Source organism: Bidens hawaiensis, unplaced genomic scaffold, assembly GCF_021521415.1.
Source record: "Bidens hawaiensis isolate Kalapana, Puna unplaced genomic scaffold, B.hawaiensis_p1.1 tig00044982_1, whole genome shotgun sequence".
Lineage (NCBI taxonomy): Eukaryota > Viridiplantae > Streptophyta > Magnoliopsida > Asterales > Asteraceae > Bidens > Bidens hawaiensis.
The window spans coordinates 89,615-160,402 of record NW_027505927.1 but is presented as its reverse complement, the minus strand read 5'-3'; the positions used below and the strand labels follow the sequence as shown (position 1 = coordinate 160,402).

The 70,788-nt window shown below is 35.8% G+C and overlaps 5 protein-coding genes, 2 long non-coding RNA genes and 2 pseudogenes across 9 annotated transcripts; 2 read left to right on the top strand and 7 right to left on the bottom strand.

Moving 5' to 3' along the window:
• LOC143615984 (uncharacterized) lies at positions 1-1,092 on the top strand. The gene is made up of 3 exons (XR_013150578.1): positions 1-82; positions 736-862; positions 930-1,092. It is a non-coding gene; the product is annotated as an uncharacterized LOC143615984 (long non-coding RNA).
• A 5,205-nt stretch (positions 1,093-6,297) lies between these two features.
• On the bottom strand, positions 6,298-8,614 carry LOC143615981 (pentatricopeptide repeat-containing protein At3g09650, chloroplastic pseudogene; annotated as a pseudogene).
• A 1,111-nt stretch (positions 8,615-9,725) lies between these two features.
• On the bottom strand, positions 9,726-14,510 carry LOC143615986 (putative LRR receptor-like serine/threonine-protein kinase At1g67720). Its single transcript, XM_077088958.1, has 15 exons — positions 14,383-14,510; positions 13,118-13,649; positions 12,490-12,995; positions 12,268-12,400; positions 12,112-12,183; positions 11,943-12,011; positions 11,796-11,867; positions 11,565-11,633; positions 11,302-11,456; positions 10,998-11,227; positions 10,794-10,920; positions 10,631-10,699; positions 10,360-10,546; positions 10,160-10,295; positions 9,726-10,079 (listed from the first exon to the last, which is right to left on the bottom strand). Exons 1-15 carry the CDS (start codon positions 14,495-14,497, stop codon positions 9,765-9,767), a joined length of 2,787 nt encoding a protein of 928 aa, XP_076945073.1. The 5' UTR covers positions 14,498-14,510; the 3' UTR covers positions 9,726-9,764.
• A 5,119-nt stretch (positions 14,511-19,629) lies between these two features.
• On the bottom strand, positions 19,630-22,277 carry LOC143615971 (floral homeotic protein APETALA 2-like). 2 transcript variants are annotated; one of them, XM_077088949.1, is made up of 9 exons: positions 21,586-22,277; positions 21,201-21,226; positions 21,048-21,078; positions 20,876-20,963; positions 20,619-20,764; positions 20,483-20,527; positions 20,309-20,412; positions 20,113-20,207; positions 19,630-20,019 (listed from the first exon to the last, which is right to left on the bottom strand). In XM_077088949.1, exons 1-9 carry the CDS (start codon positions 22,077-22,079, stop codon positions 19,843-19,845), a joined length of 1,206 nt encoding a protein of 401 aa, XP_076945064.1. In that variant the 5' UTR covers positions 22,080-22,277; the 3' UTR covers positions 19,630-19,842. The 2 variants fall into 2 exon arrangements, with proteins under 2 accessions (XP_076945064.1, XP_076945063.1); XM_077088948.1 differs by having other exon boundaries at positions 20,113-20,225; positions 21,586-22,276.
• Positions 22,278-26,962: 4,685 nt separating this feature from the next.
• On the bottom strand, positions 26,963-27,476 carry LOC143615970 (uncharacterized). The gene is made up of 2 exons (XR_013150574.1): positions 27,412-27,476; positions 26,963-27,266 (listed from the first exon to the last, which is right to left on the bottom strand). It is a non-coding gene; the product is annotated as an uncharacterized LOC143615970 (long non-coding RNA).
• A 967-nt stretch (positions 27,477-28,443) lies between these two features.
• On the bottom strand, positions 28,444-32,673 carry LOC143615985 (protein REVEILLE 8-like; annotated as a pseudogene). The gene is made up of 9 exons (XR_013150579.1): positions 32,543-32,673; positions 30,468-30,595; positions 30,320-30,377; positions 29,487-29,610; positions 29,253-29,405; positions 29,019-29,132; positions 28,824-28,933; positions 28,690-28,749; positions 28,444-28,521 (listed from the first exon to the last, which is right to left on the bottom strand). The product of XR_013150579.1 is annotated as a protein REVEILLE 8-like (transcript).
• Positions 32,674-51,549: 18,876 nt separating this feature from the next.
• On the top strand, positions 51,550-56,148 carry LOC143615974 (pentatricopeptide repeat-containing protein At5g02830, chloroplastic-like). Its single transcript, XM_077088950.1, has 12 exons — positions 51,550-52,196; positions 53,034-53,121; positions 53,222-53,426; positions 53,720-53,827; positions 53,937-54,101; positions 54,189-54,701; positions 54,827-54,892; positions 54,977-55,057; positions 55,175-55,272; positions 55,360-55,567; positions 55,650-55,710; positions 55,796-56,148. Exons 1-12 carry the CDS (start codon positions 51,656-51,658, stop codon positions 56,137-56,139), a joined length of 2,478 nt encoding a protein of 825 aa, XP_076945065.1. The 5' UTR covers positions 51,550-51,655; the 3' UTR covers positions 56,140-56,148.
• Positions 56,149-56,194: 46 nt separating this feature from the next.
• On the bottom strand, positions 56,195-58,591 carry LOC143615978 (thioredoxin-like protein AAED1, chloroplastic). Its single transcript, XM_077088953.1, has 9 exons — positions 58,334-58,591; positions 58,125-58,256; positions 57,992-58,037; positions 57,851-57,910; positions 57,017-57,053; positions 56,814-56,893; positions 56,643-56,734; positions 56,471-56,531; positions 56,195-56,386 (listed from the first exon to the last, which is right to left on the bottom strand). The coding sequence occupies exons 1-9, from the start codon at positions 58,570-58,572 to the stop codon at positions 56,327-56,329; spliced, it is 807 nt and encodes a 268-aa protein (XP_076945068.1). The 5' UTR covers positions 58,573-58,591; the 3' UTR covers positions 56,195-56,326.
• A 1,452-nt stretch (positions 58,592-60,043) lies between these two features.
• Positions 60,044-61,972, bottom strand: LOC143615980 (thioredoxin-like protein AAED1, chloroplastic). Its single transcript, XM_077088955.1, has 8 exons — positions 61,617-61,972; positions 61,181-61,226; positions 61,046-61,105; positions 60,833-60,869; positions 60,622-60,701; positions 60,437-60,525; positions 60,281-60,341; positions 60,044-60,196 (listed from the first exon to the last, which is right to left on the bottom strand). The coding sequence occupies exons 1-8, from the start codon at positions 61,790-61,792 to the stop codon at positions 60,137-60,139; spliced, it is 609 nt and encodes a 202-aa protein (XP_076945070.1). The 5' UTR covers positions 61,793-61,972; the 3' UTR covers positions 60,044-60,136.
• Positions 61,973-70,788: the final 8,816 nt, after the last annotated feature.

Genomic DNA, 70,788 nt, shown 5'->3' with positions numbered 1-70,788 from the left:
GAGGGAGGTGTAAACCATCTGTTAATCGTCTTTCAACGTCTTCTGCACAATCATCAATAACCTTATAATCACTTCCGATCAGGTGAATGTTGGTGCCTATTATTACCTACAATTCAACGTTATTATTTTCATCTGCTAGGATAAATTTCGCTACTTGGATAGGAATAGCTTATTATGAAAATGGTTCGGTTTGAATCAGCTTTGGGCTCAAACCAAATAAAAATCAAGTTTTGATTTTTCGGTTTTTTAAAAACCGTTTCGTTTTGGTTTTTTCGGTTTTCTGCACGGGTTCGATTTGGTTACGAGCTTTGCTATTGTTGAAAATTTGGGCTTTAAATGTTATTTGAAAGAAATTGGCCCAAAATGATATATTTGAATGTAAAACTTTTTGTCTATATTTTGTGTATATTTTGCTATTATTGTGTATCAATGAAGTTGGACAATGCTTTTGGCCCAAGATAATGAAGCTTGATCCATAAATCCAATAAGAAAACATTGATAAAAGTTAGGCGCGGTCCGGTTTTGTAGTTCGGTTTAGTTATGGAGCGAGACAAAACTGAAACCGAACCGTAAATAAATTCTGATTTCCAAAGAAAACCAAACGGAAACTAGTTTCGGGTGTTTTATTGGTTTTCTCTATTTCAAAATGAATTTCATATATTATAATACATGTTTAATCAATTGTATAACTTGACATAAATTGATAATCATTAAAGTGATTTTATGTTGATACAGGTTTGGTGAGCCAGCAGAAGCAGTTGATACTCTGAGAAAACAATGGAAATAACAGGCATTAATAATAACACCGAGCACAAGACGCGCAGAAGCTTTTCATGGGATGGAGCCTTTCTAGCCAGTGATGGTATGCAATAATATACAAATTGTATATTTCATTTCATTTTTATAACATCACATTGTTTTTGATGCAGGTTTTCTTGCTGCTGAGGAGTTGTCAAACATGATCGAAGGAGGCGAATTACAAAAAATTGAAGAGATTGAAAGCATGGAAGCTAAATTATTCCAAGAAATTAAATCCTCAACTAAAAAATCTAATGTAACAAGTTCTAGCATCAATTCATCACCCAAAAAGAATTCTCAAGCGAAAAAGGTAACCGGTGTGACCGGTCCCCACAAGGTTGCACCGATCAAGACACCGCCGAAAACGACTTCCAAAACTGATACAAACAAAGCCGAATCCCTCTTGAAAACACTACCTGCAATCAGGACTAAGGCTAAAGTGGGATCGGTTAATAATACTAATACTCGTGTATCAAGGACATTGCCTGCTAGTCCGGTTAGTCCAAGGTCACCACCAGGTTCATCATCTTCAGCATTTGGTGTCGGTCAACGGTCAAGAGTGAGCAGTAGTGCTCCTCGAAGATACTCGGTGATTAACGAGAAACCATCAACAATCAATGCAAGAAGAAATGACGACCAGAAAGTTAGCAAACGTGGAGTCAGTTTAATGCCAAGAACACTATCAACCATGAGCTTGAAGATTAAACCGACGACTGTTAACTCTCATTCATCCTCACCTTCAAGTTCAACAACTCCACGGCTGTCTGAATCATCATCAAGAGGCGTTAAAACTTCTAATGTTCCTCAAATATCTAAACCGGCGTTGAAAAACCATCCCACTAAACAGCCCGCAAAAACCGCTGCAACAACTAATACAGGATTAAAATCAAATTCTCCGAAAGCTACAACTCCTAAGAAACAATCAAGTCCGAAACCAAAAGCGTCTTCTCCAGAAAATATCTTTATAATATCTCCTGAACTTCTGGACCTACAAGGTAAGATAAGAGCCTTGAAGATGGAGATTGACATGCACAAGAAAGACAGATTCAACAAAATGTCTGGTGCTATAAGAGTGGAAGTAACTTGATGACTCCATTTGCTAACAATAGATGCAGTCTGTGAGGTTCTTTGGAGTTGTTCATGAGTTCATGTAATAATCTTGACAAACAATGAAAAGTTGAAACGTGTGTCGGTTTTTCTTCAACATTGTTCGTATGTAGTGTCAACGTTTGTTTAGATTCGGGTTTTTGACACAACAATCAATGATCAAAGCGCGTTTCATAAATCAAATTACTTAACTTAATGTTTTAAATTGGTTTATAAACACAATAATTGGCTAGGAATGAATGGTTGGCGAAAACGGATCTTTAAGATAACCTTATTTGAACAAGATATGATGGCAATATGTATAATTGTTATCTAGATAAGAATGCGTAATTAACGGTTAACCTAACATATTAGTAAACATTCTGTGAACCAGACGATCCTAAGCTTTCCTTATGCCACAAAGTTATCTTACCTATTTCTATGCATATATCATATATATTGTTCTCGGTTATTCCAAGTGTTCATCGAGTCTTCCATACCATTCCATGATCTTTCATAAATCTTTCAAGTCATTCTTTACAACTATGCAAAAATTTGTAGACTTCTTGTGGCTTAAAATTTTTCAGAATACAAGTATAAACGATAAAAATTTAGACGTGTCGTGACACCTAGCTTCCTTTTTAAGGTCTTTAACAATAGCCATAATCATGTTTCCTCTTATGGTTATTTGTTTCTCTATCAACGACCCGATTAGTTAGTCAGAAGTCTATGTGTCGTCGAGTCTTATGCTCTATCAAACACATCTCTAATAAAATAGGTTTTGAGCTATTCAACCTCTGCTTATGCTGCATTGCAAGGACAAGAATCAAACCTTCCTTAAACCTGACCAAACTCATTAGTTATACACGACTAATAAACACACAACAATGCAAGATCTCTTGCTTACCTGTCAAGAGTCCACCTACAAAAACACGGATAACGTGTCTAAGTGTCTTAACAGTGAAGGATCCGCATTAAAACCCATATATATCCACATGCAACATCACACAGCCATACACAATACACATAACATTAACATCCACCAAAGATAGGAAAAAAAAAACCATAACTTCCGAAAACCATGTCTATTTTCTTAAACGATAACGATCAAAAGTATAACATCAAGCGATGCCAGATTCAACAGTACTTAATAACGCGCATAAAAAATCTTTATAAGCCGGAAAAACATAAGTTAATCGGCATCAAACTATCAATAGTCAAAAGTCATATGCTTACCAACTTCACTACCTATTAATCAAACTGCAGTTTCTTCTTTGCCGAAATCACCTTCTTCTTTTTGCCAGCTGCATTTTTTTTCCTGAGCGTTGGACAGAAGTTAAGCTGGTAGCAAGTAAGAGCCGGCCCGAAAATGCTAAATTTCCCACAGCTACTAAACGCAGCCTCTGCATCACATTTTCTCTCAAACACCAATTTCACACACTTTATCTTCCTGAACACTCGAGACTCTGATTCTCGTAGAGCTCCAAAACGCCCATATATCTCATGCAGCTTCTTCACGGATGGCACAGAAGCCAAACTTTTAAACTTAAAAGTCAATGAAGTTACAGAGTTCTCTTTATTTGGTTTTGTGCTAGATTCAGATTCGGTTACAGTCATCATATCGGTTTCAATAGTTTCTGGTTGGCTTGAAATTAAACCGATTTCCTTATCATTCTTATCTTTTCCTAATCGATAATTATTAAAATCCGATGAAAATTTAACCAGTGAGTCAAGATTAGGATGACCTTCGGTCGGGTTTATGGCAGCCTGGTATATCTGTGAAATAAATTCACCCGCGGTTTGACTTTGACTTTCAGTTTGACTTCCATTTCCCGACTTAGATTCAATAGCTTTCCTTTTCCTGCCTCCTTTTTTCGGCTTATACTCCGCCTCCGACACGCTTCCGTTACCATCCGACATCAAATCCGACACGCGTCTCACTTTCTTACGTGGCCTGCCACGAGGCCCACAACGAGCCTTCGGTTTTCCTTCATCATCACCTAAAACCTGGCTTACTCGAAGCTGATTATACCCTTTCCACTTATTAAAAGCCGATAAATGACCTTCAACCGTCGAAACATCTAATCGCTTAACCCCCAACGGGTCTCTAGCCAAATCTAGCAAAACGTCAACGGTTTTCTCCGGATCGAAATCCAAACCACTAGATTCTTTTTTAACAAATTCAACATCATTCGCCTTAGTAAAACAATGCTGGCTTAAATCCACAACAAGATTAATCGCACGCGCCTTATTTGCCCCAAATGCAACTTCATTACTTAACCGCGTATGGCTTCCGAAATCATCAACCTTATGTTCAAGAACCCTAGCAACTTTATGATCAGACCCCATTACAAACCCCTTAATATATATCAACTAAACGAAAACAACACCATCCACACGACGATCATTTGGGTTTTGTGAAGATTCATCAACAGAATGTTGTTTAATTACACAATCAACATACAATTCCTAACATTAATTCATCATGCAATCTACAAAACAACAAGAAGCAAAACACACGCATGGGAAACTAGTAATTATTTGAAAGAATAAATAAAGAGTGTGTGCGATGAATGTATATTAGAATTATGATAAAGAGATAGATCGGAGGTGTATATGTATGTACCGTATGTATGTATGTGTTTGTCGGGAGAAGCGGCGGTGAGTGTAGGGTTACACTTTTACGTCTGATAACGTAGCGAACGAGGTGACTGGTTTTTGTTAAATTGTTTTTTTTATTATTATTTACACGAAGACAGCCTCAGGAATAACTGGAGTACATATCCCACGTGTTCAGATCAGGGTAAAGGATAAAAACATGTTTGAAAACCTTCAACTACATCATCTACTTTTTACACACTCACTTTTCTTCGATTAATTTACCCAAACAATTTTAATACATTGTAAAATACCGGTTTTTAAAACATTGATATTAGACATAAAAACGAGTATTAGATGATGTGACTAATGTCTAACACACACAACTGAAAGGAAATATCTTCTCGGTTATTTGCTTAACATTAAAAAAAAATCTTTTAAAAAATCTTGTGGTTTGAAGGTGCGACAAATAACGATAACAACAGGGTGCGCTTATAAATCGACATGTTGATATGCAAGCCAGACCAAAAATTGATGCCTATTTTTAGCAATTTAACCTAATTGGTAGTCTATCTAGGCCCGGTGTTGACGTAAAACAGTTGCCTTTAACCAGTTGCGAGTGAATCTATCTGAAATGTAACATGAAAACTCAATCAAGGTCCTAACCTATATGAACGAGAAATCAAATCATTAGTAGGCCCACCAGGCCACCATCAACCATTATCATATTGAGAACGTCATCTTTGACATATTGAGAACATATTGTCATGAAAGTTTATTTTTAGTTATTGGAATTTAATATTAGATTTTAATTTTTTTAATATACTAATATTAATTTGTATATTTTTTTAATTAGCTTTTAAATATTTATGATCTCAAGTTCGAAACATAACTTAGAGGGGTTTTTCACATTGATGGTGTTTATTGGGGAGTTAGGTATAGAGCGTCGAAATCAGTTTGGATGGTTCTGTCTAAGTAAGACTCGCTTAAGTATTGGCAGTAGTTCCAAACCCGTTCAAAATTATCAATGATAAGCGGCAACTAAAGGTGTATTTGTTTACAACGGTTCGCGACTAGCATAACCCTAACGTGGTTATTTGCAGGACGCCGGATTAACATTTTTTTGCTGGAAAATTCACACTTTTCGCCGGAAAACTCAATCTTTTCGACCGAAACCTCTTTGTAACCTTACGTCGGACCTTTATGAACATTATTCTAGTAAAACCCCGGTTATTGATGTCTCCGGAACCATAAAACCACCTTCGGAGTCAATTGATGGTGAGATAGTTGGTGAAGTTCATGTTGAGTTTTCCAACAAAAAATGCGAGTTTTTTAGCAAAAATGTTTTTCCGGCAAACTGCAACCAACAGCATTAGAGTTCTGTTAGTCGCAGACCGTTGTAAACAAATACGCTTTTAGTTAGGACTTAGGACTGTCACCAGCCAAATATTAAGTTTTAACTGTTATTTCTCGCTAGAGCATAATTATAATTATTTAAAAGCAATATTCCTAATCTTAAAGATTCGTTATAATCTAGCTTTAAATCCCGAATAAACAAAATAACGATGGACGATTGGATGTGTATTTCTGAATGTAATGAACTGAGTACCTCAATTCTGTTTGAACGAAATAAACTTGATTCATCCATAGTATTTGCTGCTTTTTATTCAACACAACCTTTATATGTTTCAATGTGTCATCATACAATTCTATGACTAATTAGTACACTTCTCTAAATATACTATAAACCGATTTTGTATATAATCATACAACAAATACCCCAAAGTCGATATACAAATACCGATGATTCATATATTAAATCGCGTATTCATCATCTTCAAATCCTTCACCTTCGAGTCTCCACTCACTTCCATAATAAGAATTCGGCAAACCGAGCCAAAACTTAAAGGCTTCTGCAGCTCTTTTCCTCTCAACTCTTCTATCTTGCCTTGCTCTTGAAGCATGTTTGTAAACATTCTTGAATGCATCTCTACATAGATTCTAGTATACTTAGTCTTATTTGGTGCTATCCCTAATTCCTCCATGAAAGCGACTATTTCCAAAGCTTTCTTAAAGAATGCAGCCCTCACACATATATCCGCTAAATTATCCAACAACCCTTCATCCGGCTTCAAGATCGGAACCTTAGAATCGGGTTTAGAAATCTTGATCTCATCGCCTATTATTAAACCACACCGTTCTTTAATCTCGTTCCAAAGCAATAACGCTTCACCCGGTTTTCTTGCTAATGCTATACAACTTGCAAGACTACCATACGTTGCTACATCCGGATACATCCCTTTCCTTTTCATTTTGTCAATTAAATCCTTTACGGGATCAAGCATACCCGCTCGGCTATAAGCTTCGATCAACATGTTCCAAGCAACTAGATCTACTTTCACTCGCGGGTCTTTTTCCATTTCGTTAAAAACATCATGGGCTAGCTTCGGTTGGCCCGACACTGAAAAGGCTTTCATAAGGGTAGTGTAACTTATCTTTGTGGGAGCAATGCCTCTAGCTCTCATTTCATTGAAAAACTGAAGCGCTCCCGCACAATCATCGATTAATATGCACCCGTCGATTAACGTGTTGTACGATACCGCATCAGGTTCAATTCCCGCATTGATCATTTCTTTAATCGTCTCCCTCGCGTTATCCAACTGAAGTTGTTGACAATAACCTTTTAACAGGATGTTGTAAGTTATCCGATTTGCTTGAATTCCTGATAATGTCATTTCGTTTAAAACTTGTCGGGCCTTTTCCATTGACCCGACATTGACCAGTGCAGAAACCACGGTCGTGTATGAAACATGGTCCGGATGACTAGAGCTATCTTCTTGGTTTCTCATTGCTTCAAGCATCCTCACGGTGTCTTTAATCCGACCCGCTTTCATGTACCCCTTCATTAACGTCGTGTACATTCTAGTATTCGGTTGGAACACCTTCTGTAACAATGGCGGTTCATAATCATCCGGATAATTAATATTCGGAAGCAGTTTTTCAAACACTTCACTTTCGTTCTCATTCAACGAATCCCGCGAATTCACTTTCCTTAAAATCTTGCAAAGATCCCGCCTTCCTTCCCTCATCGCCTGCACAATCGTCTCCGCAGTCTCCAAATCACCAAACCCGATATAACTCGCCACCAACTACTGCAGCGTCCTCATACACAACGGTATCTCCCGTTCAAGAATCCGTTCCACCACAAACACAAGCAAGTCCTTCCTCTCAATCCTCGCACAAAGCTTAATCATAACATTATAACTCAACACATCCGGCTCACACTCGTTCTCCGTCATCTCATCAAACAACCTCCCGAACTTCTCGGTCCAGCCCAAATTCGCACACGCGTTCAAAACCGCATTATACGCGGCCGTATCCGGCCGCGAATTCGCCACAAGGGTCGGGTCTGAAAACCGTTTAATCGTGCGGGTGACCTGGCTAAACAACTTAACCGCCTCTTTCGGGCCGTCATCGCCCGAATTAGCGAGGCGGCTAACGACGGCACTCCAAGCCTTGACATGTGGTAAGTACCCTGACCTGAGCATGGACTTGAGGATGGAGTTGGCGTAAAGGGTGTCACCGGACTTGGCGGCGGCGACGGCGAGGAGGCCGAGGGAGTTGGAGTCGAGGCAGTGGAGCTGGCGTTCATGGCGGAGGCGGCGGATAATAGACTGAGCTCGTGTTAAGGCAGTGGGTGTGTTTTGGTAGGATAATTGGCAGATTAATCTGCTTAAGCAAGTGGGGTTTGGTAAGTGAGGTGATTGAGTGTAAGCAAGCCAGGCGTCTTCGGTTTTTCTTTGCCGGAGGAGGTTAAGAAGGGTATTATCGGAATTATGACGGCGGTTTGTGCTGGTGGAGGTGGTGGTGGTGATGGAGGTGGAGTTGGTGGTGGATTTGATACGAGATGGGTTTATGGTGTGGTGGGGGTGGGCCCAGTGGAGGTGGGGTTGGGAGAAGGTGGCGGTGGAGGACGGTGGTGGTGGTGGGGGTATAACGGTCATTACGGCGGGAGATTAATATAATAATTTGGGTGAGGGGATAAGGTACGGAGAAGATTGGGGGAGTATTTGAGTGGAGAAAGGAAAGTACAACATATTGTGCAGGGTGTACCACGTTGGTTACTTATTGTCCTCTTGTTTTTCATGTATTATTTGTGGATGATAAAAGCTAAATACTGTATTTTGGCATCTAAAGCCTAAACTTTCATTTCGTGTTAGCCACCAAAATGAAATAAATATAGGTTATTTTTTTAAATGACAATTTAGATCTAGCTGATATTCTTCATTCACCAAGTACAGAATCTTGGGGTGTTAGGATGGCACGTTCCCGAAGGAAAACTTGTACATTAGTTCATCCGTCAGTCCTGATCCGGAGAGTATCTTCACTTGTTCAGGAGGAAATCCATTATACGTGAGAGAACCGCTTGTCCTAGTCTAAAACCCCTATTTTATCACATATAGGACTTGAACTCAAGGCTTCTCTTTTAACGAAGTCTTTAGGTGATTCACCTCGACTATCAAATAAATATAAGTTTGACTGCTATTGACTTATTTTTTTGTAATAAGTTCAGGCAATTAAGTAAATCCAAACAGTTTAAGATTACAATCACAATAAAAACTGTCTACAAATGGGCTGCTAAATTGTTAGCTTTGTATAGTTGGAAATTTTTTCTGCTGAAAGGATAATATAGGAAATAGTGATAATACCAAAATATCCATATGGAAATATCCTGGTCACTTGAAATAAATCCAAACGGTTAATAATAGCGCCAAATCAATGATATATGTATAGTTTACTTCTGTATCACACACAAAAAATCCTACGGATAAGTTGTTACATATTCATCAACCAACACATCTATAAAACCAATTATTTGGATACTACCAGTTTAACTTAATCCACATTCAATAATTATGAATATAGAGCCACATAGTAAAATTAAAGAAAAATATGGTAGAGAAAATGTTATAAATAAGTTTTAAAATGACATGTTATCAGGAGGGAGGTACATTCACTATAATGACACAAAGTGGATAAATATCTAAATTGTAGAACTCGTTTTTATTTTCAAATTAATGCTACTCTGTCTGAATATAAGAAATGTCCCGACTCAAATAACAAAAGTAAAATTAAACGGGATTGTTTTTGTTTTTTGGTCCAATCCCGTCCAAAACCGAAACTGAATATAAGCAAACCGGACCGACCAGCTTATAACCGGAAAAAAAGAAAAACCATATTCTAACAAGAACCTTAATACATACAAAACAATCATCTATATACTAGCGAGCAGAGGGGAGCGCGATAGACTCATGAAACGACACATAAGGATCGACACCCACTCCCACACCCATGTTTAACGAAGAATTAAATGAGTTCCGAGATATTTCTTCAGAACTACCTCCACCCCTTTCAATCAAGATTGCATCTTGTATTTCTTTTATAACTTCAGACATCGAAGGCCTCGTGTTCGAGTGAGGCTGCACACACATTAAAGCTTTCTCTGCTACCTTCCACATTGACTGAATATCATACTCGTCCCCTAAAGCCGGATCAATGATACCTTGAATGTCCCCACTCTCTATATGCAATTTCGCCTGCAAAAGAAAAAAAAAAGTTAAAATTTGACGGCTTGACAAAAAACGCATGTGGCCCGGCCCGGACCAACCAGACTTACCCATTGAACAATGTTGAGACAATTTATACCGAAACTCTCATTTGAAATTGCTTCTTTACCAGATATCAGTTCAAGAAGAATGACTCCAAAACTATAGATATCACTTTTTTCTGTCAAATGATTGGATATATAGTATCTGCAAATCACGAAGCATGTTAGAATTAGCTTAATATGAGAAAAATATGGCAATGATGACTTACTCGGGATCAAGATAGCCGACAGTGCCTCGAACAATGCTCGATACGTGTGAAGTCCCATCAACCGCAAGTTTTGAGAGACCAAAATCTGAAACTTTGGCTTTCATGTTGTTATCAAGAAGAATGTTGCTTGTTTTCAAGTCTCTATGAATAATGGAAGGGACACAACCAGTATGAAGGTACTCGATTCCTAAAACAAATCACAATCCCGTAACAATAATTAATATTATGAAGTATTAAATTGGAATTTTTGCAAGAAAATGGTTACACAAACCTTTGGCAGACTCTTCAGCGATCTCGAGCCGTTTGATCCATTTGAGTCTATGTTCTTTTGCTAAAGGTCCTACTTTGAATACAACCTTTGTTAATTAAAAGATATGAAACAATAATTCAACTTTATAAAAATAATAATAATAATAATAATATCAAAAGGTTACCATAAAGATGTTCTTTGAGAGTTCCATTGTGCATGAACTCGTAAACAAGAATATCCTTCCCTTCTTCTTGACAAAATCCATAAAATTTTACCAAGTTTCTATGATGTATTCTTGACAGAAGACTCACCTGTATTAAACTATCTATATAAACATTCGAGTTCTGAAAATGAGAACAAAATTTGTTAAGATGAAAATTTCATTTACCTCATTTGCAAACTCCTTTTTTCCCCGTTGGATGTTGCTATTTCCTAATATTTTGACCGCAATTTCCTTTCCGTCAGTTAATTTACCATAATATACAGTACCAAAGCCTCCAGAACCAACTTTTTTCTGGAAATTATCAGTTGCGGTTCTAAGTTCTGATAGTGTAAAACATTGGGCACCTTCTGAAGTGGCATTACTCATAGAAGAAATATGGAAGTTGCCTTCAGGCTCTATCAAAAATAAAATCAAGGTTATTAAAAACGTATATCAAATAGCAAATAATTAATAAAAATAAAAAATATACCTTTATTGGGATATTTTTTTCTTTGGCATATGATCAGGCATGAGGTTATAAATCCTATTAATAAAGCAACAACTCCAACTGCTAATCCAAAGATAATGTATTTATTGAGCCTCCCACCACTACTTTTCTTATGAAGATTATTGTTTCCCGTGTAGCTGATAAAACCACAAATAACAAGAATTTGAGCTTGTGTATTTGAGTTTAATGGCAAATGAGATTAGGTAATTCACTAAATATTTCAAGAAATGAAAAATAATACCGACTTTAAGACTATGTTCTTGTTTAGAAGACCTGATGGCACGGATCCGGATAACAAGTTATTCTGCACATACCTGCATAAATTAGGTTTGTCAAGAGACTTGTGTATTGTGTTTGACTTTATAAAGTCAATTGTTGACTCGATTTTTTAGACATAAGAAAACTTGGGTTATGTTTGACTCTTTAAAGTCAAAGGCTGACTCTTTAGTTTCTATATAAAGGTATTGAGTACTTACAACTTGTGTAAGTTAGGTAAGTCTGCTAATGAGGAGGGTAGACCACCGGTCAACTGATTGTTTTCAAGATGTCTGCACAAGAAAAGATTATCATTAGCCGATATAAATCATATTTTAGGAAAACAAAGATAAAGTTATCCGCTTTACATGATCTTTAAGTTTGGGCATCCAGTAAAATCAGGGATTGAACCAGTAAACGCATTCCCATCGATCCACCTACAAGAATTTAAGTAAAATATCATCCTATCTTATTTTGTTATGATGCGATATAACAATCATACAATAATATTTTAATAAAATGCATACTTAAACTTACAGCTCTTCTAAGCTGCTCAACTTGGCCAATTCAGAAGGAATGCTTCCACTTATGTTCTTATTTGACAATTTGCTGCATAAAATGTAAAGTTCGATTATTATTAGAATGCTTTTGCTAAAACAATTAAACGGGAAAAGGGTATTTTAGACGTTTTACACTGCGATAATCTTGGGCTGCGGGTCTGAATTACACTCCAACCAGGACCAAGGAGCTGGCAAGCACGGATCGCCACCTTCTTGAGCCCTATCTAACGACTTGTAACCGGATACTAAGCTAGCAGCCACAGACCCTAAACCGAAAAGACAAAAACACCCCCAAGATCATTACTTTTTAATAATTACACCCAAAACACGTAAGGATAAACCAGTTCACACTTACCATCAAAAGACCCGTCACTTATTTTAACATATTTACTGATCTCAATTGCATTAACAAGAGGACCCTCAGTAGAATCATCTGTTTGTGCGAATCTAAATGATAAAACAAAAGGAAATGATATGTTATAAAATCCAGGCTCGTACACGCGGTAACTTCCCTGCGCGTTTTCTTGAATGTTTACAATAGCTTTACTAATATCCGGTGCTCCAGGAAGAAAAAGCCGAAATTTACGGTCTTGTGTAGGGCTTAAATTTTCTATTTCTGCAAAATAAGTGTAGGCCCAACCGAAGCCCGGGAACCCATCCAAATTCAAACGATAAGTTAACGTTCCATTTCGGCCGACAACAGCTGTCTGCATAACTTTCTGAGGTGGCAATTCGTCTTTCCCAATATCAATCGGTGAACTGGTTGAAACTTTTTCAGTCCCGGCTGCCACATCAACAAGATAATTCGCTTTTTTCACCAAATCAGATTGCCATAATCTATCAAACGGATCATCTGGGTATCTGAAATGAAAAAGAAACAGTCTTTATAAGCCCATATCAAGTATAAAGTCAAAAGATTACTTGGTTGACTTTCAAAGGTCAAACTGAGTCAAAAAAAATACAAAACTTGATTCTTAATATACCTGACTGGATCTTCATTATCAGCCCCAAAATTGATACGGGCCGAAACACTAAGAAAGAACTGGTCCTCAAACGGTGTAAGATAAACCGAACCGTTAAATTGTCTAAGCTCGAGTGTGGAAATGAACGGGAGCCCGGTTGTTGAATTTGATAAACAAACGCTGACTGTTGGATCAGAAGCTAAAAAAATGAGTTCTTGAGACTCAATAGTGTTAGCATCTGAAATGACAATAGTTGCCCAATGGGTGGGGCCCATGGAAATATCGAATTTCGGGTATACATTGTTGTTATCAAAATTGCCATATAAGAATGTGGCTCGTATGAGGTATCGAGTCCTAGCTTTCACATTAAGTGAGTAACAATACTTGCGGTCATCTGCAGGGAAATATCTGAGTGTTTGATATTGTTGTCGCGTCTCGTTTTCAATGGATATTTTACTTGTTGTCCCGTATATGATTTGATCATCAGGAGTCCACTCGAGCCCGAGTCTGTCTGTGTGATTCTTTTCGCCACCACAATCTAAACTTATAAAACCTGCTAAAAACAGCCAAGTTGTGAGTACTAACTACTAAGATTAACAAAAATATGTGCATTGTGGGCCCCATCTTAATTTCTTGTAACTATCTTTAACTCTTTAAACACATGTAAAAAATCGGATTCGCGTAAAGCAAGTGTTGAATGGAACCTATGCTATTAACCATTCAAGATAAAGTCTTGGGCTTGATCAAGAAAATGGAAATAACCCACTAAATGAAAATGTTTAGTGAGGTTGACTATATGCAATACACTACTATTTTGACTTTTAGTTTGTTGAAGCTCATCATCCATGTACAACAACTTTTTTTTTTACATTTTATTATAGTTTTACAGTTTATATTTTTATTTTAGATTTTGTTATGATCTCAATGAATTAATTTAGGGTATGTAAAGATAATCAAGATTCATATGGTATGATCAAGACAAAACTTTAGTAGTTTGCATCAGATAGTGAATGAATATTCATAATAGGTCAAATGTTGACAGCAACAAATAAATATACCATAAAGAAAAGGTCCTGAAAAGTATTCATCATAAAAAAGAGAATAAACATTAATAACCCTAAGAAAAACATGAACATTTATATCATCTATTTTATATAACAAATCAGAAAAAACCGAGGAACCCATTGAACATTCATCTGGTAAACAAACTTATTAAAAAATAACATAAATATCTCATATACATGATAACATGAATAAGCATAATCAATAGAGAGTTAAGAGTGAACCTGGAATCTGGGCTTTAGTAAACTCCATGAAACTGTAGAGAATAATAATAATAACATATAAGAAGAAGAAGAATAAATGATGAAACCCCATTTTGGTTATGTTGAATATTTGCATTAGCAGCTAATATGTAAAGGATTGAATCCTTACAACCCTAAAAAACTTTAGCTAAAACTCATGTTTCAGGGATAATAATAATGATTTAAATAGGGTGGATGAAATGAGTATAAACATGGAGTATGTGCAGGCTGAGGAAAAAGCCCATCAAAACAAGAAACATGTGGGGTCTACCAACACTTGGTGGGTGTTTGGACTCACTTCACTTTAATTATTATTATTATTATTATTATTATTATTATTATTATTATTATTATGTCACTTTCGGCCTTTACATTATTATATTGTTGTTTTGGAAGTGAGATTTTTGAAGATGTGTGGAACACAAATTCCATTTAACTTTTTGAATAAACCACATGTTTATGTTACATTACATACTAGGTGAAGTTACGTCTAACGTGAGTTACTAGCAAGGCGATACGTATCACCGACAAATGAGTGGATCAATTCTGCTCGTTTACACAAGCCTTGCTTTCTTAGTTACTCGTCTCATCTACATATGTTTTATGTTAATGTTGTTAAGAGTATTTTACTTATAAAGAGTGGTTTGTAAATCCACGGACGCAACATGGAAAGAGGAAATGTAGCAAATGCTAATGTGGAATAGAGAAGGCTAGCGGATAACTTATGTAAAGAGGAGCGTAGATAGTTTATTTGAGTCTTGGGTAAGACTCACATGAGAGACTTTATTTTTGTATTTAATATTTATATAGATGTATGGTATGATGAGACACTTAAAATACATTTGGCATTCGACTTCTAAGGCCATGTGTAGTGGGCTACAAATATGGATGAAATTGGGTGAGAACACCGCCCCCGGGGGCGACAAATGGAGCGAATTGTGGGTGGGCGACTTCTTTTTGTCGATGGCTTGTTTATTGGAAATATTATTATATTATTATGTGTGATATATATATATATAAGGCTACAACACCATTACACAAAAAAAAACCACCACTGTGCTGACTGTGCGCCACATGACGTAAAACGCCTCATTTAGTAGCCCCTCTACTCCACATAGCCTAACAATTTGTTTTATTATACACTTTTAACATGCATTATTCTTTATTATATTTCAATTAATTTTTCTATGTTAAATAATTAATATCAAATATAATATTATTTGATATACCAAATTATTGTTACTAACATTCTTAAAACCAACGAGTCAACGACTTAATAATTACTACGTGGACCTACAACTAAAACTCGTATAGTCAGTAAAACCAAAGAGATAACTACAAAGGCCAAATATGGTAGGTAAACCTTCAAATTGATATTTTGCTTTTAGTCTTTTTACATTATAATTCACTTAAGATAATTAAAATCCTCTTTTTCAGCAACCAACCAACTTTAGAAAAGATTTAAATCTTTTTTTTCAAGAAAAGTATATGCAAAAGTAATTAGACGGAATACTTTCGACTTTATTAAATTAAGCTTGATGAAAGAATAAAACCAAAATACCAACTCATTCACTTTGCTAACAAACTACGTGTAACTTTGTTCAATGTAATGATAAGACAATTATCTGCCTAAGAAATTTGGCATACTGTTATTTAACGATAGAAGATCGCTGGACATATGCGACTATGCTATCAAAACAATTATAAACACAGTGCTAAAAACCATAATGTAACATCATGATGTTTAATGACATTAGACCAATAAATACCAAATGCTAAAATGAAATCATAAGTAACATGTCTTTCAACACACTAATACACTAAATAATAATAAATAAATAAATAAACATGAATTCACTTAAATCCAATGTTTTAAAAAACCAGTTTTAACTTGTATCGGATTGAGCTAAAAATGATATAATCGTTTGTACCATGTCAAATTGTTTACTTTGTAATTTTATAGAAATACAACTTCAACTCAAAAAATAACTCAAGAGTACATGTTTCTATAATAAAGAGTAATTTAAAAGTTAATTCATAAGAAAAAAAAAATACAAAAGCACTCAATCTTCATATAAAGTTTATATATATATATATATATATATAAATTAAAACCGTGCAATATGTTTATGACATAAGAGTGTTAAGTTTTAATAACTAGGTTAAAAGTAAATTTGAAAAAATATGGGCTACAAAATATCAAAAATCTCTTGGGTTTAAAATCGGCTTGCTTGTTCAAACTTCAAACTGGGATTTTATAAAAAAAAACCACCAGTTCAATGTTATAGCAAACTGTCGAAAAATACGGACTATTGTGCATAATTTGGTATTACCGGCCAGTACAAATCAATTTTTAAAACATTGCTTAAATCATGTCTAGCACAAGTTTACAACAGAAAACCTTCAATAGTGATCACAAAATTTTAAATAGATAAATATAAAATTAAGCAATCTAATACTCTCACTACAAGATTGTTTTTTAACTATTAAATAACTTGAACTTACATTTTTTATTCTATTTTTGTTGTGATCTTAATAGTTAATTCTCCTTTTCAACTTTCAAGTGCAATTTTAATTCATTTGTATCAGCCCAATTAAGTTAATTACACATGTTCAGCCCACTCATAAATAAATAACTTGAAGCCCACTATCATTATTTGTATTTTCTTCCATCTTTTTGGTTGTCACCAAAATCATTTTCATCAATTTTGTTTCCTAATTCCTAATTAGATATCAAAAGATTTGAAATAATACACACTAAAGTTGCATGAGGCTTGATCACCAATCATTCTACTTCTTTGTCTTAACTTAACTTAATTTTACTGTTTTTAATTACTATTTGGGTAATTTTTTTATGGATATAATGATATAAATAATGCACTTATGGTGCCATAAGATGGGTTTAAAAATCACCGATCATATATCTGAAAATTGTGTTCCAGTTACGACCACTGTCCTCATAAACATAAAACATCTATCATGATAAATGAGAACTAATATCATTCTAATTTTATTTACAAAACCGGTGATCATTCGGGGTATTGAAAGATTATTTACATTTAATGTAATATATAACATATGATATAGTTCAACTACATGTTAAGTTGATTAGTCAATGTTTTGGTATTAATAATTTGTGTTTGTTATAACCAACGGGAACTCTAGGAATGACAGGTTAAAAAACAGTGAAGCCAAACAAATAATTTCTCAATAATTATGAGGAAACGTTAATTTGTTGCTTATCAAGTCCATGTAATTTACTCTTTTTCAACATAAAGTGTGTATTTATGTGATTTTTACCTAATTTTATTAGCACATAGATTTGCCCCCTCTTTAAATGGATGTGAGGAACTATAAAAAGTTAAAAACTTAGTTAGACAAGAATCAACACCAGTATACCCGTCCACCCAATAAAAGTTGGAAAAGACAAAGGAAAAGGCACATTTTAATATTAGGAGACGAGCTAAATTTGAAAAAAGGAAGATGAAACAAAAAGGGCCCTTCAACCAATTTTGTTCAAGTGGAAAAACATAATTGACCGATACAGTTGAGTTTAACCGGTTTCAATGATGAGAATTATAAATCGGTACTGAACCTATGGTTTTTATCGGTTAACTGTATTCTGTGTGTACCTCTAGTGTGTGTGTGTAAAGGACATTTTTCTATTCAACTATAGATAGTAGTAGATGCTCAAGACAGTTAATATATTTCTAAAACATAGGTAAAGTGGGGTTCTTGTTGCCTTTTTTTTAAATTGACAAACTCACACACTCTCTGAAGTCTCTGATGCTACTCTAAAATATAGGCAGTGCATTGGCTATCTAATTTGTCTAAGAGAGAAGGAAAAAAAAAAGATTTATCTTCAATCGCGAGTATACTAATTCTAAAGTTGAAAAATTAAGAATTGTGCTTGAAGAATTAAACCGATTCCAACAAACACCGTAGCCTAAAGTTAGGAGTGGCATCAAGGTTGTTCGATTGTAGAAGAGAATTGCAAAAGTGTGTTATATATATAATAGCTTGTGTTTATTTATTTGAAGAATAGTATGAACTTTTCTCATACATAATATATTTATAATTGTTTTATTCAAGTGTTTTTTTTTCAATCCCTCGCTTTTCTGCACTTCATGTAGTGACGAGTCTAGAAGAAATGTTCAAGTGCACCTAACACATTTGATAACTATGCTTTGAGTTGGTATGTCGTAGGTTTCCAACTAAAAAATCATGAACCAAAGACCATGGTCGGGTGTTCAATTACCAATGTAGACATATAGTTTCAGCAATTAGTATAGAGCCAACAAAAATCATTCTGGATGTTCGGAGATAAAGTTCATGAAGTCTAGACCCAAGGAAAAGCTTTTCTTTTACAGTCCCGAGTCCGACACACATTGTTCCTCCAAATATGCATGGTACCTTTTCACTAGAACCATGTAAAATATGAAGGGTATTCATGTAATTTCAAAATATTATCCACTAAACTAACCGCAATATACCCAACATCACAACCACTGGTTCTGTTCTGACTGCAAACACATAAATACAAAGTACTAGGAAAACAACTTTTACTGGCTACCATGTCACAAACAAGTACATGTTCATTGTGTTTGATATGATTTGATTTGAGTTTTAATGTAGTTTCCAAAGTCCATGACAAATAGTCTTGTCATATTTCTGGCAGCATGTCAATTGTCAACCAAGAACATTGTACGTGATCAATTTGACTTTTTGCCAACCTGGCCAATTGACCTTACATGTACTATGTGCATAATTCATAGTTAATGATAGATACAGTAAGCAAACAAACAAGTCAATCAGATAGGATAGAACACGAACGGAGCATGTTTATGTTCATTAAAGTTTAACCGAACAAAAGATCAAATACGAACAATTAAACGATTGAGGTTTTCTTGTTCGTTCGTTAAGAATATAAACATGTTTATATTCGTTTGTTAATGTTAATAGTAAAAAATCACTTAAATGAGTAGTTCACGAACGTAAACAAACATAGATGAACGGTATTAAAAGTAAATGTGAACAATAATGTGTTAGGCTTAAAAAGTTATTAAACCAGACTAAATTATGTACCCAAAATATTTAAATGCATATTAACGAATGTATACAAATGAACTTAAAACACAAACTTACGGACATAAACGAATGTTCACGAAAAAATATTGTTCATGTTCGTTAATTTATTAAATAGATGAGCATAAACGAACTTCATGCTGCATGTTTCATGAACGGTTCACTTAATGTTTGATTCATTACAAGTCTACAAGTAGATGTTACTACCACCTATGCTTCTATTATCAAAGTGCAAAAATTATAAAGGATTTCACTGGTACAGTCTAACGAGATTATAAAACGATCAATAGATTCGTATACAAGAATATGTCGATCTAATGACTAACAAAATGAACCATTGACCTTCTGCTTGTGCCTTCAGTTCATAAAGTAGTACTGGGGTATGGATGGTGATGATGAAGCAATGTTCGTTGAATTACCGAATCCTGATGATGCTGCAGCAGCAGAGAAAAGAGGATGTGCATGTGCATGTGGACCTTCAACCGGCCACGCCCAATTTGGTGCGGGTCCCATACTCTTCTCCATTGCTGTTCCCTAATCACGACAACACGAAATTAATTTCAACTTAATTCACATATGATTTTGAGTTAATACTTATTGCAACATTAGAATAAACATTTTAGATACCTGGTAGACAGGGAAAAAACTGCTCTGGTTTTGATTGATTTGGTGCAAGCTCCCTAACGTGTCATTTGCCTTAATACCGATACCAAGATTCAAATCTATGGATTGGTTGAAGGCTGTAATTAAAGATAATAATCAGGACTAATACTTGATAAACATTAAATACAATGACTGCAACCGAATAAAAGTTAGTGAGTACCTCCATTTTCGTTCTCGGGACCTAATTGCCCCTCGTATGAGCTGAGTTCGAAGTTAGTGACTGCTTCTCTTCCATTGCATTTTATAGCAGCCTTGTCATAAGCCCTAATTAATTAAAAACAATGGCATGTTAGTGTAAAAATGGATTAAAAAGACTAAAATCTAGTGTGCTAACCTTGCAGCTTCTATTTCGGTGTCAAACAATCCAAGGTAAATGTACCTATAGCAACACGATTACAACAAACCATCACCAATTTAATAACAATTCCTTTATATTCTATAAACTTTAGAATTATTTCTTAATTTCTCACTTTTTCCCAAGAAATTGGCCCATACGAGCCTCCCATCGACCGCATTTATGCAGGGTAACGCCTCTGTATTTTGAGCTTCCTCTAGAGAATCCAGTGCTCTGACGCCGAAGAATATGAACAAATTCTTCCTTTGTCAAGTTCTTTATCTGCACAAATAATATATGACTTATGATAAATGGATTAAATATTTAAATGGCATGTGCTATTCTTTAATTCTTAAATATCTAAAACATATGCCAGTATAACTTTAACCAAACCTGTTTGAGGTCTTCCTGGTAATCACTTATGCTGAAATTAATATCGGCATTGAGCCCTCGAAACTTAATTGCAGCACGATCATACGCCCTATAATAATAACATCAAATTCAAATGGAATGGTTAGCATGTAGGACCAAATAGAAAAAACAAAACAAAAAGGATAATTTATACCTTGCAGCAGCATGTGCAGTGTCAAATCCACCTACAAAATCACTCACAAATAACCAAACAAGAACAAACATGTCAGCTACTAGCCAATGAATAGAATCAGATTCAAGTTGATTTAACAAAACCTATAGAAGAATCCAATGCAATTCGGTGTACCTAAATAAACTTGTTTCCCACAATCCCTGCACAAATATATGCTTGTCAGTAAGTTAACTCGAAACATAAATTCAAAAGAATCACACTTGATTGCATGATCTAAACGACAATCTGATTTCAAGTCTAAACCTCGATTGTATTAGTGATTATTATTGTTATTGTTACTTAATTTATTACAAATAAGGAGAAAAACTAACTCAAAAAAGCCCTAGGTTTGTAAGTACGACAACTAGGTCCCGCACTTACGCAAGATTATACTAACATGATCATCTATCAATGGGCCATCAGTGATCCAAATGACCGTTCAAACAATAAACGAGCAACAAACCGATTTCTCAACAAATTCTATTACACAAATCAATATTAAATCAGGATTTTAGTATACCATATGTGCGATTCCCATCTTCCGGTTCTTCGATAAAACGTAACACCGCGATACTGCGAACTCTGCGGCCGAGGTCCTCTCCTGCTCTTCCTCACCTTCTGTATACTCTGCTGCTGTTGCTGCCTTATCACAAACTCTCTTTCGTTATTAGCACTTCCGGCACCGGCATCAAACACATGAAGCCGGCTCAAACCGCCGGTTCGATCCATATCCGGAAACAGCTGCTTCGTTACCACATCATCCTGTGACCTAAATTCCTGATCATTATCATCTACTCGATTACTCGGTTTCAATATATCGAAGCTGTATACGAGATCCGGACACGTGTACGACTGCTCCTCATCGCCGGTGGTACTCGACACCTCAACATTGACGACGGAGGAAGTTGACGTGCCGCCGGAGTGCTCTAAAAACTGCTTGTTGTTAGTAATATTATCGTCGGTATGTTTGGACATTAAGTCGCTGTGATCAACGCTCAGATTAAGGTCCAGCATATTCACTTCGGTTTTCAAAATTAAGCTTCGATTTAACGTTTAAAATCTGGATGATTAGAATAATAAGCATCAAAATATGAACAAATCGGATAACAATAATAAGTATTAAAATACGAGTCGATGACTACGTGTAGTTGAATAAAACGGAATATGAGATAATAATATTATGAAGGATGGTGGTTGTTGGTGACGGAATCAAGGCCGGCGGTTGTTAGATTCCATTTTTAGAGAGAGAAAGTATTATTTGGTAGAGAGAGAGAGAGAGAGAGAGAGAGAGAGAGTTGTGGTTAGTGTGAGAAGAAGATGGGACGGTGGGGAGTGTGTTCTACTTCTACAGGGCAATATAATAATAAAATATCAATAGTTTATTAGTGAATAATAATAATTAGTAAAAGATGTTTAAACTTTTAAGTGACAAGACAGATATCTACTAGCGTTCGGCTCGGCTTGGTTCGGTTTATATTTAAGGACTGTTTAGGATTTTTATTTTACATTCTTATAACTTATTTAAGGCATAAGTTAGAAGTTACAAAGTTATAACTTATAACATATACTTTATACCCTTATAAAACCTAACTTTCGCAAAAATCTTATAACTTATAACCCATAAGTTATAAGCTATAAAGAGCTAAAATAAAGAATATCAAACACCTTATCAAAATGTGTGTGTGTGGGAGGGGGGGGGGGGGGCATGTCTATGTCGCCTGTTGGATTGTTGGATGATGGAAAATAAAAATAAAAATAATAATAAAATAAAAAGAGGGCTACAAAACCACTATATCCCTAAAATGAAAATCGATACTCTACTGACGTGACGCCACGTGCCGAAAATCGACTCTGTTTTGTAGCCCAACTTCGCTTAAAAACACCAACCTTGTTGGCATTGTTGCTCCACTACACATACTTTTAGATAAGGTGATGAGGGTTTAAGTTATTCTGTAGTAAATAAAGTTTTGTAATTTAGAAATATGTTAAGAATTTGTGAATTTGTCATAGAAAAACAAATATGAAAGAATAAAGAATCGTGTGTTGTAAAAGAAATGTTTTATACAATGGACATATAAAATATGATATGAATGATAAGTACAAATACTCAAATTTTTATATTATATGTTCACAACATCACATACAAATGTCTAAAAGATCATACACTTAAAAAGGAAAAAAATTATAGACAAAGAGAACAGAGATGGTGGATACTGGATACATTGTCCGCAATATGCGGTATTTCATTGATCGTAGTAACTAGTAAGTTTAGAAATAATCAATGAAGTTAAGACGCTTATTCACGTGTACTTAAACTAAGGAATCGAGTCAAACATCAAAGTTCAAGTCAAATGATAGTCGTATACATTGTTGAGTATTAAAATGCGTCTAATTTAATAATAACTTACGTGTGATTTTTTTATCAATTAAAATAAAAACAGTTTGCAATGATGTCCTTATAGATAAAAACTATATTTTAAACGAATCTTAGGTTTGTAAAAGGTTTCTTTGATTAAAATGGAGTTGATGTATTATTGTAGTTAAACATTATATTGATGTTGGAAACACAACTAATCCGGTAGTGGAAAACTATCCTTAATTATATTGACATATAATTCCTAAACACCTTTATCGTCCTTCTATTTTCGGTCAAAAACATCTACCAAACTCGCATTGGTTAAATGATTACGTTATCTACATTAATCAGAAGTATAGAGAAAAAAGAAACATGTTTTGAATTTAAAACAAAACTTTACCAATCGTTTTCTGAGTTGGCATTGCTATAAACGCAAAATGAATGAAAACGATATTACATTAATCAATCTTTGAATTAATAATAAAAAAATTAAAGCCTATCAAACTATACACGAAATGCGTAAAATACTATTATATACACGTTTATGAAACTGATTACTTAGTTATCGCAAATTCTATAAAGTACTTTTATATATGAAATCAAATTTTGATGGATCTAGAAGAAAAGTTTAGGGACAGTGCATGCTACCCCTCAAGCCATGCTAGATTCGCCCTTTATAAAAATAAGCAGATACTCTTGCACTCAAACTAAACTGGTTTACATATGTGATCACTGTGTGCTTTTTTAGGGAAAATGAAGTTTCTGACTAATCTGTAATGGCAAGTTCAATACATTTAATGAGTTAAAATGCTAACGAGTTTTAGCTCAACCAACAATATTAAATGAGAAGTGAATACATGAGAGAGCCATAAGCTCTTAATTTTGAATCCGATTCTAGCTAGACTTTTTTGTAGTGGACCTTCAGACGATAATTTTTCCTAAAAACAAGATAATAAGTTTAAACTACCCAACACTCTTTTACTATCAAAAGCATACGGGTCGGCAGTATACTACAAAAATGCATCATTTAACTTTTGAATATGATATCTGATATTTTATTTTGAGAGATGATAAATTGACGACAATACAAATATGTACACGTGGCTTGTTTATATAATTATTTTTTTGGGATGAAAGCTTATACTATTTAAAATGTAACACGTTGCATATACTTTATATTTCGGACATAAAATAATTAACGCAACTAAAATTTTGTTCTATTTATATTTGTCTTACTTTCTTACTAAATTTTTTTTTTCTTAACAAACAGTTACACATTATTGTTAATTGAAAAAACAAAGACAGTATATAAAATTATAAATCACTACGTGTAACAAATAGTAGACGACTAGAAGTATCGACCATAATGAGAGGTACCACCTCAAGGCTTAATAGTTAATACATTAAACATATTATAACCCTTACGAAACATTTGATACTAACTTGACATGGTGTATGGGGCAAGCCTACCAAACAGAGATGGGCAAAAAAACCGGTTGGTGAACCGGTTCAACGGTTTAAACCGAAAACCGGTTTTTACAAAAACCGGTTATTTAAAAACCGGTTTGACCGGTTTAGTAACCGCCGGTTCGTATATCGGTTACAAGTTCTAGAGAAAAAACCGGTTACTGAACCGGTTATGGAAAAAACCGGTTAATTTTAAAACCGGTTATTATGAAAAAAACCGGTTATTAACCGGTTATTTTAAAAAAAAAAACCGGTTAATTAAAAAAACCGGTTATTAACCGGTTCTAACCGGTTTCTAAACCGGTCCTAACCGGTTAGACCGGTCCGAGTTTTGCACCAAAAAAACCGGTTAATAAACCGGTCCGGTTATTTAAAAACCGGTTTTTTTCCAGGCCAAGAAAAACCGGTCTGGTTATTAACCGAACCGGTTTTTTTAAAAAAACCGATTTGTGCACCTCTACTACCAAACCTACCCCACTAACCGATGACACCCAAAGAGTTTGATGTTATAACGCTAAAAAATAAAAGGACATGTTATGAAGTGGCATATTCATAAGAATGTTAAATGCATGTGTGTTGTCGGCACTTTTCACACAAGTGAATTTCTGTTGATGGTCATTGTCCATTGTTTTATAGGACATGTTTGGTAAACACTCGGTAATCAAGAATAGGGTTGTATACGGACCGAAGCAAACTGAATAAGGCATTGCTCACGTTCGTCTATTAAGCTTTTATTGGCTAGCAAACGGTTCACGAACAACTAAATTCATTGTTCATTCGTTATATAATAAATGAACAAACATAACAAACAATGTTTTGTTTGATTTGATTAACCGAGAATGATTAGTGTCAACGGTTCAGTCTGGCTAATAGGATTGACTAGGCAAGTCAACAAGAGTTATTAGTCAATAGTCAAGTCAAGAAGAGTTACGGTCAATAGTCAAAGTCAACAATGCTTATTTGTATTTGAATTTGAAGATTTAAAAAAATTTACCTTTACACCGTATGCTAATTTTACGAATAAGTTATGACATTATACTCATTATGTATTTTTGTTTGAGTTAATAAGTTTGCTTAAATTTGTATTAAACGAACTTCCCGTCTAAAATTTCAAAAACGGTTCGTCGAACGTTTGGTTCATTTGCAACCCTAATCAAGAATACAAACTGAACAACACAAGGTTTGTGATATAAAATTATTAATAACTATATCAAGACTCTTCTTTTGACTTTTATATATAGCTTAAAAATGCATTTAAAAAACTTATGTTACAAATCAAACAGAATAACACGACCCAAAAGAGTAGTCTGATGAGTGAGGTAACCCATTTGACTTATAAACCCCACATCAGTTGCTCATTTTAGTCCATAACAATAGAGACCCTTCTTAAGGGCCAACGTCCGCGTTGGTCACGGCTGGCTTCCTCCAGGCCACCACTCCGAGGTTGGCTCTGATACCAATGTTACAAGCCAAATAGAAGAGCTCAACCCAAAATACTAGTCTAATGGAGGGAACCATTTGGCTTATAAACTCCATATCAATTGCCCATACAACCAATATAGGACAAGTCTCATACTCTGCAATGGTTTCAGTCCATAACCACTTAATATAAAATGGCCTATATTTTGTCTATATCAGCTTAAAGAAGATGAAATGAAAGAGCTTTAAACTGAAAACTGAAAGTAATCTTTTAACTTACTAAAACACAAAACAAATTGACCCGTTAAAAACAAGTTACGCGAACTCAGCGCCTTAACCCGACTTTGACCCATCAAGTTCAGAGAGCATGAAAGCCTTCAGGCTTCAGCCAGTTGATGGATCAACTCTGTTACTGGTAAATAATATAATTAAAATATATGAATGTATTATCATATCTGTGAATAATATCATATATTTTCTATAAAAGTAAAAGACACTTTTATGTGCACTCTTGACTCTTCTTTTAACTATCATTTGAAGATCCTAACGTCAACCAGCAAGTATTGAATAAAAGCAATAGACCAAACACATCACTGTTATAGTTCCAAGCAATGATACATATACCAAAATTTGTTCTGCAACACTTTGTTAGGCATTATTACTTTCCCTATTTTACTTTTAGTGACACCACCCTTACAATATACTAGCAAATAACATAAAAAGGAAAAAAAATCACAAGAAGATCTTCAAGAATTTACTCGGTATCCAGCTTCAACTCCATACCATATGACCATCTTCATGTTGGTATTCGGTTTCAATATCCAACGGGACCTTTTTTTATATATATATATGATCTTCATATTCTCGCGCATGTTCCAAACTCCCTTTATCCGGTTACCACCATGCATGGAGCATTAGAGCTTTTCATGAGAACTATCACACGCTTCTCATTTATAGTTCTGATAAACAAAAACTTCGTGTCACGGGAGAAAATGGTCCAGAACAGAATGTTTAATTGCATAAAAAGCCAAAGATATATTATAATGATAATGAACAATTATATATAGCTAAATGGGGAGGAATTGATCAAAGGGAAATACATACTACATAATAATTACGAGGGCGCCCCTATAGTTCCAACACAATAATCTCATTGCTCTGATTGTTGGTGAAGAAACACTAAGTGACCCCGGGCAGATTACGGATAATCTGGGGGTTAAGTAATGTTTCCCACGAGGATGAGGTCCAACAAAGAAGGTTGTTCTTCAGGTGACCTGCAAAACAGACACCGTAAGCTCGTCACTGAGAAGGGGGGGTTCCTCCTTGTGACCACCCTCCGGCGTGAGAATCAGACTAGATTGCTCTGAATATAAGTGTATATTAAGAGATTGCTAGAGAAAATAAGATAATGAGATATCCGATGATGTCCTTACCATTCCAAGGTGTTGGAGTATTTATAGCCGAAGGTAGGTTTCCTAGAAGGTACAGCCGGCTGAATAGTATTCCTGTTCTACCAACAGTGGGCTACGCATAAGCCATGCTGGTTGGTGGATAGGCTGCGGCCGACAGTGACAAGGTCGGCTGTATACTGTTCCTTTACTGCCGGCTATGCACTGTTCCACCAACTGTAGGCTGCGCACGTCCCATAGTAAGGGTTGGTGAGTAGGCAGCGGCTAATAGTGAAACAGTACTAGAGGGTGCTCCTCCTCGTACTGTTGTCGGTGAGCTGTCACCCTGTGATTGGTTCATGGGCTGTTCTGGTCAGATCGTCTGTTTTGCCCATACCTTGGTAGGTATAGTACAAAAGATCTTCCAGAAGCATACGGACTGGCTCATTTGGGCGGGAGTATTCCCGCCTTGCTCATTCCTTCAGGTGACTACTGAAGTAGCAAGAGTTAGTGCCTTGTGCGTGTAGCCTTGCTATCAGTGCGGGTAGCCTTCCCTGATGGCTTGTATCCGCAACTGCGGGAACAAGCGGGGTACTTCACCATTGGGAGGCTTTCCCTGCGGGTATAGCTGGCGTACTGTGCGTAAGGTCTTCTCTGAGCATGGTGGGTCCTGCGGAAGCAGTTGGTCGTTGCGCAGACGTCCCTCTTCAAGGTGAGTCTTGCGGGTCCAACTGGGCTCTGCTGGGACCTACCTCTTCAGTTGGCAAACACTCCCCGCTGATATTCCTAAAGTTTTGGAATCGATATAAGATGACAAGGCCTTTCTCTGCACCACCAACATCATCTAGAGGTCAACACTAACAATACCACTAATATTTACCATAATTCATGCATATGTTACGATGGAAGCTCTAATAATTTTTAAAGACACCTCACTCCACTACATACAAGATAAAATATCAAAAATGAAAGGTTCATGAAAACAACATAATACCATTGGCTCAAAGTCGGGACTTGACAAGTTAAATGTGAGATTTCTCATTAGTAACAAGACCTGCACGGTCATATTAATGCGTTAATATAGCAAACAATAATGCGATCGAGATTAATAAACCCGAGTTGACTCACTGTTTCAAAGTTTATAGGATCCATCTCCTTTAACTTCTGCACATGCCCTTTACTTTCTGGATCAAAAACACTTCCAATGAAGCTATAAACTTCAGAGAAATCGGGTATGCCTGAGAATACGTATTCAATAACAGTATTAAATATGGTAACTACAGAATTAAGTAACGTATGTATGCATATATGGATTACAAATACCATGAAGAACAGAACCTTGTTCCACTTGTTTTGACAGTTCAGAACAAGGGATTTCTCTACTCGAGCTCCCTATGGTGTTATCAATCTTTACCGCACCTCTTGATCCAGCATCAGCTGAGAAATCGAATGTGATTTAATATTAAATGTCTTAAGAAATATTATATCATACGCATAACTGCATAACAATAAACAATATATATCTGAGATACGATGGATTTCAATTTTCAAACATGCCTTCAATCCCGTGTAGATCATATTCATCTTGTGATGCGATAATTCCACCAGACGGACTTATAAGCTGGGAAGTGTCATCCCATGGAGAATATCCGGGTGCGAGTACACTCACTGAAGAAGGGTAACACATGGATGTTTGAAGTGGTAATACAGCTGCAAAAACGAAATGTTTTATATAAATTATAAACACAAACATAAAAATTTAACTACTTTGGAGTATATTATATATACAACCATTTTTGGGTGCTTTTTGTGGATAAGGATGTGTAGCCTTGCGTTTAGGACGAGGTGGCGGAACATGTGCGATCGATCCATTTTTTTGTACCTTCAGAAAGCATTTCTGCGCGTGACTTCGTATCTGCAAATAGAATTACCCCCTTCAATAAAAAATTAAAAAAAATTTCATTAGTTTGTTAATCTCAAATGCAGTTAAAAGAGTCAATCGACGCCCTTTATTGAATTATTACTAATAAACAAATTTAAAATGGTGAACCCACCAGAGACCAAATTACATACAGCAAGCGGCATTCCAACCAAAAAAACATAGAGTAAAAGCAATGCATTAAATAATTTGTTGGAAATATTTAGAGAAAAGGGCGAATTCCACTAAAGGAGCTTTGCAACAAGCTAAGAAGTATCCAAAACGGAGCTAAGGTGAATATAAGATATTAACGTGTCACACATAGGTGGATAAACAAACCTTGATTGAGTATATAACTAATAGCCATATGCTTGTATTTGTATTTTACTCCAACACCGATCGTCGCGCGCAAGGGTGCAAAATTGGGGGTGAATGACTTAGTCAATTCGAACCGCTACCTTACAACCTGCAGACACGAATGCCGGCACAAAATATTTTCCATCTGGCGAAATCTATTTTAAGGGAACCATTGCTTAAATTTTGTAATATTTGTGTAGACTAGTTTTATTCTATAACGAAATTTATTCTCTTAACATAACTAAAAAGTAAAAACCTTACAGTGAGTTATTAATATGGGACAGCAGATCCTATCTAATATTTAAAACTAGGATTTGTTAAAGTACAAGAAATATATATATGTGTTTACCTGAATTACTGTCTTTGAACCAACAAAGTCTTCGATTTTCTTCCAGTCACGATCAAACCTGCAAGAAATATTAACTAAGTGTTGACTGACATATATATATATATGTATGTATGTATGTATGTATAAAAGCAAATAATAAATTACTAACAATTGAAGTGCTTCAAGGAACTTATCGTGTTCTTCTTCAGTCCAGCTTTCTCTAGACTTTGTGATAGTGTAAGGCTTCCGTACCTTCTTCCCAGAGATGAATGTGTAGAGTTTTTGTTGTTACTGTTCCTTGTGAATGCACACAGAGAGAAAAATAGTGGTGGGTGTGTGGAGTTTAGGAGTTTCGTTGGTCTGTGTGTTGTTTTGTGTGGCTGACCTTCAACTAATCGCCCACTTGTTGAACAGTTGAAAAACATGTTTCAGTTTTTGTTTTCAGGACCTTGTACTTTCATATGGTTGACGAAACTTAGAACAAATGCCAATCATGTGGCTCCATCGAGAGTTATAAAATACATGTCGAAACAGTTACGTATTTACTTTGGCTAATGAATCGTGTTTTATTTAATTAACGTCGGATAAAAAGCATGTCGTACATGCATAAACCCTCATGTTTCATGTTTTTCTTTAATTAGCCGTTATCGCAACAGATTGTATGTTTAATTATCTGGCGGAATTTAATCATTCGAGGAGACGACTCATGTTTGTTCCCTTTTATTTGTAATTTCCCAACAAAACACGTATTAAAATTGGTACGTAAAGTCAATAATAATAAACTATTAACACGTTAAGTTATTTCAAGATTTATTGTTTTTTAATATTTTTATTATTAATAATTGAAAGAACATACTAATCACACCGGTATAGCATCTCAAACCATCATGACCAACACTCTATTTTATGATTCATTCAGAGTTTTATCTAATGTAAATATTAAATTAGCTTTTCTTTTTTCCTTTCAAAAAGTAGGTTTTAGTATTGTGTGATTAAGCTTTCTTTAATCATCATTAGGATGTAAAATTTTCATATGCGACTTTGGGTTCAACAGAAATGTACTCAGGTCATTTTTTGGTTTAGCAAAATTTACCAGATTTAAGTAGGGGGTCAATAGTTGATTTGTTTTAACTTCATAATTTGTTAAAAGCATAATTTGAATTTGTGTTGATTGTTTAATGTCAAAGCTTAAAAATTAAAAGAGAAATGAGCGTTGGATTATTGTTTAAAAGCAAATTTGTTATATGTTTATGGATATAAATTGCAATTTAAGAGTAGTAATATTAAAAAAAATCAGGTTAAACATGTCATGTTCGTATTATCTTATATCATATTCCAGTTCATGTACATTTTACGAGATCTATATTATAGTTTTGATATGCTAATCGGGAAAAGTGACCTTTTAATAGACTTTAAAAAACATATTGTGTAAAAACACTACTGTGTTTAGCATAAACCAATTTTTAATTTCTCTAAAACCATAAACATATATTTGACTCGGGTTTTATATTAGCATAAATACATCTTATATCACCAGTCAGTTTAAAACTTTAAATGCAAATTGATACAAAGAATATGGGGGTATTTTGTATTTACTATAAACCATGAGGGGATGTTTGACCAGCATAAATTTTTTTTCCCAGTGTTTAGTATTTAAAATTTTAAGTGTTCTCAGTGGGGCCCACTACTTGCAACGTGTGAATCTGTCCTACCACGAGTTTAAAAGACTGGGACCACGTGGCAAAGTCCAAAGATTGTACAGTCGTTGGATCGTCTGGATCTGACGGTTTTTGTAGTCTTGTGGTCGATGATCGTTGATTAGGAGACACACATGGTACCTTTAATGGGATCAGGACACGTGGCTAAATAGTATCCACGAAACATGGGAAGTTACGACAGCTTAGCAGCCGCATTTAAATGGATGCACGCAAAGAAAAATAAAAAGTCTAAACAGTTTATTTTAAAATCTAACACGTAATAATATTTTTCTCTGACACACTCGACTTCTTCTGATTTAACCGGTGAACGTCATATATCCGTCTAGTCTTCTGGCATTATCTAGTATGATCAAAATTAAATAGCGGCAACATGAATTGAACCAAGGTTACATGAAACAACTTTTTTTCCTATTACTTCTTGATAAAGGATAAAATATAAAAATCCTTATCGTATATTAACGTACACAACTCTTTCCACCATTTGATTTCAAAACACACTAAACCCTATAAATAGCTCTTCCTCTACCTAGCTATTGTCAATGCCATCTCCAACGCCACTGACCACCACTCGCCTGTCATCAACACTCCCTCGTCACCGTCACCGTTGTCGACATGAGTGTCCAGCAACTCGTTGGAAAAAAAAGCAATGCATCCCATTTGTTTTAAGCAATTGGTTTAGCAATGGATCAATTAAACTTTAAAATTGATCAAATTAATCATCAATTCATCTAAACAAACACATCTGGATATTGTGTGACTGGTTTTTCCTTAAGCGTTTTCATGAAATCAATCAATGAAATCACAAAAAATTATATCGAAATCATTAATCTATATATAATTAATAATCAATTCATCTAAATAAACAGATCTAGATTTTCATTTAAACCAAATTTTGACATAAGTGTAAATGGGTTTTCTTGAGCGTATGAGCGTTTTTGTTTTTTAGGCTGAGCGTTTTGTGTTTTGACTTGAACGTGATTCGCGTACGTTTTTATATGTTAAATTAACATGTACGTGAGCGGCTTTCTTTCTTCTTTTTTTTTATAGATGCACTCAATATGTAAATCTTTGGATAAAAATAACAAGTTTATGTCTCTTATCACTTACCATTTTGTCATTTTCTTTTATTATTATCTGTATCATTAAAGTTTCATAAGTTTACTTCCTTTCCAAAATGATTATGTTGTCAACGGAATATTCACGAACTAAACTAATGAAGCTAACAAAATATACGATTATGTTTTTTTTTTAAATGTTAAAGTGGTAAAAATTAATAAAATTATAACGTTACTTTGTTTATTTTTATATAGAATCAGTATATATTTTTTGTGCTTTGTGGTAACTCGGTTTTATATAAAATATATATCAAAACGTATGTAGAAATAAGAATGTCTCAACGGTATTCTAGAACACTCCTTTGTTATTGAAAATATATTATATTTTACATATGTTTTGAATAAAATTTATATCGATACAGGGATAAAAAATGTCAACATTGTCAAACTTACTGTTAATAGACGAGTAAAATTTATCCACGGAAAACATTGTTTAATTTTCCGAAATATTATCTTTGATTAGTTTACATCATAATGAGTCATTCGAGTTATTGCAAGATTTATGTAGAAAATTATAAAAAAAATGTTGTAAATATTCTTTACCAAAAAATATAAGATTTTAAAAAAATGTTGTTTCTTAAGATATAAAGTTAATTAATGATGAAAATTTTACAAATTACAATTTCGGTTTTCTATGAATGCTTGATTCTGAGGCGACGTTGACGAATAGAAAGAAAGGAACTGTAAACGTAAAGTTGAAAAGTCAAACGCATAATTTGAAAAAAACAACGGATTTGCAAATATATAAAATGGGGTAGACGCTTTAGGTGACAAAAAATAGTGAGGAGGCATAGAAGCGTGACATGTTTCACATAATATCTTACTTTACTAGAGCACTAGGTTAGTGCAACATCACGTAATGTCCATTTTCAAAAGTCAAGGGACCAATTCAGCCAATTTCCAAACTTTAGGGATTAAACTGAAATTTTTGTTTTCTTGACCCATCGCGCTACGCGATAGGGTCAAGAAAGAACACCATCACGTATCGCGATGGAGTGTCTGACATAGCGTGACACGTGTGCCACGTGGCACACGGTGGCAGCGCCTGCTGCCACGTGTCACCACGTGTTGACATGTGTGGCGGCGCCTGCCACGTGTCAACACGTGGCAGGTCTATGGTCTGACACAGCAGGCTTATATCGCGCTACGCGATAGGCCTGCCAAGTGACCCATCGCGTAGCGCGATGGGTCCAAAAATCACTATAAATAGGAGGGTTGCGAATTCAGTCCATCTCACTCCAAAACTCACATATTACTCTCTCACTACCTCGAGTTATGTGCCAACGATCCCTCTCGTTAAACGTACCCCGAAACCTCGTTTTCCGTGCTAGTTACCTCGATTTCCGTGCCACTCCCGACATCCCGAACAAGAAGGAAGTGCTGCCCCGACGACCCGGTGATTTCCTCGAAGTGCGTGCCAAGAGTGTTGGTGTCTCGAAAAGCGTGCCAAGTAAGGAGAAAAGATTTTGCAAGGAAAGAATGTTGATTAAGCGGCGACGAAGTGCTGCCCAAGTGACTAGGGTTTATCAAGCCGACAATGGTAGGCATAATGCCCAACCAAAATAATAATAAAATATTGAAAGGGCTTAATACCCTAAGTCGAAGTTATTCTCAATAATCAAAGAAAGATATAACAAAGAAAATAAAGAAAAGAAAAGATAATATATATATATATATAAATAAATATATATTTATATATAAGATTATTCTTTATTATGAAATATATTATTTAAGTATTATGAATATACTTAAATAATAAAAGAAAATAATACGTTTCTTAAAGAAGAAGAAGAAACGTCGGGTTTTATAAATAAACTAAAGGTTTATAAAGATTACTTTTTAACTAAGGTTTTAAAGTAAAATGAAATAATGAACTAAAGGTTCATCGAGATAAATAAGACTAAAGGTCTTAAGCCGGATCGTGTATCGGACTAATGAATGTTATACTCGTACTATAGGTGCGAGATAACGAAGGAAGATTAACGGACGGTGTTGGAAACCGATCCCATTGAAAAGGTGAATACGCCCCTCTTTTATAAACTTGATTTCAAACAAACAAATGTGTTATGTGTAAAACTTTACATGAGGCTACGTTTGTCTGGATCCTTTCATATGTGGAACGCGGTGGGCACATCGCACCACGCTTGGTCACGACCTCCAGCCACGATGGGCCGGACCTAAGTTACGTCCGAGTGGGGAATGTCCATGTGTATATTTGTAGTACCTAAGTTATGTCATAAACGTTGCGGTGTTTCGCTGAGGTGACCTAGTGCAGAGACTCAAGTTTATGATGATTGTTTAACTTGATTATTCCTAAGCCAAGATGGGCCGATGCTTATGTAGTCTCGAGGGGTAATTAAGTAAAGTAAATGTTTTTGCGTCAGCATATTCACCAGCATTCGTTGCTGACATATTTTATTTACATTTTGCAGGTAATCATGAGTAGAGCTTGAAGGACGAAGAAGCTCAAGTATCCGATGGCTCGGATAACTTTTATGTAAATATTAAAACATGGTGGTTTTTGTAATCTTATAAACAAGTAAAACAAATCCGACAATACACTTCACACAAGACTCTCCCTGACAAAGTCAAGTCCTCATAGTTATGTTCCTTTTGGTCATGAACATGAGCCTGGTTCTGCAAGAGCTATTAAGTATTGTACCTAACAACACTCTTCGAAGCGACCCCACTTCTCTCTCACATAGGTGATTCACCATATATGAATACCTTGGTCGAATCATTAAAAGCCATATGTTTAGCCTCGCACTTGTCACTTTAGTAATGGACTAGGAAGGTTACCTAGCTATGTAGTAAACTCCCTCTTAAATTGTAGGGTTATCCCCCCCCCCCCCCCCACAGTGACCGCACTAATTCATACAGTTAGGTTTTCCTATTGAACTCAATTCTAGGGATCTCCAGTCTGTTGAGTTAGGTTTCCTTCGTATGAACTTTAATTTTTTAAGGGATTCAGTCCCATTCCCATGGACGACTTCTGAACTAACTCTCTACTTACCTTTCTTCGCTATGTAAATAGAGGGCCGGAGGAAGAAGTGCCAGAACCTCAACAAAAGAATGAAGGTGATAGAGTCTTATAGGAGACGCTAGGCTTCGGAATTGAATAGAATGATTCCTCTCCCTTGGTTGCCTTCACTGCCCGTGAATCCCTTCTCATTTTCTATTCCAGCAGTCTTATGCAGTCTGGTCCGAAAACAACGTTCGACTTGCATGTGTTAAGCATATAGCTAGCGTTCCTTCTGAGCCAGGATCAAACTCTTCTTTTGACTATGATTTGGCCCTACAGTGGTAGAACCTGGTGAACCGGGCGTACTACTTCTCAACCTTCTGTGAACTTTTCTTCTCTTATGATTTTTGCTACTTTGTTTAGTTTAGTGATTGATATCTTAGAGAAGCTGGTAAAGTAAAGACAAACTATTTCAAAAGCAATGGTTGCTAGGAATGGCTTCAGTCAGGTCATCGATTCACCTTATGGTCGACTTGCTTGAATCGAAGAGGAAGAGCCCATTTGAATATTGAATTCAGTCTTTCATTAGCTCCTTCAGGATGGGATTGACGTATGGAACCACTGACAGTGAACCGTTCGTCTACCTCAGGTCTTACACTGAACGACCTCTCTAATCTAATCGATCGGTGAAGGATGTCTTTGAAGATCATCTGGTCTGGCTTGTTACCATTAGTTCCTCCCTCTATAGTCGAGCTATTAAAACGAGATATATTAAATAATGGTTGACATTTAGGTAGCGTATCACTTAGTTGGGAGAATAGCCCCAATCTCCTTTTGTTGAAGGTGTAGAAGCATTAGGACTGGTTGATCCGTCGCAATTATTGTTATATATATATATATATATATATATAGTCCTGACCCGGAAAGGAACTAGGCATGGGTCACGCCACCTTGTTCAGGCGAAAGCCCATCAAGTGAATGAAGTCTAATTCCCATTCCGGGCCGGCCCAGGCCTGCTCGCTATCCGAGTGTAGTCAGCAAAAGCAAAGAGAAAAAAATTACGTAATGTAGGACCAATAAGATTGAATCCTCTGAGAGAGAATGGATTCAGAGTATACTTATTATATCGAAAAAAAGGGGGATTTCTCATATTTAGAATCTTTCTGCGGTGTGCTCCATTTACTATTCTTTCGTACTTTTTTCTCTTTACCACGCGATAGGTCAACGAAGCGTGAGCGTGCGCGGAGAAGGAAAGGCCAAAGACTTCGGCCTAACGGGAATGAGCAAGGACGAAATGACAAGATGAGGTGCCCTGGGCACCCCCCTTTAGAAAGAAGGGTCGAAGTTTTTGGGCCTGTAGCTTTACCCGTCCCCCCTTCGTCGGGCGGTGCTTGTGTGGGGAGTGCGCCACCAGAAATCGGGCTTGAAGCTCTCACCTTACCAACGAGCCGACAGTTGATGGCTGTTGGTCACAACTACTACAAAAAAATCCAGATGCTTACGCTGGATGGAATGCCCTTAGCAGTTCTGGCTCTTATATATCTGTAGTTGGGATTTGTCGTGTCTTCGTGGTCGTAACAATTACTTCAAGCAGTGGAAACAACAAAAGATGCGCTCCAAGTCCTTGGGCTGTTGAACAGAATCCAACCACACCGGAATGGATGGCACAAAGTCCTCCAGCTTTTCATACTTTTGGAGAACTTCCAGCTATCAAGGAGACGAAAAGCTCTATGAAGTAAAAGAAAAAAAGGTCGCCGATTGCTACTAATAACCTAACAGAACTTTTCAAAATTGAAAACGGATCAGTCGACCTGGTCTACGAATCTATTCTAACTATCAACGAACTCTTCAAATTTTAGGTGGGATGGGGATTGTAATTATTTATACTTCTCGAGGTATAATGACAGACCAGGTGCTCCTCTAGTTGAAGTATCGGGCCCCTTTTTTGTTGCCTAGGTTACATCTTCGGAATACCCCAGAAGGTAATTTTTCTCTACTTCCCCCAATCTTCACTTTACGCCACGCCGACTCCCCTTTCGTCATAAGGTGTGGAATTAGACCAAGGGGAATCTCCATAGGAACAAGTCCCTTAGATTTCGCACATAGGAGATCGAGACACAACCCCAGGGCTATGGGGAAAGATGTAGATCGATCACCCTAGATAGACAACTACATAGAGGGTCTCTACAAGTCAGTCTATATATTCTTTGATTTCGTTCCCCCCGTAAGATCAATATCACAACCAATGAGGTCCGCAAGTTTCACATCTAAGTAATACTCGATCCGATAGTTTACGATATAGATAGATATATATTTAACAACAACATTCTAAGAAAATATATTAATAGATATCGGTAGTTGTCCGGTCGTACCCAAACAATAAGATTCCTGAGGAAAATGCACCTAAGATCAAAAATCCATAAAGGACTTTAAGTCGGGATTAGAGCTGTGGTAAGCAATATAGATTGCCCCTGACTCTCTCTCTATAAAAAAAGCCCTTCTTAATTCTTAACTTAATAAGGCTTCGACCCTATGGAGTAAAGGGAAGTGCAGATCTGGAGTGTTTGGACGAGAAAGAAAGGCTTTGCAGCAAGCGGAGTTGTACCGAAATGAATTTCCGGGCATACGAGAAAAGAATCCAGCCGAGCATATTTGTTTGCTAGTTTCTTGATCCCGGAAATCTTGTACTCAGAGTCACTGATAAAGAGGATTAACCAACGCCTTTGATACTTGGTGGATGACCTTTCTAGTGGCTTTTTCCCGTCCCTTTTGGGACCATTCATCCTTTTCCCAACCAAGCATAGGTAGAAGCCCTCTTTCCCATACACAACGACGGTTCCAGGCAAGATTAATAGTTTATAGTCGACTCAATATCGACGAACTCCCCCATTGAATCTCAAGGCTAGCGATGAGGAGAAAAGATTATGACAAACGAACTGAAAACTGCGAATGCTTCTAATTCATTGAATCTTATTTTAGAATCCAATTTTATATATATATATATATAGAGAGAGAGAGAGAGCAGAGTGATGTCTTTATGACAATTCGTCAAGTCCGATCGAGAAACCTGCGCCCAAAGTGCTTACGTAGCCGGTCACCGTTTGGCTAAGATCCTTGATGACTGATTCATAAACCACTCTAGCTTGATTTCAGTCTTGTGTTAAGTGTCCGCATAGCAACTCAGGTCCTAACAACTTCGTCTCGTATTTTGTAATGTAAATATTTATATTATCGATCCTTTGTTTTTATAAAGTCTTCCGCTTAAACCCGTAACTCTGATATATTTACAAATACGATACCAACTATGGTTCATGCTCTTAGGCCTAGATTGGGGGTGTGACACGTTGGTATCAGAGCCATCGATCTTTGCGAATTGGGTATCATAAAACAATACCCAAGCTTCGATTCAAGCATAGGAAATATTTATTTGTTTATTTGAATAGGGATAAGATTAGTTGGTAACCCTTTCTTTCCCTCTCTACATTCTAAACCACCCAAAAAGATGTCGTATAAAGAATTAATGAAGTATTGTGATAATGAAGCAAGAAGAGCAAGGAAGTATTATAAATTCCCCAAGGACATTATGAGCAAGGATTATTTCGAGTCATTTTTTTTCAATTTCAATGAAGGACCTAACCAACATCCCAATATGGAACCAAGTCCTATCTACCATTTGGACAACACTCCACATCAAGTGTACCAACCGCCAAGACACTCGAGTTATCACCCGACAAGTCTGCCAATGTATCACTCATTAGAGGTACCAACATATCAACCGATGGAGACCCCACTACATTACTCAGATCCAACATATGTGCCGCCAAATCCGCATCCGTCATACTATTTTCTTGCCAACAAACAAGTAAAAGAGGAACCCAATTCTCCTTCCTAATGGATGAAATGCCACTCCGACCAGCGAAGGTGGCATACCGACACTTCAACAATGGATACTGCCAAATCTCACATCAACAAAGGAGAGCCGTCTCACAAGCCCAAGATGAGGGTAATTATGCCTTATGAGAAGATCCATATGCCGACAATGACTGAAGAAAAGCTAGAGAAGGAACCAGAAGAAGAAACTGATCCAGAAATGACCGAAGAGGAACCAAACGAGGAAACCGACCCTGAAGAGGAGTATCCGGACAATCCAAATGAAGTAACCACACCAATGGAGGAGCAACACTCAACCCCAAGCTATGGATCTGTGGACCTGTACATGCAATTCCTCCATGAACTCAAGGGAAAGGCGTCAACAAGTTTCCCACCATATCAAGGCGAGATTCCATCCATTGAGGAACAGGCCAATGAAATTCACGAGCAAAATGAAGCAGCTGATGTATTTTTTAATTATCCCTCCGATGTGACTGCATCACCATACCCAGATCCCAAGAACCACTACGACATTGTGATGATGGGTTACCGCGACCCACCTCCAAGATATGGGTATCCTACCGACATACCGCAGTCCCAGAAGGAGCATTTGGATCGAGCCTTACAAGAAACTGATGAGTTGAGGAAGAAGATTGATGCTGATGGAAAGAAGAAAAAGAAAATGGGAGACAAACTTCTTCGCAAATGCAACAAGCTCACTAAAGTTGTGAGGAAGTTTATAAAAGATTGAGAAGAGGATGGCATCAGAAGAAAGAGTTTATGTGCATAAAATAGTTTGTATGATATATGATATGTACCATATGTAATAAGGATAGGATCTTATATATCGTTTTAAACGATATATAAAGTATGTTGTAAATTAAAATACATATCATTTATGATATGTATATGAAGGTGAAATAAATAAAACTTGTATAATAAGAAAAGAAATGTGTTAAATTTCAGATCAAAAGAATATAAAAGATAAAAAGATTTAAAAGATAATGTCTAGACAAAGCGATAACCGTGACGTTTCCCGAAAGGAAGCCGAGAAACGAGAAGCTAAAGGGAAAGGTCCCGAGAAAGAACGAGAGGATCCGATTCCCGAAAAATACATGAATCAAATACAACAAATGATCGACAAGGCTGTTAGAGAAGCATCTGAAAATAGATCCCAAACAAAACATTCTCATTCTGAAAATCCTTCTCGAAAGTCTGTTTCGAAACCTCGATCAAGACCTTCCCGCATGGACGAAAGCATGCACGAATCAAATGCTGATGGAGGCGTAAGACAAGAATTTAAGAAACTGAAAATCGGGGGATGCTCATTCAAAGATTTTAAATATTACGGGCCGAAGGAATTTTATGGTGACAAAGGAGCCATTGGGACCGTAAGATGGCTCGAAGAGATGGAAACAATTGTAATTACAAGCAAATGCTCGGAAGAAGAGAAAATACAATACTCCGCCCTGATGTTCAAAGGCGAAGTACTTAAGTGGTGGAACACGCTAGTGATGAGTAGAGGAAGGGAAATAATGTATAAACTGACATGGAATGAGTTCAAGGAATTAGTGATGTCGAAGTTCTGTCCGATGCACGAGACAAATCAAATTCAAACAAAGTTCTTGGCTCACAAGGTTGTTGGAACGAACCTTCGTGAGTATAACACGAAATTTCACGAGTATTGTCGCTTAGTGCCCCAGTTGGTTACCCCGGAATCCAGCAAAGTCACACGTTACATTTGGGGAATACCACGTGAAATTCGTGACATGGTAAGATCGCACTTACCACAAACCGCTGACTCCGCGATGGAGTTAGCAGGATATTTGATGGGCGGAATGATCCGCAATAAGGAGGAAGATAGGAAGGTTGTACCAGCATATGACTCGAGAAAAGGTGGAGATACCCGCTTTAAGGGTAAAGGGGTTGACCAACGAAGGTCTAGCTCCAATTTCGGCATCCCTCAATGCAAAATTTGCAAGAAGTATCATCGAGGTAGATGCAACTTTGCTTCACGAGTTTGTGAATCATGTAACAGACCCGGCCACGCCACGGCCGACTGTTGGAAGAAAAAGATGACTTGCTATAACTACAAGGAGATGGGACATCTTAGCTTCGAGTGTCCTAAAAATAAACCCGCGACGGGTGGTGCGGGTGGTAGCGGTCAGAATAACGAGCCCAAGAAGGGCAATGCAAGAGTCTTCGTTCTTGACACCAAGAAAGAACCGGTACGTTTCTTGTTAACAACGCCTATGCTAGAGTCTTGTTTGATTCAGGAGCCAATTTAAGTTTTATAGATTATAAATTTTGTAGTCTATTAAACGAACCTTTAATCAAACTTAATAAAACTCTAAGCATCGAAACCGCTAATGGTGACATTGTTAAAATCTCCGAAGCTTTAGAAAACGGAAAAATCTTGTTAGCCGGTTATGTTTTGCCTATTCAATTGTTACCTATGACTCTTGCTGGTTTTGATGTAGTATTGGGTATGGATTGGTTATCCGACAACCATGCATGTATCCTTTGCAATACCAAGACTGTTGAACTCCAAGCCCCCGATAAACGTACTATACGAATTGAAGGGGACAGGGACGCTGGCCAAGTTAGCCTAATCTCCATGATAAAAGCAAACAAATGTTTGAATCAAGGATGCTTAGCATTCATGGCATACGTCACCAAAGAATCTAAACCCAAAGAAATCAAAGACGTTCCTGTTGTTTCTGATTATGCCGATGTATTTCCCGCAGAACTCCCCGGCATTCCTCCCGATCGTGAAGTAGAGTTTAGAATCAATCTTATTCCCGGAACTACTCCGATCGCCAAGGCTCCATATCACCTCGCGCCAACCGAGATGAAAGAACTAAAGAAGCAATTGGACGAACTTTTCGAGAAACGTTTCATAAGACCTAGTTCATCACCATGGGGAGCGCCAATACTATTTGTCAAGAAGAAAGATGGATCTATGCGGATGTGCATCGACTACCGAGCTCTCAACAAAGTAACTATCAAGAACCGTTATCCACTTCCGCGTATAGATGACCTATTCGACCAATTGCAAGGTGCTAGCTACTTTTTCAAGATCGATCTTCGTTCCGGCTATCACCAACTTAAGGTTCAATCCGAAGACATTCCTAAAACCGCCTTCCGAACAAGGTATGGCCATTATGAGTTCACCGTTTTGCCATTCGGACTCACTAATGCGCCAGCCGCATTTATGGATATGATGAACCGTATCTGCAAGCCTTACTTGGATAAATTCGTTATCGTCTTCATCGACGACATACTTATTTACTCTAAGTCAAAGGATGATCATGAAGTTCACATTCGAACCTTACTTGAAATCCTTAGGACCGAGAAGTTGTACGCCAAGTTCTCGAAATGCGAGTTCTGGTTGCCCGAAGTGCAATTCCTTGGTCACATAATAAACGTTAACGGAATTCAAGTAGATCCCGCTAAGATTGAAGCCATTTCAAAGTGGGAGGTTCCAAATTCGCTAACCGAAATCCGAAGTTTCTTGGGTTTGGCTGGCTACTATCGAAGGTTCATCGAAAATTTTTCCCGAATCGCTGTTCCCTTAACTTCTCTAACTCGTAAAAACATCAAATATGAATGGGGAACAAAGCAACAAGAGGCGTTTGATATACTTAAACAAAAGCTTACCCAAGCTCCTATACTGGCTTTGCCAGAAGGGATGGAAGACTTCGTGGTCTTTTGCGATGCATCACATTCCGGTTTAGGATGTGTGTTGATGCAACGCAAGAAAGTTATAGCTTACGACTCTCGACAACTCAAGGTGCACGAAAAGAACTACACAACTCATGATCTAGAGTTAGGCGCCATAATCTTTGCACTTAAGATATGGAGGCACTATCTCTATGGAGTAAGATTTGTCATGTACACCGATCACAAGAGTTTAAAACACATATTCGATCAAAAAGAACTTAATATGCGCCAACGACGCTGGATGAAAACTCTACACGATTATGACTGCGAAATTGTCTATCATGAAGGTAAAGCCAACGTGGTGGCCGACGCCTTAAGTTGTAAAGAGCACGAAAAGCCAAAAAGAGTCCGAGCGTTAAGGCTAGAACTTTAAATTGATCTTATCGACCAAATCAAATCCGCGCAAACTCAAGCGATTAACGAAAATCAAATTTCTGACGAAAAACAAAACGGCACCATTGACTCGCTAGTCAAAGGTGACAATGGTATCCTTAGACTTGGCAATAGGATTTGGGTACCAGTCGTTGGAGGATTGCGTGAGAAGATCTTAAACAAAGCCCATAAGTCCAAATATACAATGCATCCCGGAAGCGACAAAATGTACCAAAATCTTAAAGCAAATTATTGGTGGAACGAAATGAAGAAGGATGTTGCTTCGCATGTTGCGAAATGTCTCACTTGTTTAAAAGTCAAGGCTGAACACCAAAAGCCTTCGAGATTGCTTCAACAACCCGAACTTCCCGTATGGAAGTGGGAGTTGATTACCATGGATTTCATTACCAAACTCCCAAAAACGACTTGACAACATAATGCTATATGGGTGATTGTGGATCGTCTAACTAAGCCCGCACATTTCATACCTATAAATGAGTCGTACTTAATAGATAGATTAGCGCGTATATACGTGAACAACATCGTTGCTTTGCATGGAGTACCGCTATCTATAATTTCCGATCGAGACAGTCGTTTTACGTCTCACTTTTGTAAAAGCTTCCAACAAGCACTTGGCACAAAGCTAAACCTTAGCACCTCCTATCATCCACAAACCGATGGGCAAAGCGAAATGTAACATCCAGCCCCTCGCACCACCAATATTGTCCGCTCTGCCCACGAAGAGCTCACGGATTTGTTTTTGGTTGCCCAAAACGCGTTGGTGATTGAAGATGCAGGACATTACTTATGAACCAGTGATCTCTCTTGTCCACGGCCGATGTGGGATAGCCTAAGAGTGGGACAATGTTGTGTTTGCCAAGGGTGTTACAGACAACCCCCCTTTGGACTCATCGTCCTCGATGAGGCGTGTCCCAACATCCCGAACGGCACAAGAGTGGCTTTGATACCAACTCCAATGACCATTGTCCTCGTACACGTCTCCAGATGGGCGATACCTCTTCGGTGCGGGTGCTGCTAGTGTCGGGACTACTCGGGGGTGGTGATGAGTTGGGAAGATGCGGTTCCTTTCCAGGGGCGTGAGACATCGGGTCGGATGATGACGACGATGGCGTCGGCATCCTTACAGGATAAGTCGTGTATGGGTTACGCGCGTATGAGTGAATGAGGTAAAGAGATAAAGAAAACGAATAACTAAATATATAATACACATTTATATATGCAGTGCGTAAAATTATAACTAATGGGTCGTTGCGGTTATAGTCTAGTATGAATGCATTTCTAGTTCGCTATAACCAATGGCTCTGATACCAACTGTAACATCCGGCCCCTCGCACCACCAATATTGTCCGCTCTGCCCACGAAGAGCTCACGGATTTGTTTTTGGTTGCCCAAAACGCGTTGGTGATTGAAGAGGCAGGACATTACTTATGAACCAGTGATCTCTCTTGTCCACGGCCGATGTGGGATAGCCTAAGAGTGGGACAATGTTGTGTTTGCCAAGGGTGTTACAGACAATCCCCCTTTTGACTCATCGTCCTCGATGAGGCGTGTCCCAACATCCCGAACGACACAAGAGTGGCTTTGATACCAATCTGTCACACCCTCAAAATCCACTAACGGAGTGTTACCGTCAGAGAGTGTGAACTAACAAGATCGGAATCATTAGTTATAATCAAACACCAAAAATAAAGTTTTCAAACAACCAAGACATCAAGTCTTAAGTAAAAATGCGAAAGCGTAAATCGTAAACCAAAACAGTGCGCCACACAGGACGACTTAAAAACACAAGTTGTCAAGACATAAATTAAAAGCAGTTTTTAAAACAATGATGTTTAGCGAATGCATGTCCTAAACCTGAAATTGACACTCGTCAATTTCAGGTTAACTCCGTTAATCCAAACTCCGTTACAGGTTTAGGACATGCATTCCATTGAAAAGGTGAATATGCCCCTCTTTTATAAACTTGATTTCAAACAAACAAATGTGTTATGTGTAAAACTTTACATGAGGCTACGTGTCTCTAAAAACATTATAAATAAGAGTATAAGTCAGCCCTCAGGCTATGGTATACGTTTGTCTGGATCCTTTCATATGTGGAACGCGGTGGGCACATCGCACCACGCTTGGTCACGACCTCCAGCCACGATGGGCCGGACCTAAGTTACGTCCAAGTGGGGAATGGCCATGTGTATATTTGTAGTACCTAAGTTATGTCATAAACGCTGCGGTGTTTCGCTGAGGTGACCTAGTGTAGAGACTCAAGTTTATGATGATTGTTTAACTTGATTATTCCTAAGCCAAGATGGGCTGAGGCTTATGTAGTCTCGAGGGGTAATTAAGTAAAGTAAATGTTTTTGCGTCAGCATATTCACCAGCATTCGTTGCTGACGTATTTTATTTACATTTTGCAGGTAATCATGAGTAGAGCTTGAAGGACGAAGAAGCTCAAGTATCCGATGGCTCGGATAACTTTTATGTAAATATTAAAACATGGTGGTTTTTGTAATCTTATAAACAAGTAAAACAAATCGAGACTTTCGTCTCGTATTTTGTAATGTAAATATTTATATTATCGATCCTTTGTTTTTATAAAGTCTTCCGCTTAAACCCGTAACTCTGATATATTTACAAATACGATACCAACTATGGTTCATACTCTTAGGCCTAGATTGGGGGTGTGACAGTTAGGTACCCGTGTACTACACGGGTTGAACATTTTAATTTTTATAATTCATAGCTCTATAATGAAATAATAACAAATAAAGTCATGTATCAGGTTAAACTAAAAACATACTAAATTACAATTATAATTCACAAACGTTGTGTATTACATTATAGGCAAGAAATGAGAGGGAGAATGTTGACCAATGCAAAAATAGTAGTTTTTTTGAATATGAATCATTTACCAATGCAAAAACTTTGTTACGCCTCTTTACTCTTAACATAAGTATAAGAAGCAAAATCCCAAAAACAACTCTCATGTCTACTTAAAATATGTGTTGCCCGAATAACTAAGATATACGAATAAAAATTGATTTGGTCCAAAAAGATAAAATTTGTTTATATTAAGAACACAAATGAGCGAACAATTAGGCCTCCAATCATGGATACAATAAAGTCGACACATGTATTTAACCTTTTATACATTCATTTATAAAACTGAATAATAAAATTTCTAGTACAACTTACTTTCTTTGAGTATAGCAGGGCAGCTGATCTCTTATCAATAATGCCATGAGTAGGCTTGTGTTTAATATGGTTTATTTCCCTACTTCCATATTAATAAACTTGCCTTGATTACTAAAACTTCAGAACATAGGAGACACAATAGCCAACACAATTTTTAGTGTCAAATAATATAACTTAACAGCAACATAAAGTTTACAAAAGAGAAAAAGATGGGACAAAAACGTATTAAGCCAAACCAAACCGTTTGATACGAATCAAAGAAAAAAAGACACATGATATGGAGTCCCCTTTGCTCTCATTATCACAACTCTTAGAAGATCCATTCTGTTGTTGTAAACCCAACCAAAAATAAATTTGTAACAATAAAATCAAATCAACCCACAAGTAAAAAAAATAAATAAACTAAACAACTTTTGTAGGAATAGGTTAAATCGATTGGATGTAAGAATCGTCTACCATTGGCACTAACAATGCATGAATTCGATTTAAGTCGTTAGTGGTATTGTTTGAAGTACCCACATCAATCGCCTCAAAATTTCAAATATTTCAAATTTCAAATTTAATATAAGTAAAAAAATAAAAATAAATAATAAAAAGAGAAAGATCAGATACCCTTGTCAAGCTATGAGGGTTTATGTTCAACATTGGCTTCTCCAAAGTTGAAGTTGCATAGTTAATCGTTAATGAGCATGCAAAGAACCGACGAAATGTTATGTACATTTAAAGTTTTTAACCATACAAACTGTCACTGCATATAACAAAATTGTAAAAAGATGAAAAAATCAGTATCATCTATGTAGAGCTTGGAAGGAGACGGAAGAATCCACTCCACTTGTTAACACATTTGAAATACAAACGAATAATTGCTTAATTAGTCCACAATCTTACCAAGCAGATTCTCTGTGAAGGAGGAAAGGAGCAGGGGTGGTCGATGAAAGGCTGGCGAACTTGTTTCTTGATCTTTAATTACAGGGAATCTGTAAACAAACAAACACAAAAAGATTCATAATAAAAATATTCAAGCTGCCCTCACACAAAAAAAAGCACATTTCTTCCTATGAATCATTTTTAAATACTTATTGATGACTAAGCAAGTAAATATCAGTTAAGAAGCAAATTACCTCTGATATGGCCTTAGCTTCACCGTCAAATGTTTTACCAAGAATCTCATAGCTCTTCTCTTCTTCAATTACTCCCATTTGCAAGATAAAAGTCAAGTAGTATGAACTAATGTAGTAGGAACACATAATGTACCTGTAAAAAACTACATACGAAATGCAATGTGTGTGTGTTTATGACATCTTTCTAATCACCACAGAACCCATACTATTCTGAAAAAACAAACAAAAACACAGAAATTAAATACTAAACATAATAAACACATCATTTAGAAACATTTCATATTACAATTTATTTATATATAATGAAGCAGATTCAGAAAAAAAAAAAAAGAATCTAATTTAGCAAAGCCCCAAAATATGCAGACCATTGTAAGTCAAAACTAAGCTCTATATTGGACCTTGAGATGCTAAACTTAATTTGTTATGATGTTCCAAACAAATTAGCAAGGAAATTGTTGTTAATTTGTCATCAGCAATTAACAAACATAATTAAACTTTATAATTTGACCAGATCATCCAAAAGTCACACTAAAATAAAACAAAATAAATAATAATAATAATAATACACCTAACAATTGATACACAATAGAAATTGAAGTACCTTGTTCTTAGCAGTATTAACCGACGATATAACAGAACCATTTCCCTTCCGGACACCGTTTAGGTTTACATAACTACTGAGATTGCGAGGCTCAGTTCCAATTTCCATCAAAAAGTCATACTCTTTATCGAAACTCATATATGGACTTATAGACCCTAGTCTAACAAAGTGATATCGCAATCAGCCTGTTACGAATCAGGATATTGATGAACCACTAATTTTAAAATATAGCGACATGTGAGGTAATTGATTAAAAAAAAATGAATATGCATTGATATTTGATTTGTTTACTAGTATTTGCACTACAGCATGTATAAATGTCACGTAGCTGTTGCATTGTTTGTTTGATTTGTTGAATTGGAGGCATGGTGCCGGTTACCAACTTACCAGTAGAAAAAATTGTGGCAAAACTATTTATATATTTACTAAAATCTAGTGACAGGTGATGTTATGGAATAAAGAAAATGAACACGCATTAATATTGATTTTACTAGCATTTGCAAATCATAATAGTCTTATAGATGTTTGTAGTGCACAAGATGTCACGTGCCTATTGCATTGTTTGTTTGATATCTTGTTGATTTGGTGGCATGGTGTCGGTTACCAACTAATTACCAACAGAAAAGTAGGACAACTGCACTTATATATTTATGTTGAATTTGATTTTTCTCTTCATAGATACTAGCCACAACCAACTTATGTGCGGTGTATGCAGTAGGAATTGAGAACTCCGTCAGTATCGGTTAGATTAGTTACAGTAGGAATTGCCTACGTGGCACGCGTCTTTTTTTCTTCGTATTTCACATAGATATATGCACTTAACCGTAAATATGCTCACAAAAAAAAAATAAAAAAATACAGCGTATTATGTTGTAGTATATAAATGTTTTGTATAATATTTATGTATTTAAAATACATTTAAGGTTATCTTTGTCTCGTTGACTCATTAAATCAGTTGCCTTTATTTCTCTTTTAGCTATGTTTATGTTTTGTTTATTAGTGTTATAATTCTCTTCAATCTTCATGATGTTGATTCTCATGATCTCATGATCTCATGTTGAGTGTTATGGTGTTTATTTTAATTTGCTAGTCTCACTTAATTGCTTAAACAATCACTTGTATATAGTGTGATTGGTGATAAATTAACTGATAGAGATCGATTATCGTTATTAATACGTTTGTTGTTTGCTAATAATTGTAATCAATTTGTGTAATTGTAGGGTAACACCCCAAACGGTTCGATTTTGACATGCGAGGTATGAAAATAAGGATGGTGATTCAAGATGACCGATGTATTTAGTGGATTTGATCATGTAATCTATAAAACGAACTATGGAGCACCAGTATTACTCATACACTTTTTTTTCCAATTAACTCTATTAACTATGAAATTAATAAATCCTTTTTCTTAAGCCGACACGCTACAATGGTGTTGTTAAAACATATTAATAAGAGCCTTCGTATAAATGTCACACACACACACACATATATATGTATGTATGTATAATACCACATAAATTATACTTTGGATTTAATATATATTTAAAAGCCAAATTTTTATACTTATAGATTTTAACAAGTAACTTTAAAAGATGTATACTTATATACAAAATATTTTTATTTAAAAAGGATTTGTAAATTAATAATAACATTTAATTTAAATTTAACCATCAAACCGATCTATTTCATTAATTTACTCAGCATCTCCGCATTCCATCTTCCTTTATAAGCTATATCGTCAACGTGTGATCCACAATCGTCATTCTTAATATTTTATTTCACCTTTGCTCGTCTATTGAATTGAGTATCACATTCCCCTATTTTACTTGTTTTCAACGTTTTGGGATATGCCTCAACATGTTTTCTCTTATTTATACATATACTCTAACTGCAACTATTACCTTATGTGTTAAAAATTTTATACCATACTTGTTATGTGCTTATGTGCTCATTTGCGAATCGAATTCAGATAGGTCCAACATAAGCTCATAATAGCATGATCATACGCCAGTCGTTATAACCATCGTGTTTCTTAACATCTCATTTATCTTTGCGCATTGGTTAAATTGCTTTCTCATTTGACTTGTTGCAATATATATTGTATTGGATCATTTCATACACCAAATAATATCCAAAAGCTTAAATTGTCTCATAAACGTAATTATATCAAAATAGTAATCATAAAAATAAATAAATATATAAATAAAAATAACAATAGTCAAATTCTAATAATAAACAAACATATATACGTAAATGAACTTAACCATGACAAACGTAAACGAACATTCACAAACAAACCTAAATAAGCATATTAACGAACGTTCACTGAAACAGTTAAACACAAACAACGTTGTTCATGCCCGTTCGTTAAATTTACCCAACGAAGCTCTTTATTCATTATTCATGTTCATTTAATTGTTAAACGAACAAACATAAACAAACTTCACGTTCAACGTTTCACTAAACATACACATGAATGATGAATTTTAATAGGTAGGAAGAAGATATTCATATTCTCATATTATTATCATATTCTTATATCTTATTATCCCACCAACACCTACCTTTCAAATACAATCCTCAACCCCACCCAACCAATGAAGTGAAATGAAAACCTTTCAAAATAATCATCCACTAACCAAATAACCCGCCGGTTAACCGGAATATGAAAACCACCACCACTCTCACTCTCACCATTACCACCTCCTCCATATCCACTCCACCACCACTCCCTAAACACACTAAACCACCACCCAAACACCCAAAACCACCACCACCCACCAAAACCCACCGTCCACCACTGTTCTCCACGTTTAAATGGGGCCCACAGCGTAAAAACACCCACACCCAGATCAACTACTACGCCGAATTAGCCTCCAAGCTTGCTGAAGACGCCAGGTTTGATGACTTGTTCATGATTGTGGAAACGGTTGTTAGTTCTAGTGGCGGTGTGAAGGCGGGTGAGTTTGCGGCATTGTTGGATTCTGAGATGGTTTTGAAGGGGGTTTTGGGTGTGGTTGGGAATAGTGAGGGAGTTGATACATTGATTGGGGTTTTGACCGGGTTTCGGAAGTTGGGGATCAGTCGGGCGGTGGAAGCGGTGGTGTCGGATCGGTCGGTTGTGGAGGCGGTTGGTTGGGTATGTAGACGGGGTTTGAAATCGGGAGGTGTGGATGAGGTTGTTGATTTGATGGAAACATTGGCTGGTAAAATTTCCTGACCACAATTTTTGTTGCACGATTTGGTTCGGTTAATGACAATAACTGAAATCATTTCTGTTAATCGGTTATTAGTGGTTAATTCGGTTCGGTTTTAACTTCTAAATCCAAACTTTTAACTAGGACTAAGTTTTTGTTTACCTTTGTTAAAAGTTTTACTAAAATAGAAACCATGAACATTAGAAACAATTAAATTATACAAAAATTAATATATTTTACTAATGGAATGAAATATCTTAGATCAAGAATACAATGGTATCATTTTGAAGTATTCGAACACAAAATCATTAGAAGAAGATTATTGTTACGGATATTGGTTAATCAGGTTCAGTTCGGTTCTTTATCGGTTATTGAAAAATGGTTAACTGAAACCGAACTAAAAAATAGGTTATTCAAAAAATCAAAAATTAACCATCGGTTAATGCTTCAGTTCGGTTTTTCAGTTAATCCGGTTTCGGTTGGGTTCGGTTAATTCGGTTTTATGCTAAACGCCTAGGTGAAATAGATGCGTTTGAAGTTAGTTAAAGACATTAATAGATTATTTACTTTTAGGAATTCTTCAGGTTGACACAATGCCAGTTAGTTCTTCTAAGTTTAATTAATACTTACAAAAGTAGGTTTCGGTTGCTATAGGGAACTCATTTCGCTTATTCTTCCAACTCAATTGCTAGAGAATATGTATTTGTTAGGGGTTATTGTTATATCAGTGTCATAGTTTGAAGATATGATTTGATTAGGTTACCTTTGTAATAATCTGAATTGTACGCCTATAAATAGTTGTTTAGTTATACACAATATGCTAAGGGGTTTTCATTATTGGTTCAGGATTTGGTTTAACTATTGAAGATGCAGTGGAACCAAGAGAGGTTATTAGAAACTGTGTCAGTAAAAGGAATCCACAAGCAGCCATAAGGTATGCTTTCTTTTTGTTTACAATAACTGGATGTAAACAGTCTTCATGGAACTAGATAGTTATTAAAAACCTTCTTTGTTATGTTATTCTCCTTTTGCAGGTATGCAAGTATTTGTACCTGCTCTGATGAAGTATTCTGTACTGCAATACTTGAATTTGGAAAGAGGGTTGATATGGATTCTGCACTGACTGTTTTTGAGGCATCCAAACAGAAACTGGGATGTGTAAATATGTATGCTTACCGCACGATCATAGATGTTTGTGGTCTTTGTCATGACCATTTGAAATCTAGAACCATTTATGAGGTATGATCTTAATTCCATATAAATTCTGAACTGTAGCATATATAAAATTTAGACGATTGTATGCTGACAGTTGACTAAATGGTTTTCAAAGTTTTTATAAATTCTTCATTGCCTACAACCATCAAGCATGTGGTTTAAGTACATTAGGAGTCGATGATTAAATTTACACATGTTTCACATTAGAAAATATTATCTTTAATTCTTGTTTGTTTTGCATATTTAGGCAACAAGGACTTTCTTGATTCATCATATGATGTCACTTATATTATATCATTTTTGCGAATTTGCTGCAGGAGTTAAGTGCTCAAAAAATCAACCCAAATTTGTATGTATTCAACAGTCTTATGAATGTAAATGCTTTCAACTTGAGCTACACAATGAATATCTACAAGCATATGCAAGTAATATTCTCGTCCTCACACCCTTTTGCAACTATTTTTGTTTCATTGTCTTGATTCAGCTCTGACTGGAGTATGTAAACATTTTGACTAATTCAGTTTACCGATTCAGAATCTAGGTATTGCTCCAGACATCGCATCATATAATATCCTTCTGAAATCGTGCTCTCTTGCTGCTAGACTTGATTTGGCCCAAGAAATTTATAAGGAAGTCGAGTATTTGGAATCAAAAGGTTCATTAAAGTTAGATGTCTTCACATACAGCACAATGATTAAGGTATCACATCCATCTTTACAGTCGGTATTTTGTATTTATGAAATAATATTCTCTCCGTCAACACGTGTTGTTTCTATCAAATCTCAGGTATTTACAGATGCAAGAATGTGGCAAATGGCACTGGGAATAAAAGACAAAATGGTTGAAGCCGGTGTCACTCCAAATATAGTTACATGGTCATCACTAATCAGTGCATGTGCCAAATCTGGTTTAGTAGATCAAGCATTTGTATTATTTGAAGAAATGCTTTCTGCTGGTTGCATGCCAAATTCACAGTGCTGCAACGTCCTCCTTCATGCATGTGTTAAGGCTTTACAATATGATAGAGCCTTCCGTTTGTTTCAGAATTGGAAAAACAATTCGTTTCAGATGACCAACAGAAGTTTGACACTTGGTGGTTCACAAACTGCTATTAATGTTCCTTTTAAACCAACTGTTTCAACTTATAATGTGTTGATGAAAGCTTGTGGCACTGATCACTTTCTTGCAAAAGCGTTAATGGATGAGATGGAGACAGTTGGACTTAGCCCTAATCATATAAGCTGGTCAACTCTGATTGGTGTGTATGGTGGCTCTGGAGACGTTAAGAATGCTGTACAGGTAAGAGACATAGTGGCTTTCAAGTAATATTTGAACTGAATTTAAGCTCTATCAACTGTCACCAGATTTATAGGCAGAAATCCACACCGTATAACCTGTTAACAACTTTTGTCCCTTCAGTGCAGGTTTTGAAAACCATGCGTGAGTCTGGTGTTCCACCTGATGTTATTGCGTATACAGCAGCTATTAAGGTTCAAACTTTTCTGACTTCTTTAGCATCTAGTATTATCGTCTTTAATCAATCTGGCTCTGATTACAAATGATTTTATCTACAGGTTTGTGTAAAACAAAGGGAATTGAACTTGGCATTTTCATTATTTGCAGAGATGAAGAGATTTCAAATACAACCAAATATGGTGAGGAAATTGACCTCTCACAATATGCTCTTAAGTTATATCTGTCAAGTACAAATCAAAGTTTATATGTTTATTGGTCTAATTATACAAAATACTAAAGTGTTTAATGAATTTCAGGTGACATATAACACACTTCTCAGGGCCCGTACCAGATACGGATCCCTAATAGAAGTTCAACAATGTCTTTCTATCTATCAAGACATGCGCAAATCAGGGTAAGTGTCAAATTTCACATAAGCCTTGTGCTGTGCTGCGTGTTTTACTGAAATGCATATACATATATATATTTTTTAATTGTGTAGGTTCAAACCGAATGATTACTATCTCAAGGAACTGATAGAGGAATGGTGTGAAGGGATAATACAAGATAACCAATGGTCACAAGGCCAGCTTAAAAATACCAGCAGAAGAGATCTAGGTGGGCCCCACAGTTTACTTCTTGAGAAAGTTGCATCACATTTGCAGAAGGGTACCCAATCTATAGCTGTTGATCTTCAAGACCTGACAAAGGTGATTCATAATTAAGTTGAATATGCTTGCATTATGATCACGATTGGTAGATAGATATTATCTAACATTATGTATACAACAGGTTGAAGCACGTATTGTTGTCCTAGCCGTTTTGAGAATGATAAAAGAGAATTACCATCCTGGTAAAAGTTAAATTTTTTTAATAATACATACATTTTTACGTTTTACTGTCATTAACTGCTATGCCTAAACATGTTTTTGTTGCAGGACAATTTATGAGAGATGACGTGTTCATAATCTTGGGAGTGCAGGAGGTTGGTACAGCTGTCGATGAAAATGAATATGATGTAAAAGATGCTATAATTAAACTTTTAAAAGATAATCTCGGGCTGGAGGTTCTGTCGTTAGGACCCAAAATCCCAACCAATATAAGAATCAACGTGGAGAATCCTTTTAGTTCACAGCCTGATTTACATGAAACCCTAGAAGAAGCCAAATTGTCAAAGTCACCAAACAGAAGACCAACAGTTTTGCATAGGTTGAAGGTCACTAGAAGATCCTTGAACCGTTGGTTACAGAAAAAGTGGAATGAGAGAATAGAAGACAAGTAACTCATTCATACCCGCATTATTTTGTAGATAATAATATTGGAAAAGTGTACATACATGTAACATTAACACTACTCTCTATCATCCAATTCATTGAGTATAAATAAAATTCACATGTATTTTGTAATAATCTATGATGCAATATATCGACATGTAGAATAGCATAGTATCGTTGTATATATTTACAACCTCATGAGCAACAAGCTTTCAGTATCTCTTCTACATCAGGATCATCCCCTGCTTCCTTGTCCTGTGTTAATCATAAAAAAAAAAATAATATCGTAAGAATAAGAAATATGGGAATATTATTAATCCAACAAGACCAGAGACTCACCCTGTGAATGTATGAGATGTTGCTTATCCCTGGACCTGCAACTATGATTCCACCTTGTTGCCTGACAAAATAACCAATCTCACATCGATTGCAGTACTTTTATGTTTTCACAGTATGATATTAACATCTTGAATATTGGTTACAAAACAACGTAGATTATAAGAATGCATACCAGCCACCTCTAGTACGTGTATCTTTCTCAAAGGAAAGCTCCCAATTCTGTCGGTAGCCTTCCATGTATGCTTCTATAATCTTCAAAGCAGCCTGTAGTTTTCATATGATAACTTAGAAACTGTAAAATTTGGCAACAAAATTCAATAAGTTTAACATCTTGCATACATACCCCAGGTGTAAATGTAGTTGTGACTCCAGAAACAAAGTTCAGTGCCTTGTATGATGCATAACTAGGATCTGCATATACTTCTGCAACAAGAACCAAGTACTTGTCATTTTGTCAATTGTGCTATAAGTTAAGCTAAGATTATTCATTTATTCAAGTAAAGGTAGAGTCAGATGGGTAGCATATTATCTAACTCAAAAATATACCTCCTTTAAATTTTGATTCCTCAGAGAAAGTTCTAGCCTGCATAAGATTAATATTACAGGCAGAAGATATACATAATCAATAAAAGTAACATAAAGAAACTAATACAAGAAAAACATGTTTCATGAACTTTCATCATCATCATCATCATCATCAGTATATCCCACCAATAGCAAAGCTATGGTAGGGTCTGAGGAGGGTAAGATGTAGGCAGCCTTACCTCTACCCCATAGGGATAGAGAGGCTGCTTCCGGTGAGACCCCCGGCTCGATAGTAGTTTTGCATCAAGCCTTGGACATAAGGCACATAGCACTCAATCATCGGGACACCGGCTGATCGGTGCATGTACCCTTATCTTTCAGCTATCAACGCCACTACATGATGCCTGATTAACCGTCCGTCACTTTTAACGTTATTTTCACGAGATTAGTAAAATAACGTCAAAATTAGTGCAATTTCACTTTTGCCCACCCGAGGGTTCACACATATATACATCATATGTGCGCATGAACTTTGAATATTTAAATTCCTTTCTTCATCAGAATATGCAAAATGAGAAATGGGATGGGTTGGCGGGGTAACGGGTCATTTGGACGGGTTGGATTTGAGTTTTTACAAGCATTTTTTTTGTCCATTCAGCGAAATCGTTACAAATAATAAATGTGCTAAATAAACTTTTAGCAACTTTCAACTTGTTTAACCCGCTCCTCAAACTGGTAAAATTTTCTATTTGACCAGTTTAAGATAATATATACAACCTAAATGAGCTGAAACTGGCTACCATACTAACAAATAATCTCAAAGAAAATTCAAGATGATCAAAATGCACAAACAACCTGATCAACACTACCGGGGCCGATCAAGACAAGTGCCACACCTGCAACATCCATCCTATCCTGATACATCAAGTAGTCCAACAACTCTTAAGTCTATCATTTCTACAATGAAAAAGTTAGATTATAGAACAGCTTGTATACCTTCTTAGCAGCAAGCATATCAGCTCGTTTCCGACAAAGGACACATCTGCAGTTCAATGTGCATATTAATCAGGACACCACATTTCCTTAACAAAAAAGAACAATAATTCAATAAGAAGACATATATGCATACCCGAAATGACGAGCAAACGCAACAACAGCCTTCCGATCCTTCCACAAATCGGCAATCAAAACCGAATTCCCATTCAAATCAAACACCTCCACCCTCTCCAACAAACTACCACTTTCAACCGAAAGTTGAGCACTTCCTGAATAATTAACCGTCCAATTTACATAAACATTAAACATTAGTGTATGAATACAAAAAGAGAAGTGTAAAACTTGCCCGCGGAGCTGGAAACAGCGGCCGATACAGGGCGGAGAGTATGTGATTGAGAAGTAAGGACGAGTTTGTTGGCTGACGGAAACAGAGTGAGTTTACTATTATTGCTATTATTATTATTAATATTAATATTACTATTACTATTACTTGTGGTTGTATAATTATTATGTGGAGAACTAGTAACAGGAAATATGTGTGTACGAGTGATCGGAGAGTGAGTTGAGAGAGTAATCGTCATTTTCCGTTTGAGCCACCTCTTGTTTGTTGCCGGAAAACATATATATATATATATATATATAAATACTGATTTCAGTTTTGCCGTTAAAGAGTTTTGGTGGCAAATATGGTTACACGTGGCCCTGTGTACAAACTTCTATTTTGTATTTTTGGGGTTGGGAATATGTGGACATTGATATAGATTTATAATATTACAATTACAACTAAGTTTATGCTTAAGGTAATTGTACAATCTGCATTGTGTTTTGTGCATTAAGGTTGTACAATGTGAAGGTTATTTTGCACAGAATTATGATTGGACCTCCAAACCCCACTTACTCATGTGCTGTTTATTCTAGACGACATCACCACCGCCATTCATCACTCCTTTCTATACACAAAATGTTTTGAATACATGAAAATCAAGTTCAATAATGTTTTGAATACATGAAAATCAACATGACACAAGGTTTACATGTTTACAAACCATCTATACACAAAGCAACAATTCGACTACAACAAAGCTTACAAGTTAAAGTGGTGCTACTCGTCCCACAAGCAATTGCTTGACTTTGAACAGCTCTTCACCCACAAGTAGTAAAGTGCTTGTAAATATGCTTTTTTTTCCTCTATAATTTTTAACTTCTATATGTTTGTACTATGAATAATGTTAAACTTAAAAGTATGAATGTTAAAGAAATAAAGGAAAGCAGCCATGAAGTAAACTTCCATTTAAATTCTGGGTTGTAGCTATTATAAAATTTGAAGGATTTGTGTATCAAAAGTTGACTAAATGTCTGAATGACTTCTTCTACGTAGACAAACGTTATGCCATATAAATATTACTGCCTACTACATGAAGCATGTGTAAATTTACACATGTTCCCAATTCGTTATGTGTTTCACAGTAAAAATATTATCTGTTTGTTTCGCATAAATAGGCACCAAGGACGTTGTTGATTGATCATGATTCATGAGATTGCTTAATCGTTCCTATAAATATTGTTGTGGGAACTCAATGCTCAAAAACTCAACCAACATATGACAATTGTGACCAGTTTTATAGGCAGAAAGTGGAAATAACAATTCACTTATATATAAGTTGATTCGGGTTATGTTTAATATGCAACACGTTAAACGAGTTATCCATGTATGTCTATCAACAACGCAAATTCTAAACAATTAGCTAAAGTGAAACATGTCTAATGAGCTGATTTCAGATTTGTTCCAATAGCAATAGGTAAAATGTCAAACACTATTAGCTAAAACTGAAACATGTGAAAAGTGAAAACACTTTAAAGTGTAATTTTATTGCATAAAATCGACAAAATCATCTTATAAAAAATAGGTTATTACTCTTTTTATTGCACAAAAATCGACGGAATCATCTTATAAAAAATAGGTTATTACGATTTTGGATGAAACTGTTTTGTCACATGTAGAAGAATCTAACTAATCTCTATCATCCAATCTATTGAATATAAACAAAACTCACTTGTATTTTGTAACAATCTTAAGATGAATTTTATTGACTCATAAAGTAGCATAGTATCATTACATATATTTACAAGTTTCAACCTCAAGACTCAAGAGCAACAAGCTTCCAGTATCTCCTCAACATCAGGATCATCCCCTGCTTCTTTGTCCTGTTTTGATCATTGAAACACAAAATATTATATTCTAAGAAATATGGAATATTATTAATCCAACAAGACCAGACCAACATTCACCTTGTGGATGTATGAGATGTTGCTTATCCCTGGACCTGCAACCATAATACCACCTTGTTTCCTAACAAAATTACCAACTTCATATTAACTGTGACACTATATATTTTCACAACTTCATATTAACTGTGACACTATATATTTTCACAATAACCATACCACCAGCCACCACGGGTATCCTTTTCAAAGGAAATCGCCCAATCCTGTCGATAACCTTCCATGTATGCTTCTATAATCTTCAAAGTAGACTGTCGTTTTCATTCACAAATAAAAAAAAATAAAAAACGAGAAATTTTGCAGCAAAATTCAAGTGATTTAACATACGGAACATATTACATACATACCGTAGGCGTAAATGTAGCTGTGACTCCAGAAACAAAGTTCAGTGCTTTGTATGATGCATAACTAGTATCTGCGTATACTTCTGCAACAAGTACATGTCAATTTTGATCGCAAAACTATACTGTTACTAAAGGGTATTTTTTTTCTTATATAAAACCTTTTATTAAATGGTAGAGTCGGATGGGTAAAATATTATCTAACTTGAAAACTTACCTCCTTTAAATTTCGTTTGCTCATAAAAAGTTCTCGCCTGCACAAGATTAAAAAAGACGGAAGATACATGTAGAGAAAACAATAATCTATATCAACATATTTGACCAACGCATTCTGGTGAAGAAAATTATTTGACTTGTCTAAGATAATATCCAACCTGAATCTACTAATTTATAACTAAATTCAAGATGTTCAACGAGGTCATAAGCGCACCTGATCAACACCACCGGGCCCAATCAAGACAAGTGCCACACCTGAGGCGTCCATCTTATCCTGATACATCAACAGTATCAGTTTATCAAGTCTTGTCATTTCTAGAATTAAGAAGTCAGACACTAGTTTGTATACCTTCTTAGCAGCAAGCATATCAGCTCGTTTTCGACAAAGGAGACATCTGTAGTTCAATGTGCATATGAATCAGGACACCACATTTATGTTGGATTTAATTGGATCAAGCAACACGAACAACACTGATAATTATGTGGTAACTCACCACGACTGTTTAAATATTATTAAGAACAAAAACTACAGAAAATACAATTAGCTATTTATAGTAACTTGTTTTTTACTCAAACTTTAATTCGTAATAATACTCAAACTATTAATAAAATAAACTTTATACTCTATCTCTAACTCTAAAGATTATCTTCAAACAATATATTAACCCCTTGCACTTCTCAGTTGTTCATATTAACCTTCGTTCATATGTGAAATCAAGATTATATCCTTCAATCTCGTTAACAATAAAAAAAACATAATTGAATAAGAAGATATATATGCACACCCAAAATGACGAGCAAACGCAACAACAGCCTTCCGATCCTTCCACAAATCAGAAATCAAAACCGGATTCCCATCCAAATCAAACACCTCTACTCTCTCCAACAAACTACCGGTTTCAACCGAACTTTGAGCAGTTCCTGAACAATTAATCATCCAATTTACATAAACATTAAACATTAGTGTATGAATACAAAAAGAGAAGTGTAAAACTTGCCCGCGGAGCTGGAAACAGCGGCCGATACAGGGCGGAGAGTATGTGATTGAGAAGTAAGGACGAGTTTGTTGGCTGACGGAAACAGAGTGAGTTTACTATTATTGCTATTATTATTATTATTAATATTAATATTAATATTACTATTACTATTACTTGTGGTTGTATAATTATTATGTGGAGAACTAGTAACAGGAAATATGTGTGTACGAGTGATCGGAGAGTGAGTTGAGAGAGTAATCGTCATTTTCCGTTTGAGCCACCTCTTGTTTGTTGCCGGAAAACATATATATATATATATATAAATACTGATTTCAGTTTTGCCGTTAGAGAGTTTTGGTGGCAAATATGGTTACACGTGGCCCTGTGTACAAACTTCTATTTTGTATATATATATAAATACTGATTTCAGTTTTGCCGTTAAAGAGTTTTGGTGGCAAATATGGTTACACGTGGCCCTGTGTACAAACTTCTATTTTGTATATATATATAAATACTGATTTCAGTTTTGCCGTTAAAGAGTTTTGGTGGAAAATATGGTTACACGTGGCCCTGTGTACAAACTTCTATTTTGTATATATATATAAATACTGATTTCAGTTTTGCCGTTAAAGAGTTTTGGTGGCAAATATGGTTACACGTGGCCCTGTGTACAAACTTCTATTTTGTATTTTTGGGGTTGGGAATATGTGGACATTGATATAGATTTATAATATTACAATTACAACTAAGTTTATGCTTAAGGTAATTGTACAATCTGCATTGTGTTTTGTGCATTAAGGTTGTACAATGTGAAGGTTATTTTGCACAGAATTATGATTGGACCTCCAAACCCCACTTACTCATGTGCTGTTTATTCTAGACGACATCACCACCGCCATTCATCACTCCTTTCTATACACAAAATGTTTTGAATACATGAAAATCAAGTTCAATAATGTTTTGAATACATGAAAATCAACATGACACAAGGTTTACATGTTTACAAACCATCTATACACAAAGCAACAATTCGACTACAACAAAGCTTACAAGTTAAAGTGGTGCTACTCGTCCCACAAGCAATTGCTTGACTTTGAACAGCTCTTCACCCACAAGTAGTAAAGTGCTTGTAAATATGCTTTTTTTTCCTCTATAATTTTTAACTTCTATATGTTTGTACTATGAATAATGTTAAACTTAAAAGTATGAATGTAACACCCCAACTCGGAACGGGCTGGCGTGTTACTATTACAGATATCAAATCAACGCCACAATCCAAAATACAACAAAAATTAATGCAACCTACGTCATATTATTAAACAAAATGAATTAACTTTTAGAAGCTTGAACTTCATTTTTATCTCTCATCACTAAATTCCCCGAATCCCGGATTACCTGAAAACAAAATAAGAAAAACAAAACAAGAAAACACGGCTGAGCCAAAAATTGCCCAGTAACGGAAAGAACAATAGTATAGGTAAAGGCACACATAAGACAAAACACATACTGAAGTAAAACTGAAACTATGGCGGATATGAAACCACGTTTTAGACCGAACTATAATTAGATGCGAAACATAATCCGATACACGATCGGGACGTAATCTGAATATACTCAAATTTAACCAAATGCATATACACATATCAAAACGGACCAGAAATATAGCGAAACAAAATATAATTACTAATATACACGACGATGATGTTAAAATAAATAGGTCGTGTAATACGGAAGCACCCAGAGCCTAAACAGAGGGGTACACAGCTAGCTTGTCCATGCACCAAGGAGACGGTGTGGGTGGCGTGCACACATTGTTCCATCTCAAACAGAAGTCAGGAGTCAGGAGTCAGGAGTCAGAAGTCGGAGCTAAGATCGATCTATACGCCTCTAAGTGGCCAAGGTACTACATGAGTACTTTCAGAGACGCCGTGAACTTTGATTACGCACTGTCACGATAAGTGCCATGTCAGGAGTCAGGAGTCAGGAGTCGGAGCTAAGATCGATCTATACGCCTCTAAGTGGCCAAGGTACTACATGAGTACTTTCAGAAACGCCGTGAACTTTGATTACGCACTGTCACGATAAGTGCCATGTCGTTGACGCCCCAACGACAAGTCAGAATTTGCTCGGGTAACAGAGTACAAAAACTAAAATCGTATAACTAAAAATATTCAAACAGGAACATGCAATAATGAATTCAAAATATATATAACCTATTGCATGCTATAAAATTAATATAAACATATCATACGAATAAACCGAACTAGATCTGTAACTGACAGATAACAAAAATCCGCACTACGAAGTGACGGACATCGAATATAAAATGGACTAGAACCAATACTATGAGTGAAGAAAAACAGAATCCGTACCTTAATTTAACGAGCAAAGGGAAAGTAAATAAAATACGGTAGTTCTCAAGTCGTGCTAGCACCTATATTATAAATTCCTTAAATCAGGTTTATGGGTCTTCAGTTTGGTTGTCATGTTACTTGACAACCACGGTTCTGGCGACGGAAACATTTGGGAACTTTTAATTAATTACTTTATATATATATTGTTGTATTTTACTTACTAACCAGTTTCCAAAATCATGGAATTATCATTGCCATCACAACTTAGTTGGAAATATTCAATATCCGAATTACCTACCACTTGATTAGTCAATTGTTGTTATATGACCCTGACCCAACTTCTTAAATATTATTTACTCACATACATATATTCTTGAAAAATAGATTCAATTAATTACTCTTATTAAACAAATAAACAAAGTTAGAAACTAAACAATTATGGAGTTTATGTGCCTAGGAATCCAAAGCTACATTTAGTGACCTTATCATCTTGAGGTCTAAACACCATCTTTTAGTCTACGGAACCATGAAGATAAAGTTGACAAATAAAAACCAAAACGAGCCAACAGCCGAAACAAGATTTATTAACATCATTAATAGTATGTTTTCTTTGTAAATTGAGTTTTGGATTATGCCATAGTCGCCAGAACGGGTGATCACCGAAATCGAATATCGGACTTTTAAGCATCGGATCGGAAGTGTTACCTCAAAATTCGAACAGCAGATAATGAGGAAGCAGCGGTGGTTCACCTTCGTAGTCACGTGACGATAACTGTCTCCACTAAAACAGAGAGGTCAATGGTTGTCTTCGGCAGCAGCGGTGGCGGCGGTGGTTGGCGATAACAATAGTCGGCGATAGTTGAAAAGAACCGACCCAACGGTGAGATAGCAGCAGCTGTGGTTAACTACAGCGGTGACAGAAAGCGGCGAGGAGGGTGGCGAAGGTCGCCGTTTTCCGGCGACGAGTTGCAGGTCGGCGGTAAGGGTGTATACGGCAGAGAGATACAGAGATTTAAGGTTTTGTTATCTTGGAGTCTTATCGCGTTTGTGTATATATATATTAAACGAGTTATAAGCGTGATCAAATTCCTAAATAAGTTAGTTGTTTGTTGCTCAAGTTTTCGCTGGAATGTTACAAGTTGTAAACTTGCTCAAACTCAAATTCTTAAATTTCATATTTTATTCAAAACACTCATCCGTTGATGTTATTATTATTATTATTAATTATACCATTTACAGTTTAAAATAATATTTATATTAAAATTATGGTTATTCGTTTGTTATCTAATACAAAAGTTTGGGTTATTATAATTATACTCCCCTAAAAAAAAATTTCGTCCTCGAAATTGTAAGACGGTGACACATACTTTCGGATATCACGGAAACGAAACAAACTTAAAACTTTCATAAATTCAGACATGACAATTGCAAGGTCTTGGAAACCAATATTAGGACATATAAAACAGAATTCATACTACAAACTAACGGACTATAATTAATACTAAAAATAGCAAAAACAGGAAACCGTACTACGAAGTAACCGAATATAATTTATACTATGAGTGACAGAAACCAAAAACCGTACCACTACGAGAACGGTGAAAACAATATAAAGCTAAAAGAAGAAAAACACGGAATCCGTACTTGATCCGATGAACAAGGACACACTAAGTATAAACAGTCCCGGTCCTTAGATCGTACGCGAACCTATAATATTATGGTAGTTTAATTTATAGTTGTGATGCTCACGTTTATTCTATCATTTTCGGTATTTGCAAATAAGTTCCATATATGTGTGTGTATAGATCACCATTAATAATTAAATAATAATTATTGTTGAATTGAACTTTCATATTCATCGTAACCTTTCAGAGTTATTTTCATATTTAGTTATCAAACCATATTATATTATACTCTTTAATATTATCTAATAAAATAATTTGTAAAAGGATAAAACTATTTTGAGACCCTTAAATCAGATTCTGTTTCTAAACGTTTAGTTTTATAAAATAAGAAGGTGAGGAAAGACCAGTAGGTCACCTTTATTGATCACAGATTTAAGTGTTTATCAATTTAACCCAACAATAACTTAACCCTTAATTAACAATCACTTCTTGACTTGAATCAACATAATGGTTTTCGGTTTTAAGGATCATAACAAAGATAGTTTTAATATCCGAATAAAATTGTTACTAACGGAACATGCAATGACGAGTACAAAATATATAATCTATTGCATGGTACAAAAACAAATATAAAACATACCAAATAAATAAACCGAACTCAAACTGAAAAGTCCGCGCTACAAAGTGACGGATGCCGAATATAAAATGGAATATAATTTATACTACGAGTAAACAAAAACAGAAACCGTACTCTAAAGTAACGAAATATAATTAATACTAAGAGGAAACAAAAACAGAAACCGTACTTCAAAGTAACAAAATAAAATTTATACTACGAAGTAACGGAATGTATATATAATACTAAGAGTAAATGATAGCAGATTCCGTACTACGAAGTAACGGAATGTATATATAATACTAAGAGTAAACGATAACAGATTCCGTACTACGAAGTAACGGAATGTATATATAATACTAAGAGTAAACGATAACAGATTCCGTACCTTAATATCAAGCAAAAGTAAACAAGTTGGCTAGTATTCAAGAATTATGAGAACCTACAGTTTATTTACATTTTTATTTAGTGACACAACTTAATTTGCATCGGCCGGTTAATTCGTTGATTTTCTCCCACTTCACGTACCAATTAAAATTCATAATTTACTGTTAAAAACTCACTGTCATAAGATCAGTAATTATCCAAGAACCTTTAAGTTTCAAATAAGTTACGAATCACTAAATATTTACCTACTTATTATAAAGGAAGAAAACTAACTTTACTCAAATTATTATAAAAACCAACCAAACTCTTTTACTTAATAATTCATACTTATAACTTCTAAGTTTGGTTGCTGGTTATAAATAAAAAAAATTCATATCAGTTACATAATGGATATAACGTTTGACTCTAGAAATCAACTTTTATATATCAACTTTCTAAATAGTAGATATATATTTACGAACTGGTTGTGCATGGGCACTTCTTTGTATACTACCTTTTAATAATAACTTCTAATTAAATAATGTCACGGGAAATAAATCAACGATCACCGAGTTATTGGCGAAGATTAAACATAAACGAAACATAATAGAGATCGTATTCGATACCTCGACGGATGAGTAATAAAAATTCTGAGGAACAAGGCAGCGGTCGCGCGGGCACCACACAATCGCTTACGGCTGGGTTTAGAAATCGTCAGTTTAACGGCTTCAGATACAGCAGAGATGCCAGTCGTTGTATTCCCGTCGGCTGTAGAGGTTATCCTTGATGGCAGGTGCGACGAATATTTAAGTTGATCGGAAGGGAAACAGGTGGTGCTTTCACGCAAGGAGGTAGAGCGACTGGTAGGGTTTCGCGAGCGGTTAAATAGTGTGTTAATCATCAGAGATAAGGACGATTTCGTTGGAGTAGATAAGGGATTTAAAAGCGTGGTTATCTGTTTCGATTAGGTTGAAGGCCAGTAAACGAAGAAACCAAATCATGTCTAGCGAAATTGATTTGTGGGTCGTGAACTTTGTTTCATGTTTCTATATATTTTAACTTATTTAATATTAGTTGGATAAATTTCAAAACAATCAGATCTTGAATTCAATTTGCAAATTTCTATAATATCCACAATTAATATACTTTTTATTATTCTTTATCATTTTCATTATAATACTATCTTAAGATTTAATATTATAATTTTTATATGAATAAATCGGGTTATTACAATTGTACCCCCAAAAAAAAAATTTCGTCCTCGAAATTGCAAAACAAAAACGAGAAAATTTAGATTTAATAGAGACACAACATATTAGATCGAATACCATACACTATAACATGACGTCTAATGAAACTTAATTATACTCAAAATTTCAAATATCATATTATGTTAAAATAAATTTCTTAACTCATATACAACTAATTAAATAAATAAACAAAAGACACAACAATTGCACGACGAAGTGAAAATCATATGACGAGGTCATATCAAAGTATTAGGGGAGCATTAATTTACACAATAGAATTTTAGTAGCACACATACGTACCTGTAAATTCACGATTACGTTCGCGACCATAATCGTCAATTTACCTTACGAACATGTCCTAACCGTCTTTCCATTATGCATCTTAAAGACCTCGTTGAGTTTATGAAAAAAAATTGTGTGATGGCAGGCTAATTAAGAAACGATGTCAAAATCTTAAAAGTTCTTATTAACAGCAAACGTCACATACATTCAAATGAAGATAAATGGATTTTTCGAATGTCTAGACGCATACGTGGCAGCAAATTTGGAACCGAATGTAGACTGGTAAGTTAAGATTGTGATCCAAACAACTGTGTCGAACATTTGTCTTCAGTAGTCATTATCTTGATGTCTTCATTCGTAGAGCGTTCGGAACAATGATAGAAAAGCTTAACAAATAATGCTAGTGAAAGCCATAAAAAGGAGAGGTGCCTTTGGGTAATAATAGAAAAGACTCAACAATTAGATTGGAAATCACAAAACGATGAGCCAGAAGATTGATAAGAAATGTGAAGTCCTAACCCAACGTCTACCCATTATCTCACAATTCTGATTTTAAGGTTTAAGTTTTCTACAGGAAAGAGCCTTAGCTCTGATACCATAACTGTAACACCCCAACTCGGAACGGGCTGGCGTGTTACTATTACAGATATCAAATCAACGCCACAATCCAAAATACAACAAAAATTAATGCAACCTACGTCATATTATTAAACAAAATGAATTAACTTTTAGAAGCTTGAACTTCATTTTTATCTCTCATCACTAAATTCCCCGAATCCCGGATTACCTGAAAACAAAATAAGAAAAACAAAACAAGAAAACACGGCTGAGCCAAAAATTGCCCAGTAACGGAAAGAACAATAGTATAGGTAAAGGCACACATAAGACAAAACACATACTGAAGTAAAACTGAAACTATGGCGGATATGAAACCACGTTTTAGACCGAACTATAATTAGATGCGAAACATAATCCGATACACGATCGGGACGTAATCTGAATATACTCAAATTTAACCAAATGCATATACACATATCAAAACGGACCAGAAATATAGCGAAACAAAATATAATTACTAATATACACGACGATGATGTTAAAATAAATAGGTCGTGTAATACGGAAGCACCCAGAGCCTAAACAGAGGGGTACACAGCTAGCTAGTCCATGCACCAAGGAGACGGTGTGGGTGGCGTGCACACATTGTTCCATCTCAAACAGAAGTCAGGAGTCAGGAGTCAGGAGTCAGAAGTCGGAGCTAAGATCGATCTATACGCCTCTAAGTGGCCAAGGTACTACATGAGTACTTTCAGAGACGCCGTGAACTTTGATTACGCACTGTCACGATAAGTGCCATGTCAGGAGTCAGGAGTCAGGAGTCGGAGCTAAGATCGATCTATACGCCTCTAAGTGGCCAAGGTACTACATGAGTACTTTCAGAGACGCCGTGAACTTTGATTACGCACTGTCACGATAAGTGCCATGTCGTTGACGCCCCAACGACAAGTCAGAATTTGCTCGGGTAACAGAGTACAAAAACTAAAATCGTATAACTAAAAATATTCAAACAGGAACATGCAATAATGAATTCAAAATATATATAACCTATTGCATGCTATAAAATTAATATAAACATATCATACGAATAAACCGAACTAGATCTGTAACTGACAGATAACAAAAATCCGCACTACGAAGTGACGGACATCGAATATAAAATGGACTAGAACCAATACTATGAGTGAAGAAAAACAGAATCCGTACCTTAATTTAACGAGCAAAGGGAAAGTAAATAAAATACGGTAGTTCTCAAGTCGTGCTAGCACCTATATTATAAATTCCTTAAATCAGGTTTATGGGTCTTCAGTTTGGTTGTCATGTTACTTGACAACCACGGTTCTGGCGACGGAAACATTTGGGAACTTTTAATTAATTACTTTATATATATATTGTTGTATTTTACTTACTAACCAGTTTCCAAAATCATGGAATTATCATTGCCATCACAACTTAGTTGGAAATATTCAATATCCGAATTACCTACCACTTGATTAGTCAATTGTTGTTATATGACCCTGACCCAACTTCTTAAATATTATTTACTCACATACATATATTCTTGAAAAATAGATTCAATTAATTACTCTTATTAAACAAATAAACAAAGTTAGAAACTAAACAATTATGGAGTTTATGTGCCTAGGAATCCAAAGCTACATTTAGTGACCTTATCATCTTGAGGTCTAAACACCATCTTTTAGTCTACGGAACCATGAAGATAAAGTTGACAAATAAAAACCAAAACGAGCCAACAGCCGAAACAAGATTTATTAACATCATTAATAGTATGTTTTCTTTGTAAATTGAGTTTTGGATTATGCCATAGTCGCCAGAACGGGTGATCACCGAAATCGAATATCGGACTTTTAAGCATCGGATCGGAAGTGTTACCTCAAAATTCGAACAGCAGATAATGAGGAAGCAGCG

Coding starts and splice junctions, on each gene's coding strand:
- LOC143615986 (XM_077088958.1), bottom strand. CDS start 14,497: ATGCAAATATTCAACATAACCAAAATGGGGTTTCATCATTTATTCTTC. Junction 10,547..10,630: donor CGCTGAAGAGTCTGCCAAAG/GTTTGTGTAACC, acceptor GATTTGTTTTAG/GAATCGAGTACCTTCATACT. Junction 10,296..10,359: donor GTCGGCTATCTTGATCCCGA/GTAAGTCATCAT, acceptor CGTGATTTGCAG/ATACTATATATCCAATCATT.
- LOC143615971 (XM_077088948.1), bottom strand. CDS start 22,079: ATGCTGGACCTTAATCTGAGCGTTGATCACAGCGACTTAATGTCCAAA. Junction 21,227..21,585: donor AGATGGGAATCGCACATATG/GTATACTAAAAT, acceptor ATATTTGTGCAG/GGATTGTGGGAAACAAGTTT. Junction 20,528..20,618: donor GGCCAATTTCTTGGGAAAAA/GTGAGAAATTAA, acceptor GTGTTGCTATAG/GTACATTTACCTTGGATTGT.
- LOC143615974 (XM_077088950.1), top strand. CDS start 51,656: ATGAAAACCACCACCACTCTCACTCTCACCATTACCACCTCCTCCATA. Junction 52,197..53,033: donor TTTGATGGAAACATTGGCTG/GTAAAATTTCCT, acceptor TTATTGGTTCAG/GATTTGGTTTAACTATTGAA. Junction 55,711..55,795: donor AAAAGAGAATTACCATCCTG/GTAAAAGTTAAA, acceptor TTTTTGTTGCAG/GACAATTTATGAGAGATGAC.
- LOC143615978 (XM_077088953.1), bottom strand. CDS start 58,572: ATGACGATTACTCTCTCAACTCACTCTCCGATCACTCGTACACACATA. Junction 58,038..58,124: donor GCGTTTGCTCGTCATTTCGG/GTATGCATATAT, acceptor ATTGAACTGCAG/ATGTGTCCTTTGTCGGAAAC. Junction 57,054..57,850: donor GCCCCGGTAGTGTTGATCAG/GTTGTTTGTGCA, acceptor AATCTTATGCAG/GCTAGAACTTTCTCTGAGGA.
- LOC143615980 (XM_077088955.1), bottom strand. CDS start 61,792: ATGTTTAATGTTTATGTAAATTGGATGATTAATTGTTCAGGAACTGCT. Junction 61,227..61,616: donor GCGTTTGCTCGTCATTTTGG/GTGTGCATATAT, acceptor ATTGAACTACAG/ATGTCTCCTTTGTCGAAAAC. Junction 61,106..61,180: donor ATATGCTTGCTGCTAAGAAG/GTATACAAACTA, acceptor TTGATGTATCAG/GATAAGATGGACGCCTCAGG.